The sequence below is a fragment of the Spea bombifrons genome, chromosome 5 (assembly GCF_027358695.1).
Source record: "Spea bombifrons isolate aSpeBom1 chromosome 5, aSpeBom1.2.pri, whole genome shotgun sequence".
NCBI classification, from domain to species: Eukaryota; Metazoa; Chordata; class Amphibia; order Anura; family Pelobatidae; genus Spea; species Spea bombifrons.
The window spans coordinates 79,606,571-79,678,659 of record NC_071091.1 but is presented as its reverse complement, the minus strand read 5'-3'; the positions used below and the strand labels follow the sequence as shown (position 1 = coordinate 79,678,659).

Sequence of the window (72,089 nt, the reverse complement as noted above, 5' to 3'; positions counted from 1 at the left end):
TCTGCCTCTTTAATTAAAGTTTATTTCTATGAGTTTGACCATTGGTTATAGGGAGGAACAGCATTGTTACCTGACAACAACGGTTTATACATGTCACCTTTCCAGAGTTTTAGTTTGGATGCTGTGCACTTTTTTGCCCTGTCTTTTGTATTCAGTGAATTGCTTAAATGAGCTTGCTAAATATTTAGCTTTCATCTTATTTGTTTTGATCGCCGTCCCCCAGCCCACTGTTGTCTGCAACAATTTTTTTGTTGAACAAACATGTAAATTCACACAAACTGACAGCCGTTGCTTTAGTTGTGAGTTTTATTTACGTTAAGGACGGGACAGACTCAACCAAGCAGGGTAATTAATCAGGAATAAAGCTGATTTTGATAAATGACACAGTGATATCATGTTTCATTTGAGGTTTCCCAGACATTTAAAGTATGCAAGTGTAAAAAAGTGATATATGAAATATTACACATAATATAACTTAAGTATGTATGTAGACGTATGTTTTTCCAATATGAATATGTCTATATGCACACATCACAGAGCATTAGGGGCTACACACAACATGTTTTCTGGCCCACTCTGGTTGCTCAGCATTGAAAGAATGTAAATAATAAAAACCGGCAAGAACTTTAATATACATTATATTTTTCATAAAGTAAATACAGTTTGATAGGACTAAAATTTGAAAGAATACTTAATAAAATATGTATGCATATTTTCATATGAAGGTAGGGGTTGTGTAGAAATGAATTATTTTATGATGAACACTATACATGACATAGATGTAGATGAATAGACAGTATGATGCTGTTGTGCATATGTGCTGCACAGATCATGTATATGGGTCAATGGGGCAGGTGGGCAGGTGGGGGCAATGCTTCATGCTCCTTCACAATGCAACTGACTGGAAATCCATGCTGGATTCATAATGAACCCCACAATATGTGCAAGAGTATAGGTCAGAGAGAGCTCCAGTTGTTTTAGGGTATTTCCTTTAACGGTTTGCCAAAAATGTTGTTGTTCCTAAGCCTTGTTGCCCAAGAGGACCGTGCTTTAAGATCCAACTTTAGTGGTCCTCAACTAAGTGCTCTGTCACAATAGATATTCTGCAGATTTATAAAGTGCTTATATGATCTCGTTTTTACGTACTGTGCTCTCACTAGTGTGTTAGTCTGCTTTCCAGGGGTATTTTTCCTGTGTGTGCTTCAGACACTGAATGAGGAAGGAAGTCTGGCTGGACATTTAATTGCTAATGGCAGGTTCACAGGAAGTGCCCCATTGAACACATATATTCCATGCTCTATTCACAACAAATGAGATCAGCTTTTTCTTGTGTTTGTGATGTCAACCATCCAGGAACAAGCATAACAAATGTATGCCATCATATTTCATAGATATGGAATAAAGTTGAATCAAAAACAGAATTTATGACTGATTACCAGAGACTTGCAAGATTAGCTAAGTATTTAACGTAATTGATATTCAGTACACTTTATTGATCCCATATTGCCGTATAATGGTGGGGTATACATATATCTCACAATAACTTACATGGGGCAGTTCTGATTTTGGGGTTCTGTTTCGCTGTCCGATGGTGTGGCAGGTCTCCATGCTGGTCTTCTTTGGCTCATGTACTATATGCCAGGAATTGATGTCCAGGAACACAGTACAATGAGTCCAAGAGACTTGGAGGGATCCATGGATCATGCTGTGTATGTAGAATGTGGGTGTGGGGTGTGGAGAGAGTATTCCTGCTGGGGGGGGCACTAATTGAGTGTGTATGTCTTCAGGGGGATTCACTAATAGGGAGGGGGCATTTTCATAACCTACAATGTTGGGAGATATGTATAGATAACAAAGTCCTACTGACAAACAGAGACATAAGACTTGATCAACTGGTATTTGAAGACATGAAGGGGTTAATTTATTGAAGGCTCCATCAATCCCCACCAGTACCCAGAATTAAAAGCCTGCGTACTTGACCTTTTTTTTTTTTTTTTTTTGGTGAGAGACGCTTTAGCAAGAAAAAGACTCCTTATCAGTTCTCAGTCAATACTTATTACTGGGCTTCTGGGTCAGAGTCGTACCCATCCCCACTCCCTGCCCAGGTCCTCAAAGAATGGGCCATAAATACTCTGTGCACTCTCTCTCTGTAACATTATGTGAAATGCTGCTTCCCCCTTTCTCACGGGCATCACCGCAGAGACTACTGTGATTGTACACAATAGGGTATGCATGCACTGGCATTTACTGTCAATACTTTAGCAGCAGGCATCATTGCCATCAGTCCAAGAAGGGTGAACCAAGTTGGCCTGCAATACTACAGTGTTAGCCAAAGTAAAGTCAGAGAAGTAGCTTCTTCCTCTCATATGTCTGCATATTCAATAATTTACTAGGTTACAAAGACTCCCGATAGCACAGTTTGAGCAGTCGGGAACGTTTTTAAACTATTATAAAGAGCTTACATAGTTAAGTCAGTGAACTTAGTAGAGTATTTAACTGCTGTGATCATGAGTGTAATCTTCATATCAGCTGGAAAGTGAATTCATTGCGTTGGCTTTGTCCAAAGTAATGTATAGGTTTTTACTTCAGACTTAAAATTATGCTGATTATTGTAAATCCTACATGTTCAGCGAACTCTTACCTTTCACATGTATCTGATATAAAAATTAGACTAAAGATTGTAAATTACAAGTGTGTGAAAAGTGGAAAAGCACTATTTCATTTGTGCTGTCAATACTATTTGCACTTGATGCATTTGCATGGAGTCCTCTCCCTTTGTATATTAACAGGTTTGTTGGGTTCATGGGATCAGTCGTTATACACTGTTGATTGTTACTCTGCAATTATTGTTTGGTGCAACTTAGTTCTGTCTGACCAATAAATAAATCATTGGGCCAAATGCAAATTATTTGGTTGGCTGCTGGAAAACAATTTTTATTTAGCACATACTGATCTCCCCAATCAGCCCATTGATAGCTACGGTACACTGGAGAGGCCAATCGCCCACCCGACCTGCAGTTCTAAGCCAAAATATGCCACTGCTTACATACCATGACTGTGTGTGGCTTTTATGCATTACCTAATGCGGTGTTTTCTCTCTCGCTATTTCTACCTATACTCTATTTCATACTCTATGCATATGGGCATCACTGCTGCAAAAGCAGCATCATGAAGGTAAAACTGATGTCAAAAATCAGACAAATCAATCAAAAATTACATTCAGGAAGAGCAGGTTGCAGATACAGAACACAGGGCTTTGATGAATTCTTGTTGGTAGTCGACCACAGGGGTGAATATGAACCTTACCAAAGCTCCCTGCTCCAGAAACATATAGATTTTAAAATAACCGTCCTTGTAAATGACAATTTAGTATTCAGTTATTTAGTGCGTTTCTATTAAATCTTCTCACATGTTTTTGTGGTTCAAAATAGAATAATGAAAAGCTGATATATCCCCAAAACATGTTGATCAAAACATCACATTGATTTAAAAAAAATATATGACACAATACATCTTTAGTTGGTGTTGTGGGTGTTCTGGATAGCTTAGAGGAAATATAATACCTGCTTCTAGTTAACTGGGTGGCCACACTTGAAGGGTGCGGTATTGTAACAGAGCATCAATGTGTGTCCAGCCCAGGTACTACTGTCAACTATAATGATTAAAAACCAAATGTGTTCCTTTGCTGGCTTAGACATGTACAAAGCTGGCTCTAGCACAAAACGCTGTGTCTGTGTACGTTAGTGGAGGAGTATTTGGTTGGGTCATTTTTGGCAGGCGCAGCACAGAAATTGACTTAAATTTATGACATTATTTGGTAGAAGAAGGAGCATATCCAATGTTATCTTATTTGCAGACATCTTGATGGATAGTTTTTTTTCTGGCTCCTAACTTATATCCATTGTTATTGTTACAGAATTTATATAGCCTTTGAGCTACAAACTTTCACCATAAATTTGTATGGTACTTGAAATAATGGGCTGACAAATTAACCCTTAGCATTCTTGCAAGCTTTGAGTGTAGGGATGGGATACAAATATCGGTGATTTAGATCACGCATTAATGTGATCCTTTATTTATTACCTTGTTCTAGTCATCTGAAATTGTAAAACCTTTTGTCTGCATTCCTGCATGCAAAATGGGAACAGCGGATCAAAAATAATTAAGACAAAAGAGATTAAATGTCCCTTTATTTAGTTGCAGATATTGGGGTATTTTGACGTGGTGGCAGGGTAAGCAATATATGGCCAAACAGTGTGAGGGAATTCCTCTATATTTATGCCTTTTTAAAATGGTATTCGCTAGATATGCGCTAAATTCTTGCGTACATATTGGCCATTATTATTTCAGCAGCCACCCAGGAATCTGAACGTGAATGCCGTTTATGCTCTTTAGGGGCTGCTCCCTTTTCAGTATGTTGTTTTGGGTGAGATAATGATATTCAACGGCAAAACAAATCCAACAGCTATTAAATGGCAATAATGGAAACCTGAGGGCTTGTTTTGTATGTCAAAATAGTTTTCAGTAGTTTGGCACTTTGTAAAATGTAATGCAATCAGGGCCGGCCCAAGACTTAATGCCGCCTAGGGCAATTGCCCCACTCGGCTCCATTGTAGGGCCAACCCTGAATGCAGTGAAGTAATACAACTGATCCATCAGAGGAAGCCGAGGGCGACAGTTGCCTCCAGGATTGCTCCAAATTAAAGACCTATTTTTTGTGTGTCTTGTACTTGCAGTTCCATGTATAGCCATTAAGTTGCCTATGGTAACAATGCTTTTAGGCAGCTTTGTCTCCCTAACTGGATCCATTATTATGCTCCTTTCTGTATATTCAATTTATTCTCCGCTTTGAAATGTGTTTTGGACAGTACAGTTTTTTTTTTATTATTGGGCCACTTGGGTGTATTCTAAATGGACTGACCCAGGTGAAGGCAAAAAAACCCTTTAACACATGTTTCTCAGAAGAGGAGGTCCTTCGTGATTTCCAAGGCAGTCCTATGTATCTTCCTTACTCTACAGTACTTGGATACAGAATTTGATCCCAGAAATGGCAGCTGCTCCCTTCTGTTCATATCACCCCCAACCGAAAGCTGCCTAGGGATGGAGTGGTGGAGGCATGACCAGTTATTAGTATAACATGTGGAGGGGTGCTATCAAATTATTTGAAGTCATCATTTAGAAGATCTACCGCTTTATTTAAAGTGTATTTCCATGAGTTTGACCACCATTATTCCCCCTTTGATGTGTGTATTTGTATAATTGCCTGTGCAACATCGAGAGCTGTCTTGGAATTGGAATGGAATTCTTACAGGATTCCCTAGATCGGCCCCCTCTTTCTTGCACCTTGTGCTACCCTTACTTCTTACATCATTACTCACACACCAAGTCATCTTTCTTTGTGTTCGTAATGTGTTTGTAATGTTACTCCTAGAGAGGTGTTGAAACTGGCTTAGGGTTAATTTTAGCAGGGTAACTATCAGTAACCTAAGTGTGAGATGTGTTTACAGAATGTGTCAAAACATTTTTGGAAAATGTGTCTAATGATGTGCGAATGCCCTTGGATAGCAATGAAAGTGTGGGAGACAAATGTGAAAACCTTGTCTTCACAACATAGTTATTGACAAAACCCGAAGCACCTTTGGTGCATGATATACAGTACATATGGTGTAGTCTCCACAAAAACCAATAGGATAAGATTTACCTTTAAAAACACATTTTTTTAAAAAAAATAGTTTTGCCCGTGTTTATTTAATCTGCTTCTTTTAAATATGTTTTAAACCATTTATGGAATGTTTTCTAAAGAACCGGATGATGAGTGCATCAGAATTCCTTCGCTACATTCCATGCAAAAGTGGAGAATCCAAACACACTGAAAAATAACAGATCTTTGGAAATTAAAACAATTTGAAAACTGTTACACACATAACTAAATAAAAAACGAGAGGTTAATTAACAAGTCTATCAAGATCTATGAGTGATCCATTATAATCTATGCTTTATAAATACAGTATATTTTGGTCATACTTCTCACTAAACCAAGAATAAACTCATCTTATCTTGAGAAAACACCAGTGAAATTACCTGTCTATCCTATACAGGGCTTATGTATTTTCTCAAAATAATTAATATATCTCGGCAAAAAGTCAGTATTTGCAAACACTTTGCTCGGTTGCAAAACCTCCTTCGGGTATCTCAGTGTCTGCAGAAGTAGTTCAGAAACCTTTAGTGTGGTTAAAACATGGGGAAAAGTTTTCTCTCATATCTAACAGTGACGTATCCCATGGACTAATGACCACCAATGTCCATCAAACGCTGCTTGAGGAAGATGGTATACACTCTCTCTCTCTCTCTTTCCCTCTCTCACGTTCTCCCTCTCTTTCTCTCGCTCTCTCTCTCTATCTTTAGAACTACATGGAACTTTCCTGTAGCCTAAAAGATTTAGGTTGTAACAAAAGTAAATAGTTAGCCAAAGGCATCTTGCGTAATATTTGTATCTAGTTATAACCAGGAGGAGATTTGCAGAGCTATGTGCTCAGAAGCAGGAAGTGCAGGGCCAGCCCCAGTAAGATTTTAAAATGGTGTGGGATGGACAGTGAGTGGGCAGGAACTTGCAAAGGTAGATTGCAGATATATAACCAGGAGCACTGGAAACAATGTCTCCAAAGACTCCAAGTGAAAAACAGTAAGTTCCCAGCTTCAGTTCAGTGCCTTTCCAAGAGCACATAAAAATAAGCAAGAAAAGATGTGCACTTAAAAGCCAATGACCCCTAAATACTGTACTTGAGGGCGCTTGCTGGATTCTTTCGCAGTGTGTGGCTGTGTGTCTCCAGCCAGTGGTCATGCAACAGGAGTGACAATAAGGGTATGTGAGAGATCCCACTGGGCACTGACCCCTTTTGGTTTTTGCCCAGTGTGATTGATGGCCAGTTCGGCCCAGAAAGTGTGAGCCAAATGGAGAAACAGAATAAAGTCATCCCAAATCTTGATGATCTAAGTCAGGTTTTGTGTGATATATAAATAATAATATGTAAATATAAATAAACATACACAAATAAATAATAAAAAAATATTCCAAGGGTTACATTTAATTCATTTGTGTTATAATCCAATAAATCATCAAAAACAAAAAAAGTATATATATATATATATATATATATATATATATATATACACACACACAAGGTGTATATACCTGTATGTTGTATATATACATATACCTTGTCAGTGTGCACCACACCATTAGAAAAAGTACATTCATACATTTTATATAAATAATATATATACAATCCATGCCAGAATAAAAGTAACCTGTGCTAGTAACATGTACTATTCATTTCTTATTTGCCGATACTAGCCAGACATCAGGACCGATGCCATATACATAACGTGTCTAAAGAAGTAAAGGCTCCAGTGCTAACGTAGCATCAGATATCAGCTTGGGAAACACAGAAGTCGTCAAAGGGCAGAGTTGTACGAAAGACAGAGCAAGAATATTTGATTATCACCTTGAAAATATTCAGTGGGTGTGCATGTTAGGAGAAGTGTTTTGGACTGCAACACAAGCATTAGTTGCCTGGTATCAGCACCTTGGCACCGACTGTTTGGCTTGGAAGTCTTCAGAGAGAAAGCTTCAAAGGGTCAAGCGCAGGTCACAGAACAGAATTATGGGGGCAGGGAAGAAGAATGAAATTGACTCATTTGTTTCTGTACACTGTAGGGAATGTCGGTGCGCCTCCATCCTCATGGAATGTCTGTATAAACAACATTACATTATACGACTTTCACTTTTCTTTCATGTATTCGTTTCCCACTCAAATGTATGTCTTCAATGAAAGAAAATTGCGTGTATGTATCACCCATGAAAATAATAACTACATAAAAATAATGACTCCAAGTGCTTCTCTGTTAAGATGTAGCAATATACGGGTTTTCACACAGACGCCCTCTTGAGTTAGAAGTATATGTGCTTGGAAGTTTGGGTGTTTTATTACAGTTTCCACCAAGGTTACCATTTATCTCTAACTACCTTCATAAAACCAGACCCCAAGACCTTAAGGAAGAAACAGTCCCAATATGTCATTATCTTGACTTTAAATGGGCCTGTTTACTAGGACGTTGAGTGTTCAGTCTTGTTTAGGTCTAATTCAGCTTCAGTCACAAGCCCTCACATACAAACACTGGCAAAACAACTTGGATTTACTAGCATACAAGCTGTTTGTGAAAGCAAACAAGTGTCTGCAATTATACATTTTGGGAGTTTCAGGACATCAGACTTAAATGACCAACCACCTTCCACTATATACATATATATATGAAAATTTAAATTAAAGAGATAAAATACAGTTTTTTAAAAATATCTTACAAAAGTGGGGGAATGATTGCCCCCTTTCCCCAACCTGAGTGTGGAGGAGTGGAGCTAACCCACTATCCATCCCCTCTACATTGCCTTATGGACTGGGGGTGAGGGTCATAGTTGTATTTGCTGGTTAATTCAATGTCAAATGACTGTATAGTTAGTTGCAAACACATACCAATATAATCTAAGACAGTAAGTGGTATGTATAAAAAGCGATTCAAAAAAAGAGTGATCTTGTAACTATAGCAACCCATGAAATGTTCCCGACGATCGGAGAATTCTATGGTAATTAAATATTTTTTTTAAATTTGCGATACTGTTATTTTTTACATATCACCACCATTGCAGTTTGAATTTTTAATACATTCATTGTAGAGCGGTTGGTACTTTCAATGAAATGTACTCATCGAAGATCATTCAATAGCATATCTCGGGAAAGAATGTACATTTTTAAAATAGATGTAAAAAGAGCAGTTTTATCCAATTGCTCAACAATCTTGTTTTAATTTTGCAATCATTTAGCCTGAAATAACGAATTATTTAGACATAAGATGATGTATATATAAAGCAGAGTTCTGTTGAATGAGTTGTAATGATGAAAGTATAATATTTCGGGAATTTCTGTTTAAACATGACCACATTTTGAACTCTGTCGTGTGAGTGTGTGTATTCATATAGTACTTAAAATGGAATCGCTCAATAACATTTCAGGCATTGCTGGGATGTGAACATTAGAAATGTAACTATGATTGAAATTCACCTACAGATGACTCTAAAGAGTAAAGACTATGGTATCCTCAATGAAATAAAAAAGACATAATTATAATAATCAATTCTGCAATCATTTTTTTTATGGGGGGGCAAGCAATCTTTGTAATGGTGGGGGGAAAGTAGAAATAACATCAGAATAGGAAATGCGTTGTTATGCTAATTCCACCTCCTTTTTGCCACATTCAGAAAAGGGCACTGGTGAGACATTTGCCTGATGTGCCCAATGGCCAGCCTGGGCATGTCCTGTTAGTAGACCTGACTGATAACTTTGAAAAAGTCGGGGGTTTGGTGGAACCCAGACAGGAAATGGGCACACTGACTCACTTGCCCAGGAATCTGCCCCGATTTCCATAGCCTCTGGGTGAAATCAGAGATTTCGCAGGTGTACATAGATCTAATGGAAGGGCAGGGATGTATCCCTATTTCAAAAAGTAACTCGATTGTGAACCAAGGAGGACACCTTTATTGAAGTTAGAAGTAGGGCTGGGGCAAGACCATTAAACTACCTTACATGTCCAACCACCCCACAATGTGTTAAATCAGAACACTGGAATATGATGTTTTATGGCGGTGCTGTGTTTTAATACATTATGAGGCAAAACCACAGACCTTGATTGATTTTACAGCTCCGTGAGTGGTAACAGTACCAGTGCCTACAAAACACCTGGGACCACTGCCTGCTAGAACTTTCAGAGACAGCACTTTAAGAATGGGACTGTCACACAACGGGATACCTGAATGGTGTGCTCACCGGGCGTGCTGAAATTCTGCACTGTGAATCGTTACACACAGATGATGCGGGGGATCATTGCGGAATCAGGAACCATTGCCCGTACCAGTACACAAATACTTGGCCTGAGTTGAATAGGGATGCATAAGGATCTTGAAAGTTTTATAGGCTTGTCAAAGTAATAACAAGCCACTTAGCAATGTGAGAATAGAGTCTGCAAGGAAAAGAAAAAAAAACATTGAAACTGTTACATTTTACAACTGGATGAGGTCCAAGACATATTTTCTCAGCAGAAATAACAATATTTGCCAGGGAAAGCTGCATCCCATTGAAAATTAAACATTTTACTCAAGGAGTTAATTAGCTAGAAGGGTAGACTTCCATCTTTTATGGCATGACAGATGTGTGAAACATGTATGTCACCCTTTGTTGGTCCCCTGTGATATCAATTCTCCAAAAACGAACGTGGATTCATAAATTTGCTTAAATTGTGTTCACTGTCTGTGCAAATCTTTGTTTGGAACTAAATGGAAAGCTTCGGGCAAGCCAAGGAGTTATAGGGAGCATCACAAAGCAAAGTATCTTTCTCTCTTCCATAGGGGTATCACAGGTGGCCCCTTATGTAAAACACCTTCTCTCTGAACAAAAAACCTCTTTTCGGTAGATGTAGCTCTATGTGCACCTGTTCCGGGTCATTTTTCTTTTTTTCCAGTCAGGGGGAGAGCTCCATGTATGCTGCACTGGGAAGGTTCCAGGTATGCATGTATGTACAACCATATATATTTGATACATTTACTAAAGGTAGTGGAGATTTTTAAGAAAATTATTTAGTTTTAGTTAACTATTTCTTTGGAAAACAATGGATTAACAATGGGTTAACCACTATATAATTTTATAGGTTCCACGATTTGCCTATCTATAAATTATTTATCTTATCTCGTAAATATATACCGGTATATCATAACATGTAAGCTGTTTCTAAGATTGTCTCCTAAATATAACTAAAGGAAAACTACAAAAATGGCCAGGCTTCCCATGGGGAAAATATGTATCCCAGTCCTACCGCTCAAAGGGTTAAAGGGTGGTATTTCAATAACAATGCTTAAAAAAAAAGCTTACAAAATGTTAAACATTGTGGAAATACAGTACAGTAGATACAGAAATCACCAATAGTCTAACATTCTCATATTCTTCAGTAAACCGTTATAGTGAAAATATTAATATTGATTTTGGAATGGTACATTTGGTTTGTTTTCTTTCTTGCCCTTGTTATACATTTCCCTGTAGCACACATATGAGTTCATTGTCTTTGATTTTCTATATCATATGTTAGAAGACCTGCCTTGGAAGGGTGTGCTTAACTACACTGTGACCCTGTCTCCCCGTACCTTTTCAAAATTGTTTAGAAAGGGCCCCCTCCGATCCAGGTCAAGAGCACTTTCTTAAGTATTTAGGACCAGTACGGGGAGACAAGAGGGTATCGGGGTCACATGACCCTGCAGTGAAACCCAGGCTGCCTGCACAGCATGTAAGCAGCCGGAGAGGAAACTGCATGAGCTGTGAGAGGTAAGCGGGGGCGGGAGGTAGGATCTATATATATGTGTATATATATATATATATAGATATAGATATATACGGATGTGTACTTGTGTGTGTGAGCAAGGAACTCTACTTGTGTGTATGTATTATATGTGTTTGTGAGTATGGGTGTGCACTTGTGTGAGCATGGTTATGTACTTGTGTGTGTGAGCATGGGTGTGTACTTGTGTGTGAGCATGGGTGTGTACTTGTGTGTGTGTGTGCACAGGGATGTGGGTGTGTGTGAGCATGCATGTGTAGGTGGGTTGAGATGGAGTGTGTGTTAGTGAGTATGGGTAAGTGTGTGTAATTTGTGTAAGTGTTAGAAGGGGGAACATCAAAGAAGGCACAGACAAGTTGTTTGGGGGCAATGATGGCTCAGACTAGCTGTTGAAGTTGGGGGGCTTGGGGGCATTTTTTTTGCAACCCATCATTGACCCATCATTTTACTTCTTAGCAAAATACTCTTCTTCAATAGATTTAGCAAATGTGTGCTATGAGTACTCTTAAAATGTCCAACATCCGGACCCCCAAGCACTTGTAAGGTGAAACTTGTCAGAAGCTTGTCTCGGCAAACTCAGGACTTTTGACAAACGTGGGTACATTTGTAAATCTCTGTAAAGTGTTAGTACTGTTGGATTTTTATATTAAATCCTATCCTATCCATCCATTGATTAATTAATTTACTGTGGGGGTCTGCATCAGAGCAGAAGCTGTGTTTGTGAGTAATTGTAGACTAATTATCATATTAGAACAGCTTTAAATTGACATGAACCCTGATTGGTGAAATATTCTTAGGCTTAGAGCTTTTCCTCTATATTTACGGCTTACTTCCTAATCTATCTTTGCTATCAGTCAAAATGTTTGTTAAGATAACCTCTCGTAGATAAGATAGTAGAGGTGATAAGACATGACATTGGGTTGTAGTTATCCTTACAGCGTGTACTTCCTATCTGTGCTCTGGCTGTGCATAGGAAAACCTCGCTTTGCACAGTAGGCTTTAATGATAAAAGGAGCAGTGATTTTTAGTGTATACAGAAACAAGGTACATTTCTAGAACTATTTTTAAATAATAATAATAATTTGATGGTGTAGAATTTGATGACAAGCGAACGTTGCAAATTTATTTCAGAAGATCATTTTTTTCAGTTATGCAATTCAAAACATACTTCAACACCAGACAAAATGTTCTCAAGCCTTGAGCTTTGCTTGGAACCTGAATATCTTCTGACTTGCCAAGACTCTGTCACTTGGGTTTTTATTTTAGAAATATGCCAAAATATTTAGTGTAATCCGTGGAATAGTATGGGAAATAGAGGACCCAGAAAAAAAGGGTTCTATTCAATAAGCCCAAAGTTAAAGTGAAATTATTCCTAACTGGGCCATGTACTATTTAGGCAGATATGGCACCTTTTCCAGATCCTACATTTTACACCTCTGTACACTAAATGAATGTATGCAACAATATTTACAGATTAAAATACGTAAATTATATATTAGAAACACATCGTATGTGCATACTATGAGAGCAGATATTTTGTCTTCCTGCCACAGATCTTAGCTTCCTTGTTGTTCATTGACAGTACACTCCACAAATATTGGCACTCTTGGTAAATACGAGCAAAGGAGGATGTGAAAATGTATCTTATTCATAAACCTTTGATGCTTTTTTTTTAAATACACAAAAATACTTTTCTCTCATGGGTATCAAACAATGGCAAACATTACACAGGTTTATAAAATAATGTTAAATATATGTGTGGCACAATTATTGGCACCCTTTTAGTCAATACTTTGTCCTACCTCCCTTTGCCAAGATAAGAGCTCCTCTCCTATAATGCCCGATGAGGTTGGAGAATACATGGCAAAGGATCTGAGACCATTCCTCCATGCAGAATCTCTCCAGATCCTTCAAATTGCATGCTGGTGGACTCCCTTCTTCAGTTAAACCCACAGGGTTTCTATGGGGTTCAAGTCAGTGGACTGGAATGGTTATGGTAGCACCTTGATTTTGTGGTCAGTAAATTATTTTTGTGTTGATTTTGATGTACGTTTTGATTGTCTGGCTGGAAGATCCAACCACAGCCTGTTTTAAGCTTTCTGGCCGAGGCAGTTAGATGTTTATTTAATATCTGTTGATATTTGATAGAGTCCATGATGCCATGTATTCTAACACAATGTCCAGGTCCTCTGGCAAAAAAGTATCCCTAAAACATTAAAGAGCCACCACCATATTGGCGGAGGGCAGTGTATATGGTGAGCTCCACAGCTTAACAAAATCTAACTTTGACTCACAGCTACAGTGTCTATTAAATAATAAACATTATTACTTAATTTAGTTTTGCATAGCATATTTACACAATGTGATAACTATTTTGGTAGTGGACACAAACTCCATAAACATCAATTGAATCATCTGTATTACAGACCTCAGAGGTCCCACACAGTCTTCTTTACTACACTCTGAAGGTTTTCTGATACATTTTAGATAACCTTGACACCCATGTCAAGAATTTATCAGTTCTCCCATGATTTATTGGGTAATGCTTTCATTTATGACAGCTAGACTGTGGGAGTAGTTTAATTAACCAATTCATACCCAAATTAATCTTCGGACGAACATATTTGAACACTGTATTTGATAAGAAAATTACAATTTTATTTACCTTAAGAGCATGGCCTGTCCCAGAATTTATTTTGTGATCACGTTTTTAGCTCTGGCTTTTTGCTTTAAGCATTGTCACTTTTAGGTGTGTAGAACACTGATAAATCCATACATAGTTAATATTGTGAGCTCTTAGAAAGGGGGTAGGAAGAAAATGCAAAGGGATTTGGGTCCCAATAGCTAGACCCCATTAGGGACATTTGCCCTTAATAAAACATCCCAGGGGCTGTCACCACTTTGGTCCTGTCTCCTTAGGAACAGCTCCAAGACCAGCCCTGTTTAAGACAATATGCCAAGATACAGAATTTAAAAATAGTCAAATGTGACAGAGAAAGTTGACAAGTCCGTTGTTAAGTGGTTATTTAAACTGGAAAGTATCTGGATGCCAACATGCTGTATACATTGAGTGTTAGAATGTGTGGCTGTAGGATGCGTCTTGAATGTGATCTTTGCTCAGTAAATACCACACACTCTGATGCCCAAGGCTTTTAAGTGGCTATAGACATGATTTAGTGAAGATGCAGGCTAATCTTCATCAGAGACAACCTCTTCTATTTTCCCTCTTTTGGCTTCATGCATGTCGCTGATCAAAGCAATGCAAGGAGAGTAAGAAGATCAGGATAGGAATGAATCAGTTGTGTAAAACATATCAGCAGACACTACAAACATCTCACTGTCTCTATCAGAGGGAATGTCTGCTTTAGCAGATAACACAAAACTCCTTTCAATAATAATAAGAAAAAAAACACCACTGACCCTGTGTCAAGGAGTTAAGTGCTGTTTGGAACAGACTACAACAGACATCCTTCTGAGGAGAGGATCATAACGTAATGATTGTTTAAGAGGCATTTGGAAGATTTATACAATGTCTAAGTTGCTTGGATAATTACTTGGAAATATAAAAAAACAGTTAGAAAAAGGAATGATCCTTTTACTCTCATAGGCTCATAGGTGGGTAGACTACTCTTTCCAAACATATTATTATTATTATTGTTATTATCATTTTGTGTCTATGCAGTATAAAATATGTTATATGAGAAACTCAAATCTATAGTGACTAATTGATACATAATGTGAAGAGGAACCTACCCAGATGCTTACATCACTCATTGTATTTATTAGCTGCAGCAGGTATTTTAGTAGTTTTGTGTATTAAAATGACAGTAATGTAAAAAAATTACATTATTATTCCTAATTTAAAATCTCCCCTGTCTGTGCACTACAAAATGTTTTTACTTTTTCATAACCTTTAGAGCAATTAAGTCCTTTCCTTTTTAAAGTATTGGCATATTAAATTTGGACTGTGTCCTAATGCCTTGGATGGGTCATGGCTGGGGTCAGTCCTGAATTTGGCTACTAAGGAGAGCATGGCAGCTTGTCCCTGATTCCTGTGAAATGGAGGCAAGTCCAGATTGAGAATGACAAGGCAGCCTTAACACTTCAAGGCCAGCGCAATGACAAATAACGTAAATGCAGCCGTTGGTCGAATACCGGTTGGATCAAAATTGTGGATGACAGGGTCCATTCCAGGTGAGCATCACATGTTATATGTGTTGTGTAGAAACCCAACACCAGCTGCACAGTGAATCAATGTGACTCTCCTTTCACAAAAAAAAAACAACACATTATATACAGACTGTATTAGCGAATTCACTGCTTTCTCGTCTTGTAGCTTTTCGGAAACATCCCAAGCCCCCTGCAAACCACTATCTGAAAGAAGAATAAAAAAGATATTTAACCACATTTCGTATTTATTATGCATGTTTACTATGTACCAAAGATGTATTTTGGGGACATTGTTTCTTTTTGGCCAAATGTTGCTTACTTTAAGAAAGTACATTCCTGTATCCTGATCCCCTCCCCTCTGGCCTCCTACAGCCATGTCCTTGCCCCTTTTTCTAACCTAAAAAATATCTTCTCTTATTCATCTCTCTGGTTCCCCTCTTGTAGCTTCCCTGAAACTTCCCAATCCATCTGCAGACCACCATTTGAAACCAAATGTATGTGATGTCTGGCTTGTTAGTGGGGATCAGATGTTTTTCCTACATGGCAGCAAGCTGGTCTCACAGTAGATCAGCTTGCATTATGTTGGCACTTTAAAAATAACCTCAGTCTGGGAGGATTAGAGTGAAGCTTGAGGAACCATGGGACAGGCAAAGGGGAGCAGTGGGCAGGAGAAGGACAGAGAGGTCAAAAGAGGAAATTTGTTCTCATGTGAATTCAAACTCTGAGCAGCAGGGCCGGCCCAAGACATAATGCCGCCTGGGGCGAAGTTTAAAATGCCGCCCCCCCTGCCCTCCCTATTATCTACCCTACCCCCCCTTTATACTTCACTTACATTTCAGCAGTCCCGCGCCGAGTCTCCCTGCTCTGCCACGGTGCGCGCTGCTTTACTGCTGAGCGCTGGAAATGACGTCAAGCCAGCACCGAGACCAAGCTAGAGGGCTCGCAGAGGAGAGAGAGGGGCGCCGGGTGGGTACTGACAACTTGGTAAGCAAAAACCACTCGGCGCCCCTCTCTCTCCTTGGCTTTAAAAAAAAAAAAAAGGCGCTTGGGGCGGCAGAGTGCCGCCTCTTCAAAAGTGCCGCCTGGGGCAATTGCCCCACTCTGCTCCATGTTAGTGCTGGCCCTGCTGAGCAGGACAGGAATTGGACATTATATTAACCCACGCTTCAGTGACAGAAAAGCGCTCCCATTGAAACCATGTGTAGTGTAATAAAAGAACATTATCGGTATCGGTATATGCCGGTATAGACCTTTCTCTATTATTATTAATAGTAGTCATTATACTTTGGTAAAATGTAAGGCTGTTATTATTCTAATTTCTGTGATTTGACAAATTTGTTAAAGGTGTTGTCAAATCTTATTTATAGGAAAACATGTGGCCTACCCTGCATGCCACAGGTCAAGAAAAACAGTTGTGTGCAAATAACAACCAACACATTACACCACTCTAGACACTAGAAAAGGGGACGAGGGACTTGAAAAACACAGAAAATCTTTTTGCATGAGAATAAGGCAGAAAAAAGAGTAAATAAAGCCACCAGTTAATTAGGAACTAAATCCTATCAAGACATAGATCCCAGTAACCCAAAATAAGTTCTATAGGTTTGTTACTAAGTATAGAATGATCTGTAGTTTTAACCTCTTCCTTGCCACTTAGGCAATTTGCATTGTCCTACCTACAGAAATCATACCACTCTTAGGGAAAATTATTAAATGTTAAGTTTTAATTCAATATTAACTATTTCCCATTACTAATCCCATCCTCTCCCCCAAAAAACCCACCACTCTTGGCCTAACAGCCAGCTATCACTCTCACTGTGCGATGGAAAGACATCACTTTCTGGCGCACAGGTCGCCGCCATGTAGCAGTCTTTAATTATCCTGAGGTCCCAGTGGCAGACACTGGAATTCTTTGTGGCGGACACAGGTGTCCATGTTCAGACACGTTGCCGACAAGTGCCCTAGAGGATAGGTAAAGAAACTGAAGCCAGCACATACACTGTATACAGTTGTGATCAAACCCTTGGAGAATTGGTAATATATGTACAATTATTAAAGAAAACATTAGCAAAACATATTTCTTTTATTTCTTATTGGATTCTGTAGGTTATAACAGAATGGCACAATCATAAAAAAAAATATGGTAACAAACAAAACAATGAAATGACCCCCATTCAAAAGTCTGCATACCCATAGTTCTTAATACTGTGTATTGCCCCCTTAAGCAACAATGACAGTGTGTAGTCTTTTCGGATAGTTGTCTATGAGGCCCCAAATTCTTCATGGCAAAATGCCTCCAGGTCATGCAAAGTCTTTGGTCGTCTTGCAGGAACCGCACGTTTGAGATCTCCCCAGAGTGGCTCGATGATATAAAGGTCAGGAGACTTTTTGTCAGCACAGTCACGCATATTAAAAATAAAGAACACATCGACTTCCCATGAGGCTCAGCCAGACATGCTACTTCCATGATGCTGGCTGAGCATCATGGGAAGTGCAGTTAACAGTAGATGTTAGCTGTGAATTACAAGTCCCATGATGCTCAGCCAGCCAGGTGTTCACATGACTAGGCATTGTGGGAGTTTAAATTCACAACTAACACCTGTCATAATATCTGCTGTTAACTACAGTTCACATGAGGCTCAGCCAGACATACTGCTTCCATGATGTTGGCTGAGCATCATGGTTAGTGCAGTCAACAGTAAAGCTGCAGATGCTAGCTGTGGATTACAATTTCTATGATTCTCAGCCAGCCAGGTGTCCACGATAATGCTGACTATTATTGGAAGAGTAGTCAACAACAGCAGAGATTTTTTTTTTATTTAAAAAAAGGCCCTTACACACTGCCTTTACACACACCTGCCCATAAACACACATATACACACACATATACATACACTGCCCTTACACACACATATACACATACACTGCCTTTATACACACCTGCTCATAAACACACACATACACTGTCCTTACACATGCCTCTCCATACACACTGCCTTTACAGAGGCGGTGAGGCGAGAGCCGTTCTCACCTCACCCTACCTCTGCAAAGCGGGACAGCGACCCAAAATCGTGACTGTCCCGCCCAAATCGTAAGCATAACACCTATCACTATATACTGAGGCAGACATTGATGGGGGTACAGCATAACACCCATCACTATATACTGAGAAAGACATTGACGGGTACAGCATTACACCTATCCCTATACATTGAGCCAGACATTGACAATAGTCCCTATAACCCCTATCACTATATACTAAGCCAAACATTGACGTGGTGTAGGCCTATCACTTCAGTGTCTTAGTGGCTTAGTAGGGATGCACCGAAATTTTAATTCTGGACCGAAACCGAAAATTCAGCATTTACTTGGCCGAAACCGAAACCGAAAATGACCCCCCCACCATAAAAAAAAATCTCACACTTTTATTTATAGTAAGTAACACACCAAAATTGGACAAAAAAAATTCAATAACATTATTATTGTATACCTGCAAATACCGGATTTGTATGTCTGATTCTATGCCTCCAGTGCTGAGTTCACATGTTAACAATAATAATAACAATATTAATATATATATATATATATATATATGATTGTTAACAGCAATCACACTCCTATCATGCCCATGCATACCCAGATTCCAGCATGTACTAGCTGACTTGGCATGATAGGAGTGTAATTGTTAACAGCACTCACACTCCCATCATGCCCAGGTTCTAGCATGTGCTGGTTTCCTGGGCATGATAGGAGTGTGATTGCTGTTAGCAATCAGATATATATATATATATATATATATATATTAATATTGTTATTATTATTGTTAACATGTGAACTCAGCACTGGAGGCATAGAATCAGACATACAAATCCGGTATTTGCAGGTATACAATAATAATGTATGGAAACATAGCATTGCAGGTATAGATCAACTGGAAATCACATAAAAATAAAAAAGGTATAGATAAAACCCCCTAAATTAAAGGCATAGATGATAGGTTGCACAACCCAAAGCCAGCCCTGGCATCCACACTGCCCACATAGAACCTGACCAGCACCCAAATTACACAAATAGGACTTACCATCTTTGCCATGCCACCCCCATCTTCCTGCTCATGCTGACGTCATATTCCGGGGCTCAGCATGACATGCCGGCACTCCAACGGAGTTTGTGGCTTCGTGAAGGAGACTGAGGGGCGCCGATCGGTTGATAGGCACCCCTCTCTCCTCCGCGTCAAGTGACGAGGCTGCCCAAGACCCAGGCTATCCGGGACATGTGGCCACCATATTGTCACCCCCGTGATGCGCGGAATCCGGGGTGGGGTGAAAAAAGTGCGGCCTATATTTGGGTGTGTTTTATCTTTTCATTGTAGATCATTTCACTGTGTTCACGAGTCCTTAAACATTACAATTAATTATTTCTCACCAAAATAAATGTAATTCAACTCTATTGGATTTCAAATATGACTGATTAAGAAATAGTTAAAGTACAAGAAAATACATCTTGATTTATTTAAAATGTGTTTTAGCATTATAGTTTTGACCCCCATTTACTGTATTTGGAAGCATGTAACCATAACTAACAAGGAAACTAACACAAATGGAATCTACACTCCCACTTAGAGGGATCCTGGCATTTGAGAAATCATCTTGTGGCCTGTCAGGTCCATGTGTAAGAAAAAAAATCATTAACTTCCCAGAGCAGTGTGTTCCTCTGAAATAGTGGAACCTTGGAAATCACATCATTTTAGAGGGGGGAGCCAAGTTCTTTGTGCTGCTTCTCGCAACTAGAGCCAATAATCTGTCATTCTTACATAAACAACTACCTTATCATATCACAAACATTTATTTAACCCTTTTCTCCCAGGCTTTTAAGAGTAGAGAGAAGGTGTCCGGTTGAGACAGTCAAGCTCCTAGACTGATTTAGAAGAAATGCCAAAAATCCTACACATTGCACTCCATCTGTCAAATGTCAAATTGCACTTCTCCATGGCTTGTGTGAAATACTGCAGCTTGGGCCACTACATCATTGAATTCTCTTAGCCTTAGTTTAACACCCACCTTCCTCCCTAGAGGCTTGTATTGTATGATGCTATCAAGAGTTGGAGCCAAGACTAATTAGTGGATGCAAAATGGTGCATTGTTGTTGTTCTTTTTTTTTTATTCTTTTTTTTTACAAAATACAGTGGGAAGAAAAGAGTTTATGTTTGACATGTCCTGAGATACTTGTGTGACTCCTACAATTTATAATTATACTATGAATATTTTTATTCTTTTCAGGGTCGTGCCTAGTTGTTTGGGTCATATCATGTCTACATAAATAAAATATTACTGAGCTGTCTGCATGCCTCAATTCAGCCCTTGCTCACTGGATGGGGTCATACATTTATTTAACTTTTCCTTTGAAAGTGGACATGCTGAACATGTTGAGTTATGATCAAATAAAGGTAGAAATAATATGGTTTTTTTTCCATTAGCATTGCTTATATGTGTGATTGATCTGGTTTCTACTTTCACTTGCAATTAAAAATAATTAAATAAGTTGGCAGTGTTCTTTGGAGTCCTTTTATTTCCAAACCCAGTAATGATAAGTCAAACATGTCCATCACTATAAAAATCCAACCCCACAGTAAAACAAAAGGTAAAAAGGAAAAAGAAAAGCCAGTTCATATGAACAGTTACATTCTTGTCTAAATGAGGATATATTCAAAACTGAAATTCACAATTCTACATTGTGACATTTCAGGTTTAATGGGCAATTTAATAGGTAGCATGTGGACATTTTACATAGTCCTCATTTAGCTATAGCTTTAATCCTTTAAGTGCTATAGTTTATAATCGAAAGAGGAAGCAGACTCATTGATGTAATACATTCCAGTCTGGCTCCCAGGGACCCAGTGCGTATGCACGTACAGAGGTACTATCAGTAGGATTTGAGGTCCCTTCCTCTAACCTTCAGTAACAAGTACAAGTACACACTAGCAAACACATTCATTCTAAAACACACACAACTGGAGCTTTCCCTTATTGCTGCTCACACATTGTACAAGCAGCCAAATGATTACAGTGAGGTTACTGCTCTCCTGCCTGCAAGTGTCTGAAGAAATGTTTGAAGAACCACCTAGGGGACAATTGTCCCTCACCCACCTTTGGTCAGGCCAGCCCCACAAATGTCCACATGAATCAAGGCTTGCACAAGCCTTGTCATAGATAATGGCTTCCTTGTATTTTCCTGTGTATGATCAAGACAAAAGTTGTGTTGAATAATAAAGCAATCAGGCTGTTACATTATTGTTACAAATTATTACATTGTGTCTGTGTACAAACGACCACTATCTGTTAATACACTTAATTGAAAAAAAAAAAGTTTTTCTTTAAGGGACAACACTTGGATTATGAATTATGAATTATGGATCTATTGGCTCTATTAAGAAATTTTTAGGTTTCAGTCACTGGGACAACCAACAGAAAATGATGTCATGCACTGGTTGCCATCCAATCTAAGCATCGCACATGCATACTTGCTGACAGTCCTGAACATCGGTAGGAGCCATAAATATGGTTGGTTGGGCTATCCCATGCATGTTTGCAACTATGTCTTATATCATTATTACATATACAAAGTGATAAAAGCAGAAGCAAACATCTGTGGCCAGTGCAAACTAACACTGGAGCCATAACTACATCATAACTACATCATATTTTCTCTGACAAGACATGGCTCCTGTTCATTGGCCTTATGTTGCTGCTGAGGCTTTTGTTCAAAGCTTGAAATCATATCTTTACAGGGTTGATTGGCGGCTTATCTTCGGGATATGTATGACGGTTATTAATTTTATACATTTCAAGTGTCTCTATTTTGGATGCAAATCCACCTGTCCATTTTTCCTCCCTCAATGTATTTTTTTATGAGCCAAGAATATTTGTTGTATAGCCCTGAAAGTCACAATAATGTTTACAGTGGGAAAAAGCTTTATAAATTGAACTGTGTTAATAAAACACAGTATTCTTCCATTAACCCCTTTACCAAGAAACATAAATAACTCCATAGGGTGCAATAAAATGTAGAAACCTGACCCCCCTATCGGCTATGTATCTAACGGTTCTAACCTTTCTCTGGACACACAAATCCTCTATTGAGTGTAAGCTTGCGTGCAGGACCATGTTGACCTAATGTATAGATTTGCTTTAGTCCGTCAGTTCTAGGGTTTGTCATACCCTGTGAATGTATGAACTGCACAAATTATATAAAAAAAAAAAGAAAAAAAGTTAATAATAATTTCATTTATAGAGAAATTCTCATAAAATGTCACCAATCAGTGTGCAGTTAACAATTGTATAATTTTCTTTTTACTGGCTACACCAAGGCACCCTCCTGTCTTTTGCCTGATCATGAACCACCTCTCCAGTAGATCTCTTAAAGGGGAAATCTCATGGAGAAAAACGTATTTCTCCTTGAGCATAAAATAGAGTGTCAGAGTGGATGGTTAAAACTGAGCTATTCTATTATTTACCACAAGACAGTATGATTACGAGCTAGGGTGCTTGTCTAGTAGCTTGAGCTAAGATAAGAGATGGACAATGTAAAATAACATGCAACTGATTATTATATCCTGTGAAAAATAAGTGTTTTTTTTTAAACAAACAAAAAAACAAAACAAAAACAGCACAAAAAAGCCCACCAAAAAATGTAATAATATTTTGCTTAGAAATGATTAGGTTATACTCGATTAAAATATACTAGACGTGTCAGCAAAGTAATCCATATTCCCAAACTGGGACTTTAAAGGCAAGGCTGTGCTAAGCTACCTTCTTCCATGAGAGGTGCTCTGATTAATAACTAGCTGTACTGACTATTTCCACAAAGTACTGAGGGACCAGAAGCAAAAGGAAAGTCAGGATGCAAAAGTTGAATTAGTCAGGCATTACACAAAAAGAGCTGAACAATAGACAGAAGTGGGAAAACTAGAAATCTCAAAACCAAAACCCTCATAGAGCTGGTTCCCCAAAGCTAGGGATGTTTAAGCACTCGCCATAATGACAGGCTGGCTTATGAAGCCCAATGATAACTTACAGCTGCATTTAATGTGGATTCCTATAGATGTTGCCCAGCTTTCATTGGAAAAGTACATAACTTAGGTCCTCGTATGATACAGAACTACTGAGCTAACACTCAGATCAGATGAAACACAGTCAGGGCTATGGCGATACATAACACATTTGTAAAGACAGACTAATGAGAATATATATAGGAGATGTTGCCACCTATGTACCTTTCTTTGCATTCTCAACTGCTTTCCATAATTAATTCACTAAGTGACCAATAATTTGACTGTGGCATACAATGAAAGCTGTAGTGCCAATTTATAAAGTCTCTAATATTCAAAGAATCAGTCGAAACGTCTCATTTATCTTAGACACGCTCGTGGCAGAGAATCCTAAAAACCTAAATATTGGTTGCATATAAGGAACAAATAAAGCTCATCTAATCTGCCCATTCCATAATAAACAATTTTCATTCTTCAGTTTGCTTTCTACTCGGATAGCAGTGAGTTTATCCTATAGATCCTTGTGTTTTATTGCTGAACTTTTACCAACAAAAGACTGATCAATACATGGCCAGATCATTTTTAAAATTATTTTTTGTTACCCTTAATAGAACAATTTGATCCTTTAATCAAAGGTATTGCATTAAATGTTACACTACTACCAAATCTTGGCAGAATCCAGATTTTTCCATGGAATGTTGACATACAGAATTATGTTGTTCACACATTCCTTTTTAAGGTGTAAGACTCTGAACCAAAGATGTATCAACTGACATGGCTGGAATTCAAGTTTCAATGTGTGGGTGTGCTCGAAGGTCTAAGAAGGGATTTTCTGTGTATATAACATCCTTGAAATCAATGGAAAATCATAATAGATCAATAATTTGTAGTTTTGCATGCTTGAGACTTTGTTCAATTCTCTGCCACTTTTGGTACAATTTATTCCTATTCCATTCTGCTGCAACTACACCCTACCACTGCCAGCTTCCATACTTTGGAATAAGTAAAGAGGGGGATTTTGAGCCCTAGATCCCCCAGTGTCCAAAGATGTATGTGTAGTATAATAGTCGCATTTAGATCTTGTGGAGTTTTTTCCACTTAAATATAGTCATAAATTTGTGGGATATCATCTTTAATGCATAAGTGTGCATTATGCGGGACTAAGAGGCTTTTATTTTGCAGCAGAAGCTTTTTAAAAATATGTTATTAACTGCAGAGTTCACCTAAAATCTCACATTTCAGTTAATACTTATAATGCCCATACTTGCATTCTATCACCAGTCTCTGAGAATGTAAATCAGTTTACGTCTTGTGTACATTTTACATTTAAAGCATATTTAATGTAGCTAATAAGACCTTCTCCACTGTATACAACTAACCAATAAGATGACGGAAGTACTTTTAAGTCAAGAGCCAAAGTTTGTAACAATTCTTTAAAGACCATGCAATAGTCTATAGTCTAGATCTGAAGTACTGAAAAACAAACACTTTCGCTTTCCCTGTTATTGGAAGCACTCCATTCATTGTGATACGACTTGAGAATGTTCAAGCCTACTTTAAACATTCTTTGTAGCTACACAAAAGTGACACAGAGTTCATGAGAGCACAGGGGAATATTGTGAGGTCTCTTTGGCTGAGAATCTTGACCCAGTATTGGTTTACTTCACAACACGTATTCACAAATGTTGACCCTGGAACTAACTTGTGGGATGAAAAGGTAAGTTCATTAATGTGGGCTGTTTGATTTTGATGTTCCATACGCACAAAAGTCTTCATGCTTAGACGTTCACATTGGTCTCTGGTTGGTTTGCAGGAAAGGACACATACATTCTCCTAATGTAATCTCTGCCAGCTTTTCCCTCTATGGAGATACATGGTCAACCAGGTATGACCCAGCTGCAAATCAGCCCCAGATAGATTTGATATGTATCTTTCTGTATCTGAAGTCCAAAGATGGACTTCTAGACACATCATGCCAAAGACTACATGTATATACAGTACTGTGCAATGGTTTTGGGAAGGTGTGAAACAATGCTGTAAAGTAAGAATGCTTTCAAAAATATACATATCATTCACTTATTTTTATCATTTAATAAAATGCATAGTTAGTGAACTGAAGAAAATTCCAAATCCAATATTTGGTGTGACTACCATTTGCCTTCAAAACAGCTCAGTTCTTCAAGGCACACTTGCACAAAGTCAGGAATTTTGTAGGCATACTAACAGGTGCTAATTACCATCAATTTAGTTTGTAGGTTGAAAAACAGAAACAGTTGTGTAGGAGGAATAAAACTGGATTAGGAATAGTCAAACTCACTAACAATATTAATGTCAAACGTCATACACCATGGGAAGACTGAGCACATCAACATGATATGAGATAGATATAGGGCTGTTTGGGACTGCATTTCTGCAAATGCAGTTTAGGTTTTGGTCACAACACTGGTGTCTTAAACGCTGACAAGTACAGGCAGATATTTATCCATCATGAAATGCCATCAAGGAGATATCTGATTGGCCCCAGATTTATTATGTAGCATTGCAACAACCCAAAACATACAGCCAAAGTCATTAAGGGTAAATAAGGAGTCCTGGAAGTGATAGTATAGCCCCACAGAGCCCTGATATCAACTTTATACTATTGACCTGGTTGGCTCTCAGACTTACACTCTACTTTCCCTGGCCTCATTTGTTTAGGTATAATTGGTATATGTGGTATTTAACATTCAAATAGACACAAAGTTGAAAGGAGAATTCATATGTTATTTTTGTTACATATATTCATATGTGCCAATCCATCAGAGGTCTGAACTGGCAAATAATGTACCAGAAAGGCTCCTCAGTCTCCCTAATCACTGGAAGATTCCTCTTCAACTGGGTAAGGCGGCTGCTTTAAATAATAGATAGATAGATGGCTACATCACATCACTTTCCCAGAGACAGAAAGGCCAGGTTTGTTCATCTTCATGATTCTGGGAACAAAAACACTTGCTTTCTTCTTATTACCAGTAAAAACAGTCTTTTCTTATGACTAAGCTATAATTTGTGTGTGGGTTTTCTTTAGTATGTACAGGAAATATAATTTTCTGCTGTTCCATGTTAAGTCTAGGGCTAGGCTTAATTCTGATGTAGGAAGGATGAATAACGCTACATACAACATAACTTTGGATAATTTGTAGGATACCTTATGCAGGGTATGAAAATAAAAAAACAGTTAGCAATGACACATTCATAAGCATGACAACTTCTTGCTGATATATATGTATAATTTGCTCCTAGTATATTAATCCAAAGTCATTTGGATTCTGTTTCAGTACTAGGGAGTTAGAATGCTGCGTAGAATAGTTTTATTGGAATAATGCCCCCGACTAGCTGTTTAAGGGCCTCTTCTCCATGTCTGTGTCTGGTTATATATATATGAAATCAGTAAGCAAAAAAGCCAAGTTTTTCCAAATGAGGTCTGTAAGGCATTGGAGACCCTACCATCTCAACACTCCAGTTCCCAACAACATGGTAGGGCTGGTCCTTATTCCAACAACAGTTTGATTTCCCTGTGTGGGTGTACTGTTCCGTTCTGGAGCACCTACCCTCTACTCGGTATGGTAGATGAGATATCATAGGAGCTGTACACAGTCTAGACACCTGATAATATGTGGCATTGTCTGGGTTCGACACTGAGCTAACTAACAGTGATGTTTATAGAGCAGTGGGACAGAGACTGGCTTCCAGCTTCCTTCCCTATTCCAGCCATGGAATTTTCCATTAACGAGAAGCTAAAATGTCTATTTTTTATTAACATACAGAAAATCCCCATTACACAGCGATCCGGGATATTAGTTTTTATTAACATACAGAAAAGCCCCATTACACAGTGATGCAGGATATTAGTTTTGTTAAAAAAATGAAAATTAAAGAAAAAATATTTTTGTAAAAAGATTCATCAAACAGACAAGTCAATACAATTTGTTTCAAATTTATTTTTGTCATCAATACTTAACATGAGCAACGAAGAGAATAATTCCAATGTACAATGGGTGGCACTTCTTAGTCCACATCTTAGTTTGATGTTTCTGAATGTCCGTTCACAGCCTGAATTTTTTTTTTGCTGTAGCTATGAGAACACGAATGATCTGAGTCCTGTGATCCTCTAGCTGATATTTAACTTAACAAAACATCACTACATTAAAGAGTCATTGAAAGAAACTACTAGATATGTTCTTGTCCCTGAAGAATTGTTGTTTTGCATGCATCTTTATTTTCATGACGTCCGTAGTATTTCTAGGATAAGAGCCAGATATAACAAAGTACGATGTCTCCAAAAAGCATTAAAGACTCAGAATACATTACATCATCTAAGAGTGGATCCTGTGAAATGTCCTTGTTCAATGCATGTTAGGTAATATGTGTACAGATTGAGTCAAACGGCATCATTAATAATAAAGAAAAAACATTGTTCCACATTGTTCAAAACAGCTAAAGATCAAAGCATGAATTCTTGAAAGAGATTATCTGTTTATGTATCATATACCATATCACGTTTGGTTCAAAAGTCACCAAAATCAGGATCTTTGTTAATATTATTATGTTGTCTTTTTTTTTTTTTTTTTTTGAATTCACAGAGCTCTTTGACATTTGTCAACATTGATGTGATGCGTCCTACTGCACTCATTCTTAGAGTTTTCAAACGATTTTGCCATTTGGGGCATTTAGGGGAAAGTTTTGAAAATTCTGGTATGAGTACCAGCCAGTGATTCAGGGGTATGGAATGATGATATGATCAGACATATTGACTTGCTTTAGGTTAAGTTTGTATAAAAGGAAGGAGAAGAGGGTTCACCATACCCTGTCCACCAAATGGCATCATAATTCTTGCTAGAAAGGCTACTGCAATTGGCATGCCCTGCTGTGCTTGACAATTTTCTAATTCCCCCATCTTGCTCTAAACTCCATACGGTAAATAATTACTGTGCAGGAGAAATATGACATATAACCAGGGATTGGTGGTAAATTCCAGGCCTGGGGCAAATAAAACTAAGTGGCCCAATAATAGAGCAGAGAACATGCTCTGTGTGCACAAACGTTCCTGTCCAAAACATTATAGAAACAATCAATAAATAGGAAGTAAATAAAAGGATGCAGTCATCAAGGATACACCACTTAAAGCCCTTCTTATTCTAGGCATTCTGGGAGCTACTCTTGAAACAATATTAAGTGCTCAGGTAGTAGTCTAAACTCTTAAAATCAGACCAGTCCAGGGGCAACTAACCCCTCCCTTACGATCCAGATCCTTATGATCCAGTTCTATTTTGCCCGTTAGCTCTGTAAGGAGCTGAATTCCTAAATATTGCTATAGTTCCTAAAATGTGGCAATTTTCTAATGCATGCGTTGAATAATTTCTTTCCCAAAACTGTTCTTTTCTTGTAAACAGAAGTGGTCTTACTAAGTTATGACTACCGACATAGAAGACCTTGTTTTCATTATGAGTTCTATTGAACATGCTACAAATTCACTATTGTTTTGCAATGTAATGATTTACTGATTTCCCCATATGTTACCTGTTACTGTGAACAACTTACTGGTTTAAATTCAAGTTAAATTATTCATATCATGTACCGTAAACAGAATTAATTAAATACAGCTGTGTCTAAAATGCAGTCCTGTTATGTTGGTTTCTGAGAAATTTAGAGAAATATAACTTTCCATAAATGAAAAGTGGGATGATAAATTAGTTTTGATGGAGTTGCAACAAGATTATTTTTAGGTGTAAGATTAAGGGGCTTGATTATTTTTACCAGAAGCTTAAACTGGGCTAATATGGTTAATATTTTTAATATGGTTAAAAAAACATATAATCTTTTGTCACTTGGGGTCTGCTACCACCCAACTATAAAACACACCAGGGTCATACCAATGTAAAAATCTTTAAGATTAATCTTACTTTGCGCTCATCTACTTTTAACGTTTATGTTTTTTGGTTCATTATTGTTTGTTTAACTATTTTAATTAGTGTTGAATTGTCCATCTTTCTTCTGGTTGTTTTATTTGTATTTGCTATAACAAGCAAGATAACAAAACAATTTCAAATGTCTTCACAATGTTTGATGGTAATTGAGTTGGTTCTGTCAATCACACATCCCTTTTAAAGCTTTTACTTAAAAAGAAGACATCAAATCTGTTGTGAAGACCCATCTGGACTTCTGAGGACTCAAAATGTTTCTTAAGGTCAAAAACGCAAACGTTCATTATCCCTTCTGTTCAAGTAGGAGACTTAATGGTATTTTTAGACCTCAGAGATGCTTAATATCATGTCACAATTGAACCACCATACTACCACTATCTCAGATTTACCATTGCCAATAAGCAATTCCAGTTTAGAAGCCTTGCCTGTTTAAGAAGGGATGAGGTGGCACAGGCAGGTTGTTTAGTTCGGGAAGAGGTGGTACAAGCAGGCTGTTTACGGGGGCAGAGGTGGCACAGGCTGGCTGTTAAGGGGCAGAGGTGGCTCAGGCAGGCTTAGTATATAGTGTTGGGGGTTATGCTGCACTACTGTCAATGTCTGGCTCAGTGTTTAGTGATGGGAGTTATGCTGTACCACCATGAATGTCTGATTTAGTATATAGTGATGGTAGTTGTGTTGTACCATATCTGTTCAGTAAATGTTATTTATTAAAACTTAACTATTTAAGTCAATAATTTATTTTCCAAGTTTTCCAGTTGACGCACAGTTTACAAGTTTGTGAAATAAATATTCTTGCCAACATTATTTTTTTTTTTGTGGGTGTACATTTTAAAGTGTTGGGGATGCCACATACAGGATCCACCCCGGGTGCCAAGGACTCTAGTTTATCAATTCATATAAATTACATTTGTAATTTATGACCAGCCATTTTAAAGCTAAGTCAGTGGCAAAAATAGCTAATGTTTTACATGTTTAAATTTGTATGAATAACAACACAGGATGCAAACTGAAGTGTGTTTGAGGCTGGGATTGTGACATTTCCTGTAACAGCCCTATCAAGAAAAGTCAAGGCTGGAGATTTAAGGATATGGAACTTTATTAGCAAGTTCTTGACCAGGAAACAACCTTTGTTCTTCTGCAGATTATGAAAAAAAAGCTTTATTAAAAATGTAACCACCAAAAACACTAGATTGCTGCACTGCAGCTCACACAATCATATGCGGCAGCAACAATTTCCAGAGGAATGCAAAAACCTCAGGTTCTGAAGATTGAGGTAGAAGTACAAAAACCTCAGGTTCTGAAGATTGAGGTAGAAGTACAAAAACCTCAGGTTCTGAAGATTGAGGTAGAAGTAATGTATTGAGGCCTATGCTGACTAGGCCTTGGCCTATGACATCAGGTCCAGGGGGTGACAGTCCACTCTCCGCAAAACCGTGGGCAGTGCGCCCTTCCTTGTTTGCCACTGCTAAATTGGCCAGTTACAAGGGAAGTGTCTGATTTCCTCAATCTACGCATTTCCACCATAGTGGCTATGCCGAGCCGGCACAACCTCCATATACTCCTTTACGTTATGGAGTGCCAGGATATGACGCTGTATCCGTGTGCCCCGCGGAGAGGAATGACGGCCATGGATGGGGCAGCTTGGGTAAATACGTCACTGCCCGCAAGGCCCACTTTTAGGAGAAGATCCCACCTAGTTCACCTAACAACATGAGATAAGTGATTACCTTCTGATAGACCTTGTCAGACACTGAAACTGCATTATGAATATTTGTTTGGTGCTGGACAAATGTGGAAGCCTATGCGTAAGCAGGCTTACGTGTACTAGCACTTCCATTATCTTCCATATTCTAACATAACTTCTTATTTTATCTGAAAGTTAGTTGTATGTTTTAATGAGATTCATCATTTATGATTAGTATTCTCTCAAAACATACCTTCGTGGGATATATCCATTCATTCACCCCTTGAATGTATATATATTGTATTAAGCACTGCGTAAATTGTTCGCGCTATATAAATAAAAGATAATAATAATTGTTATTTTCTCACAGGTAAGAGCATAGTATCAATCCTACGGGATATCATATAATACCTTGGCCCCAACATAGAGCAGCATGGCGGATAATCATATTGATAGAAGAAGTAATTCAACATGACACATGTTCCTAATCAATGTATGAGCTGAGCTCCCGAGCCTCTTGTAAATTCAAAGGCACCACAACTATAAACAAATAGAGGAAATTAAGCTGCTGAACAGATGCATAACTTTCAACAATCCTAAATATGTACAGAAAGTCACTACAACTAGATATGTCCTACCTGTCAGCTGTCCTGCCTGATGTTAATTCGGACTGCTGTCAGTGACAGTATGTAGGAGCTGTGCATGTAGAAAGAGTGTAACGGTGGGGTGTTCAATGGGACATCGGAGATACACTCATTGTTTATTATTGTGGTACAATGGAAACCTAACTTCCGACTAAATCCCTTTTACATTTTATGGAAAAAAAAATAAAACTAAATATTTCAAGTAGGAGGGATATATCCCAATGTATTTTGGATCAGATTTAAATTTAAAAACAGACTGATAATGTTAAATGTTATCCTTAAAGTAATAAAAAAGACCTTTGTCTTGGGATTTTCACATTTCAACCAGACGGAGAGCAGCAACATGATCGCATGATAGTAAACACATTCATTGGGTTTAGATCAAAGAATACAATGCTAAAGGTCCTTTAATATACCATATGACCAAAAGTATGTGTACACCTGACCTGACACCTAAATGAGTATATATATATATATATATATATATATATATATATAAATTATGACATTAGTGAGATTGGAACCAGGAAAATAAAGACTGGAGGAATGTGAACAGAAGCCTGAGAGGTACATTTAAAATCGCTCAATATAGTGAGCAGTATGCTGTTCATGAAAGAGTGAGTGTGATACATCTATCATGTAAATGTGCTTATTCCTGAGACAGACAATACTGAACTATATACTTTATTCCTTTTTTTTCTCCTTGTGGGGTTCTGATCCATTGTGAAGAAGAAATTTTCCTGCTTATATAAGAGATAAGTTTTGAGTGTCTATGTTTTATCTTACACAGAGTGATTGTACTGTTAGACATTATTTATTTTTAACATCTTCACTTTTCTATTTTGTATACTTTACCTATATGACATCCCATAATGCCCATAACCATGGGCATTAATATGGAGTTGCCCCCCCCATTGCAGCTATAACAGCCTCCACCCTTCTGAGGTTTCCAAAAGATTTTGGAGTGTTTCTCTGGTAATTTGTGGCCGTTTAGCTAAAAGAGCCATTTATGAGGCCAGGAAGACTTGGCTCACAATCAACGCTCCAATTCATCATTGGGATTAAGGTCAGGGCCAGTAGAGTTCCTCACCACCAAACTTGTTCAACTGTGCCTTTATGGACCTTGCTTAGTGCACAGGGGCACAGTCAGGCTGTAACAGGAAAGAACCTTCCCCCAAAATGGTGTCACAAAGTTGTGCCACAAAGATCTAGCAGAACTGACCCGTTCTACTGCCCATGTTTGTCTATGAAGATGGCTGCCTATGTCCTTGATTTTATACACCTGTCAGCAATGGATGTGGCTACAACACCTAAACTCAATCATTAGGAGTGGTGTACACATACTTTTGGTCATATAGTGTATTTTATTTTTTATTTTTGTAGCTTTGACTGAAACTAAACCTGAAAGACTTGCTCATCTTTAGTTATGAGATTTACAAAACAAAAGAAAAAAACATTGAAAGACAAACATATAATAAACAGTTTTAATTTTTTTAAAGCTCATTTATGGCAACTTTCCAAACAACATCCCATGAAAGAAAGAAAGAAACAAAAATAAAATAAAATTAGCAATGTGTCAGTCACACAACTGCTGTGCTTTATCTTAATAACTATGTACATATCACATAAAAATTATCAGATCTGTTATCGTTTCTCACATGTTGAATTTCAACAGCAACATAGGTAGTGGGGTTACTAGTCTCTTCTATAAAACCCAATAATAAAGACCATTTTCCTGAGAAGATTTGTTCTTGGAAAAAAAAATACAAATTGAAATCATGTTTGGGATGCCTGTCACAATTTGGATAATTCTTATGAAATATCAGCTTAACATTATTATTAAATTATTTAAAGTACCATTAAGTTAAAAAGAATACATTCGTTACAAAAAGTTGTTAAATCGTATGCAAATGATTTAACACTGATTGATGCAATGGAAATTGCACTTCTCTCTCTTTACAAAAATAATGTATAAATGGAAGAAAAAGAATAGTGTGCTACCCTGTATGTAGATTAAGACTGATAAAAACAGTCAAATTGTATAAAATCCCAAAAGCAACACAAACAAAAAACCTCCACCTAGGCGGTGGCTTTCATTTACTTAGAGACAAGGTGTTTGATACATATTCAAAACCCAAAGCAGAGACACAGAAATGTGCAGAGTGTACCACCTAAAGACTTCTGATTGTTACACCCACCGCTGGATGAACGGATTTGGAAACGTGGCTCTCCTGAAGCCGCTTAGTGATGAGGGTGACAGGCTGGACTTGGGGCAGTTGTCCCCTAGAGCTTGACTTATTGGATCATGATCAGCGTACTTTGCTTTCATTTCAAATTTTGAACTAAACGACAAAAGCTGTGTATGATCAAGAGAAAATCTAGAACCTGTTTTAATGTTGCTACATATTCTCCCCTGACGGGACATTGCAGAGCCAGGTGACAGCAAGTTAGTATGGATTTACATGATTCTGTCAGCAGCTGGTGAGTAGTAAATGGGTTTGTTTTCTTTGGTGTGTCCCGAATCACGGCCATAGGTTTAGTACTCATGAAAGTGCTGACCGGTGGCTAACGACTGGTGGCTGTGCTTAGGTGCAATGTCTACTAGGCATGCTTAAGCATGTACTGATGAGTGCAATTTGGGTATTGTCTGTCAAACAATGAACAGATATTAAATATAAAATCACTTGACCCTATAAAAAGTAATAAAACATTTTTTTGGTACAGCTAAAGTATATGCATTTGTCAGACAATTGTTGACTTACATCTTCTTCAGCCAACCATTTGCATTTTGCCTAAGATGAGACTGTGTGCCATGTCTAATAAGCTTGTTTAGACAGAGTGGACATAGGTAAGGGACATTGTCATCTGCTATGTTGAGGTGTCACAGAATGAAATCTGCCAGCCAGCCAGCCCCTGTTGATTTAAGATGTATATCTGCCCTATATCTGTGTCTTGATTAAAACATGTTGCCACAATATGCATTCACAACCCTTGAAACAGTTTGCTGATATTGCTCGAATATCCATTACAGCAGGTGATACTGTATTGATGTACATTATAATAGCAATCGAGTACTAAACTGCAAGCACACTACTTCCAACTAAAAAGCTCCAAATCAATGGATAGCCAAGTGAATTTGATCGCTTTTTTGGGGGGTAGGAGTGACTATAAACGGAGGACATGCAGTAAAATGTAATGGTGTAGGCAGTTGGGACAAAGAATTTGAATGGGACCTTTAAAAGAACAGAAATTGGGTTCAATGTCCTTCCAGGAAGCAGCATTTCTCAATGCATTCTGGAGTCGGAAGGCATAAGTTAAACAACAAAGTCATTTACTTCCAACCAAGCGAAGAAGTCCTTTAATTTATGTCTTCATGATGTCATTATGGAAGATTGCTATCTCTTGGTCTTATTCCTCTTGCATAGATAAAGAGCTTAATATTGTTATTCACAATACTCTTCTGAAATCAAGGCACTGAAATTTCAAAAAGTCCAGAAAATGTCCAGCAAGCATTTCTTTTGGAGAAGCAAAAGACAAACAAGGACGTGTGAGAATCAGAGAACTATGGCCTGGTGCCAGGGCCATTTCAATCTGAGGATTGTCAAGCCAATGCCAAAGCACACCAGGAATCTTGTCTAACAGAGGATGCAACATCAGAATTCGAGCTCAGGCTGACCGTCGAGAACATTCCTTCTTGACCTGTGTATTTTAGTGCATTGTTCTCTGGACTAGTGCTCCCACTTTGCTGAGAAGACATCAGCGATGAACCCACCTGGAAAAAAAAAAAAAGTTTTAATTATCACTGGAAGTCCATCTGCTATACTTTTCCATAGTAATTTTGCATTGCATTGTAAAGAAGTGCCTACATTCTGGTGTGCATAAAGTAACAACATTGCCATTACATTACCAAGCTGTATTTCTGAAGGTTAGGAAACAGGTCAAGGGAAAGAAAAACCATAAATAAGCAATTATTTTCAGCTCATGAAACAGGATCCATGTATGCTCTCACGTTACATTTGGTGGAATTTATAATATAAGATTAGAGATTATGATTAAAAAAATTCAAGGTCAACGTAATCTATTAATCCTACATTCTCTAATGTTCATTAAGAACTTTGTACTCCCTCTGATATACTTGTGCCCCTTTGGGCAATGAAGTGTTCCAGCGTTGAGATAATATAATAATGATTTATGGTGAGCCTGTGAAAATCAAAAAGTCGTTTCCGAATTGACCTGTGTCTACTGTTTTTATTTATATAGTGAAAATAAGTTTGCTTGTGTTTCTCAACAATATCCATTACGTTCTGAACAGACAACCAAGTTCAAACTCTATCAGAGATATGTTCTGTCTCCCAGAGGAATTTGCTCAGCCAGACAGCATGAGTATGGCAGCAGGAATTCAATGCAGTTGTACTTAACTTGTCAATGTAAATTATAGCACAAAGATTTGTAGGGAGGCTATAATAACTATGGAATTGCTTTAATGGGCCAATATTATAAAGTTCCACGAGTCTACTTAGCTGTCTTAGATTTGTAGCAATCATACCCCTCACCCTTTTTGATTCCTCGTCTTAAATACATAATAAATGTTAAATAAATTGAAAACATTATAAAAAAAGTCAGTCATTGTATCCATACCTGGAAACTCCATGGTTTGCCCAGGAGGCTCCAGGTTTTCCAGTTAGCTCAAGAGAAATACTCTATACTAGTAGCTGCACACTTTACCCTGTCCCATTATGCCCATTCCCTGCTGGTTCTCACCCTTCCACAGTTAATCCACCTTGCTCTCCTTACCCCATATCCCAATATAAACATTATAGGTAAAAAGAAATACACTATGCTTTAACTCTCGAGACATTGTTCACGTTAAAATAAGATTGCTTCATCATTTTTTTAACCTTATGCTTTTGATGATGTCACTCTCTGCCTACTCACCAATGAAGTGTGAGAACCAAACAATTAAATACAAAAGTTACATGGTGACTTCACAGAAATACGGAAATATGCTGGACAACATATAGAATATGCTGGCTCTCAACTGAGTATTTAAATACGTATGAAGTATTTAGGAGAAGAATTTTGGTACAAATGAAGAATGAAGTATGGGTGTGGAGATAAAATATTTGTGGTATGAAGATGAAAATGCTGACACTAGATTCTGTTGAATAGATTTACACCAGAATCTCACCGTGCTAGGAAATGTTTCGCAATAAATCCATTTATTGCCCTAAACACTGCATTCCTTCCAGCATTCTTTACGCATACAAGTGCCATCTGTAAGGTAGAATGCCATGACTTTCTACATGCACTCATCATACTTAAACTAACGGTGCCTGCAGTTCAAACTGGATTTGGGGATTCAATGCGAATTCTTGTTTTGTTCCAAAATTTTCACTCAAATAAAATAAATATAAAATAAGTATAATATCTGGTGACAGAGACATTTTTTCCCATATTCTAATAAATTACCAACAAATTTTGAGACAAATTAATTAGAAATACTTAAAGCTACTTATTAAATTAACTACTGCTACTGTTTCATTTAGTTAACAGTTTACCATTTTAAAAATATCAAAGCTTTACTTTGTTTTACATTTTTGGTTATCTTTTGAGAGTTGTTTTGTATAGGGTATAATCCCAAAATATGATTGATTTGCCAATATTCAGAACCTCTGGTTCATGAAGAAAACTTGAAGAAGCCACCACCCCATTCTGGGATTTATTATTAGCATTCCTCCACTTCTGCTGTTATCTTTCATCCATTTTAAATAAAGTTTCCAATTAAAATACCATTTTAGATATTTGTAAATTAAATTATATTGAATTTTATGGCTGTAAAGAAACAGATAGTAGAAACATTCTGCACGTCTCAGACCTACATCAAGTAAATTGTAAAAAATAATTTAAATAGGATGCTGTAGGGGTGGCAATACACCCTTCATGCCTACATTAAATTAGATGATCTATAAAATATTTGTTTTTTGTTTTTGATGTTAAAAAAAACTATGAAATAATGTACAGGGAAGTTACATAATGTCGAAGTTATGTTTGATTAGTTTGTTTTGACAAATTATTTGCTCCTTTAAACACTGTCAAGCCTTTAAATGTTTATTTTGATAACCTTTTTCTAGATAAGATATTGAGAAAGATCAAACTTTGGGAGTTATTTCTTGTGATACGTACCATAGAAGCCGTGCTTTGATTGTGATTTGGAGATCCGTTCTTTACACAGTCATCAGAGTTTGTGGACGACGTCGTAGAAGTTGGAGTCATGGGAACTTGGTGGTTGTTGGTACCTTCAAATAAAAATTACATGCATATTCATTTTCATTTGCCTGTGTGATTTTAGTTTAACAGATTAGTTCTAACATAACTATATTTGTAACCTTTTACCTATTGTGACCTGATTTATGATACATAAGCATGAATAAAACTGGCCTGTCAGTGATTCGGCTGTGTGAAGCCATTTAATCTTGCCCTGACACTAAGTTCATGTTATGAGGAAAAGGTTATAATAGCTCACAGGAAATCAATAGTGCAAAGGTAAATTGCTTCCCCTATCTTACATCTCTCCTGTGTGTGTATCTTATCGTTATATACAGTACATAATAAGAAATGTGAAAATTATATAACACAAGGCCAAGGGCTGATTAAAGTTTGAGTCTTTAGAGCAGGGAAAATTGGCAGATTAGGTGGGCCGAGCACAAGTTAGTGTTCCCTTTAGTGCCCTTTTTTATCTTCAGTGCTGGATTGCTTAACCCAGCGCAGAGCCGCAAACCAGGCAGAAGTAAATGGCTACACTCGGCCCTCCCTTTTAACCGGCCCATTGAGCACTGGCGCTACAGGTAGCCCTGTATAGGGCAATTTGCTGCCTGTTTTGCCAATTCAGCCTAAGCCAGATACACCATTGATTACATTTTTTAGTTAACTATTACATATTACACCCTTAGTTAACACATTTCCACCATATACTTGTTTATACATTGATGAAAAATCTAAACCAAATACAACTACCGCAACTAAATTCACGTCTTGCCCTATATTTTTCCTAATATAGAAACACACAGAAAAAGATTTTATGATGATACGGTTTTGTTGCTTCATTGTTTTTAATACAATTATCCCTCTGTTTTCTGTGATTTTGCAGTAAAAATGCAGGGAACGTTTATTGTTTGCCCAAGTAGGAGGTTGCAACTTACTTCCTGTGTTGTGTCTGCATTGTTTAACCCCTTAATGACAAAGCCCGTACATGTACGGGCTCAAAATGCATTGTTTTCAATGGGTCTAGGAACCGCCCTTCTAGTACCCCATTAAGATTTAAAACACATAAAACAGCGTTGTATCAGTTATAGATGTAATCATTCGGATTAGAGATAATCTGGAACATGAAAGGTCCAACTGTTGCACCCTACCAATTATAAATTTACATTTTCAAACTCTGTGTGCAAAATATTTATTGGAAAACTGCATCATTCAATGATTAAATGATATGTCATGATGTGCCTAAAAAGTTAAGGTGACACGTTATCAAGCATTCGACATACCATTACTAGAAGATGACTTGGATTTGTTAAGGTTCTTTGGCTTTCTCTTTCTTGTCTGAATGCCTTCCTTCTTCATAGCCAGTGGCCGAGGGACCTGTAAGAAAATTTATATAACTTTTAAATGTTATATTAATCAATTATTTAATGCAGGAATCGTAATAGCATTATATTGCTATTATGTCATTTATAATCATTTTTTTTTTTACATTTAGATGATTAGTTAGATTAGATTGTATGAGATATAATCTTGGCAACGCTGTATTGCAGTATCTCCTTACGTGGGCTAATATATTTAACAAGATGGAAAATATCTTTAACAAATATCCAGTTTATTTTACTGAATTGAATATATGTGATGTTCTAATTTACTGATGTGTTTTTTAAATACTCTACAGACACAAAGCCATAAATGATCTCTTTCTTTAGAAGAGGATGTTGATGTTGCCCATGTGGGATCAGTAAAAGGAGCAATGTAATACAAACTAAACAATACGTTAAGGAAGCACCTTTTCTGCACCACTAAATTACTACTACACAGCGACTAAAAGGCGAAACATTACAATTGGGTCCACCTTATCATATTTAATGCTCCCATTTTATTTGCGATTCATCATACGTTTATTAGTAAGTTTAAACCTTGCTGTCAATGAGAAATAACATAAGAACGTTAGCAAAAAAACATGGTGGGCAACAGAAACTCAACGGTTTGCCAGAAAGCTTTTTTTTTACCAGAGTGAATTTGGCCTCATTTTGCTAGTAAACCACTTTCGTTTAATTTAAAATGCTAGTAATCTGAACCGAAGTCCTTTATTTTCTATTATTTCAACTGGAAATTATTATTCTTCTAAAAAAAAGCTTGGTTCTGCAGTAATAGTTAATGCATAGTTGAGACAAATGGCATGTGCAGTCTGGGACTGACTCGGTGCTCTACTTAGTTTGCATTTTACCTGAATACCACTATTTAGCTTGTCTCTCTGGCATATCAAAGCTGGAATGCCTGTTTGAATACAGGTAATATTTCAAACAATCTTTCCTGAGAAGGATTTTTTTTACGATGGCTGGTACAGAATCTTTTGGTTGCCACTCTTAGTAAGTCAGTCCCACATCATTTTTGTGATGGCTTTTAATAGGTTAATATTTGAAAAGCCTCTGGATCAGTTCGTTTAGGTTGGTGATGGCAGGAAAGATGATACATACCCCATGCAGTTTCATGTACAGTCCACAGGCATTGCACACTGGTTCTCCTTCTGTGTTTCTGCGCCATAGTGTAGTTGTTGTGGTGTGACAATTAGCGCAGGCCAATCCGATCCTTCGTGAAGACGGCTGAACGAAGAAATGATTGGTGAATTAGTTAATGTGAATTACTTTTCTTTTATTGTGTACATTATGTTACAACAATTTATGTGTAGGCACTAAAATCCCAACCATCATTCTTGGCCAAAAATGCATTTTACATTTATTCAAGTGGCAGGGAGACAGGAGACAAAGGGTTAATAAAGCATGTCCCTTAAGTTCCACATTACTGTTAGTTACCATTGTTGGTGGACATAATAACACAATAATCAGTGCCTGCATTGATGATATGCTGGGGCGTAACATAGGTCACAGCAGCCCCATGGCATAGGCTTGAGCTTTAGGCACCCTTCCATATATTTGTTACACAAGTGCACCATTTGGAGCTTTTTAAAATTAATAGTATGACATATTTTATACGCTTTACTAAAATGACATTAAATAAGTGATTCTTATAGTGCATTGGATACCACTGTTTGGTATCCAGTTAATATTAGACATTTTACCTTTACAAAACCCTGTCTTGCAGCACCCAATAATAAATGACATATGGGCAATGCATGTTTATTTCTTAATCTGTACTCAAACTAGATGTTAACTTTTGGCACCAATGTCCATGTTACAAATAAGCCCTTTATGACTATGTATCCAGAAGGGTTTGCAGCCAAGGTGCAGCAGCCTCCTATCAAAAAGGACCATATAATAAACTAAACAGAGATTTATGAGCGTGTGTGCTATTCATGATAAGAGACAGAACTCCAATAATATAATTAATGTGAGCCAACTGTAAAAATAAGGACGAAAGCAAGCACTTTACCCTATGCTACAAAGATCCTGACATACGTCTAGATGCAGATCTTTAGTTTACGTTTTAGCAGTGTTGTGTTCTATTGTGAAATCATTTTAATGGGGCAGTACCATATAAATACATAGTGGCCATCAAATAAAGAAGCAATATGGAGCCTTAAAGATAAATTTATGAACAGGTAAGCACAAGTGGTGGTGAGCTATGTGTTCTCCTATGTATTCCACCTTGGTAGACTCTTATTAGCATTTATTGACTGATATAGCACCATGATATCCAACAGCCCTGTACAAAAGGATAAGACCAAGACAATCATCAGTGGTGCCCTGTCCATATTCTTGGGTGCCACTGTTAGCATGCCACCCTTTCCAAGTTATTATTATTATTATTATCTTTTATATATATAGCGCCGACAGTTTACGCAGCACTTAATACAATACATAAATTCAAGGAATATGACAAGACAAGAATTGACAGACTAAGACAAACCGATACATTAGGCGGAGAGAGCCCGGCTCGCAAGCTTACAATCTTGAAGTTCACACTGACTTGAGGTTGAATACAGCTACCAATTAGTATCTATGATGTACTTTAAAACTAAATTGAACAGAATTAACTATTTATACTAAAGGCTGAGGGAGTTTCTTTTAAATATGAAATCTTTATATACAACCTAATTATACAGCACCATAAAATAATAATAATAATAATAATACAGATAACTTGGAGTTATAGGTGTTATAAATTGGAGTTATAAGTGAAGAGATTTCAGACTAGTACATTTTATTTTATCCTAAGATGGTCATTGTCAGACTCTAACACACAAATGATCCTCTTTTGGGTAATTTGTCTCACTCAAGACTTATAGACCCCATGGTGCTTTATTTCTAATAGAAATTAATTCCCAAAAGTCTGGAAAGAGTGAGCTACCTGACATAAATATAAATCAAATATATCATTTGCTGTGCTGGAAAAAGACACTATTGATAATATGTACTATATACAAATATAGTTATTAAGTATAAATACATAAGATCAGGACATAAAAAACTAAATAGCTATATAAAAAAAGTATACTGAGTATTACGTTTATGTTCTGTAAATTAAATGTATATTACCATATTTTAAAACTATTCTAAAATAAAAAAATATTTATTTTTAAAAATTTTGATCATTCTCAAAGAGCACTTTGGCTGCAACATCCCACATTTGAAGCAATATATATATATATATATATATATATATTTATTTATTTATTTATTTATTTATTTATTTATTTATGTTAGTGTCTTAATGGTTTTGTATTTAATAAACCAATTCCAGCTAGTGTGATACATAGATCATGATACATGTTATCTGATCCAAACTAACATAGATTTGGTTAGAGTATTTTATTGCTCTATTAACCAGCTAAAAGAAGCATTGTAAAGTTTTTTATTCATTGTAATATACCTCACAATAGAATGGTTCTCAATCATATCATTAAAGTTACTTTAGTTAATTTAAAAACGAGATGCATAAAAAAAGTATAACCAGAGACAGCAATGTGTAACAGGTACAAACAAAGAAGAGTAAAATGACCCATATTCACAGGTGACCCATATTAACAGGTGTGACACACCATACCTATACAAAACTCTATGGAAAACTAAAAAAACACTGCCATATAAATATATCTATGCATATATTAAAAATATATATTAACAGGAGGGGTATGTAAAACAAAATTGGAAGGTTTTTAAAACATTCTTATCATCATAGCAACTACAGTTATGTTTCTGCTGAGTGGACCACCTTTAGAATGTAGCGTCTAGATCACATACTTACCAATAAATGAAAATACAAAATAATTTACTATTATAAGTAGTAGATGGTGACTGCTAGGAGTGTAGATTGAGTGCAGTTATTATGCCAGTTAGGAACTGTGGGTTTCAGTATGTGGCAGTCCAGCAGTATTATAGATTAATACTATGGGTTATAGGCTTTGGTAAACATTTGAGTAACAGTGCATAGATGTGCAATGCTGTGTACACAAGTTGATATTGATGTTAAAGGGTGTATGTGTGCATGTGAGAAGCATGTGGTGCCTGGCACAGAACAGCTAAGCAAACATGTGATGTGGGGTGTGCCATGTTAGTAGAGACCCCCACCCTCTGGCTTACTTACCACTCTTTTCTGTGGCTTGATAAGTGGTCGACTCAGCCCATTCATCTTGCTGTACAGGCCACATGCATTGCACAGATAGTGACCGGTGCCATCTCTTCTCCACAGAGGAGTCTGCACAGACCCACAATTCACACACTCTCTGCTCTCTGGCAGCTCATCCAGCACATCTGGTGAGAGAGATGGAGACCATTAGACTCAGACATATCCCCACCCTAATCTTACAACCTAAGACTAGTGCTAATGCAAGCATGAAGGTACATAACCACATCAAACTAGAAGGAGAGATTGTACAGGTCCTCAGGGCAATCTTCTTCAAAAAAATAAAATAAAATACATGTGACTATTACAAGATAACCACTTAAAATATCTATTCTAGAGCTGACATTATGCGTTTGTTATGTAGAAAATATTATTATTTTAAACACACAACAAATACGAATCCTGAAAATTTCAGGCAGAGGCTCTCCTGTGATATTAAACACATGATTTGATATATTGATGTTACTGGATATAATCGGGTCAGAATAGCCTAACCTGGGTATATTGTGTATGACAATTGTATACATAATTAATGACATCATTGTTAATTTAAATGGTCTTCGGGACCTGAGCTAAATAAGATAATATACAATCTAAATTTTCATTTGCAAAATGCAGTCTGTTCAATATAACCAACAACAATGTTTATGTCATTTCTTCCACCTTTTAGGTACCCACATTAAGTATTCAATAAAAAAAAAACAGTCAAAAATATGTTTAAAATCTTTTTAATTATAGTTCCGTGTTTCTCAGTAATATTCCGAAATGATTACTAATATCCCGATTGTTAGATATACACAAGGGAAAATCTATATTCACTATCCCATCATATTAATTTTATATTCCGAAATGATTACTATTACCACGATTTTTCGATTCACTATCCCTTAATTTTCACCACATCTCTCGGATAAAGGATTAAACTATATTATAGATACATTATTATAATTTTTAATAAAATAAAAGAGTATTAATGTAAAAAGAATAAATGCGGACATCTCAAATTGAGAGAAAACCATATCATATATATATATATATATATATATATAATTTATTTATTGAATATATATATACTGAATTGTATTGGACAAAAGTTCGGGATATTTTGGTTGCCTATAAAATGATCACAAACGGAACTTTAATTTAACCACAGCTATAAATTCGTAAAATTCTACAATGCTGTTACTATTAGATTTACAAGCTGTACAAAAAATGTTAAAAGGTTTCTTAAAAGGTGTTTATAAGGAATATATATATATATATATATATATATATATATTATATATGTTTACGTTTTTCCTTTGCCTTTAAAATCATGGTTTTTTTTACATTTTTGTTACCTTTTAAAATTAAATGTTACTATTTGTAGAAGCTGAAAAGATAGAAAAACGCTATTAAAAACTGAACCATATCACCAAATATTTGTTATATTCGTTACGTTTTCATTAAATGTATTGCACAGAATCTTTTTTTTCATTTTGCTAAATGTGTATTTTATTCCCTACAAAAATGCAAAACTAGTTTTAAAAAGAACATAATGTTACTGTTCAGGCTCTGTACCTGGTAACATTTTCCATACTTTTTTTTTTCTAGTGCTTTTGTAATCCATAAAGTCCCTGACACTTCAAGGACACTGAGTTAAACAGTCATCAGTCAGGCTCTATATGAGTCTCTATTTTATTGCACAATTTAGTGTAATGACTAATGGGTATAAATAAGAACTCTAAACTTTAAAAGCTCTGCAGATTTACAAGAAGATGACCTTTCATGTCATAAAATGAAAAGAAAGAATAGTCGCAGCTCTCACAAACATTAACCAAATAAAATGTGGAATAGGCATTATTCACAAAATTCTATCAGTATTATGTGGATATCTGGGTGAAGAGAAATGTCTTTTTAGTTATTACCCATATGCATGAACTGAGAATACCATCATTTTATAATTGCTTTTCCCAGTGTAAATTGTGAATATACACTTAATTTATAATGCTAATATTAACAGGAGACATAAAGAGTGCAATTAGAGACCTTTTGTAATACCCAATGTTTTGTATATTTAATTTCTCTTACAAGTTCTCAATAAGTATTTTTTTATTGTTACATCAGTCTGGTACTCTCTATACAAATGCACAAACAGTGTTTTTCTATTAAAACTGTTTTTAATTTTTAATTTTTTTTTTATATTTGTCAAATGGTGGAATGGGTGAGTGGAAACAGCAACCATCCTACGAAATCCCCCTCTATCCCCCGCGTTTATGTGTCTTCAGCCATCTGCATCTAGATCTGGGGCATTAGTGGGTAGACAGCAGGGGGCGCTCTGTCTCTCTGTAGGTCACCTGCAGCTATTTTTTTTTCTAAATCACTTTGGATTCTGTCTAAAATAACTTGTCACCCTTGAAAGCTGAGCCAAATAATATTCTTGAGACTCTTTGCACCCTATGTGTATAAATGATACTTCATATCGCAGCGGCCGGTTTATACAATAGCTTCTCGTTACTTAATCACTGGGGAAAAATGGTTTTGACTTCGTAGAACAAACAAGATTAGCTCCTGATAAGAGGTTTATGTTATCTGCTCATTTACTGACACAGGTATAGCCTTAAATGAAGGGGTTACTTGGGTGATTAATATGACTTGAAGTCTTACAGGAGAAAACGTTTCCGGAGATAAATCCCCCCCGTAATTGAATAGAAAATCGCCTACAGATTGAACAAAACCAGTGATACATTATATTTCGGTTAAATAATCTGGATATATATTTTATTATCTTTTCTACTATTACAATCTAATTGAGATTTGCTGTTCAATTACAAGAAGAAAGAAAGAAAGAAAGAAAGAAAGAAAGAAAGAAAGAAAGAAAGAAAGAAAGAAAGAAAGAAAGAAAGAAAGAAAGAAAGAAAGAAAGATAGAAAGAAAGAAAGAAAGGAAGGAAGAAAGAAAGAAAGAAAGAAAGAAAGAAAGAAAGAAAGAAAGAAAGAAAGAAAGAAAGAAAAGAAGAAAGAAAGAAAGAAAATACACTTGATTTCAGTAAATTAATCTTGGTCTTAATATCTGTTTCGTTTGTTTCCTATTGTAATCCATAAGAAAGAAAGAAAACATACATTATCTACCTTGTACCCTGTCTAGATTTTCCCTTTTTTTAGATTAAAAAATAGCCCCAAATTAACCCCAATGAAGTAAATCCGGTATGAATACGAAGTAATACGGGTAATATGTATAGATATGTATAGATTTGGGCACTTTAGGTACATTAACCTTGTTAAAACAAGTGCAATATTTTATGTTTTTATGTTATTATATCACAGCAGAAAGTTGTGGATTAAATATAGTTCTGTGAGACTGTACGATGTCCTGGAAATAAATAAGAGGAGAAGCTGTAGATTGTGGGGTTGCAAAATGGGTTTAAGTGCTTATGCAGGTGTATGTGTCCAGTGTCTCTGATATACAACCCGCTTATATGAAACTAGGACAGGCTGCCACCAAATGTAATAAATGGGTAGATCATTGCTACATTTCACATTCATGCCCAATATAATACCCAGGGGCACCGAGAAGGCATTCCATTATACTAAAACCTGGTATTCCAATGTTCATTCGCTAAATATATTTGTTGCTACATAATATTTGGGGGGGGGGCAAGGCGTCCATAGTTAATAACCCTTGTAATATATATTATTATAGTATTGTTCAGTATCACTGGGATATTCATCTGTAATTTAAAACGTAACAGAAAACCACACAGTGGAAAACAAATCGCATTAAAACTGGAAGCACAAACTGGCTTGAATGTCTGTCTACATTAAGTGGCTTGTAATATGATCACGATTTCCTTATCAGACACGTGTGATATGTAGTAAGATAAACAGATATATAGACCCAAAAGATAAATAAGATTTGGCCCCAGTATAAAAGACCCAAAACCCTCTCCCTACCCTTGGTACATAGGTTAAAAAAGATCCATAGAGTAAAAGAGAAAATGTTTAATATACTCTTATTTCATTGAAATTAATTATATTATCACAGGTTTGTATGTTTCGCTAATTTATGTGAAACACTAAATTACATTCAATTTCTCTGAATGAACCATTACCGTTTATTTTAATACATGCTTATTCTAGTTTGTAACTATGTATCTGAAATATGTGCAGCTACGGGTATTTCAATTTAAAATGTACCTGAAAATATGAGTGTCAGTTAATGTATGCATGTTGTAAAGGTTAGCTAAATATATTATATTTTCACACACTCTAATTACTTACAATTATTTTGTATTATTCTGATCGTTACATTTTATATGTGTCCTTTTAGAACCGGAGTCATCTGATTAACTAAATTTCTAGGACCTAGGTGGAAACATGAAACATATTTTCTCCTGCTAAAACACTTTATGAGTAATAAAATACAAAAACCCCCTGTATACAATTCCCCATACTTCCCCAGATTGCGTAAATCTTGTAGTACCCCTCTCAGGGTACACGTTATTACACCAAGTGCTCTTCAGGTATAGAATATAAAGCAACACAGGACAAGAGTCTTCTACTGAAATAGTCTACTACCCCTTGCCCAAACCTAAGCCCAAACCTAAGCCCAGTCTGGTGTCGTTCTTACCTCCAGAAGCACCTCTCATTTGCATGGGCGATGGTCTGCCTTGGAGACTGTGGAGCATGGAGTTGTCAAAGTGCCCCGTGGGCCACGCAGAAGTCAGCGGTGGGGTCATGTAAGATGCGTAAGGACTGGGGTAGGATCCATTTAGGGACCTGGCCAAGGGAGTATACTGGTCTCTGCCATTCACATTGATGCCGTTACTGTATCCACCATCCCTATTGGCTCCATTTGCCATAGGTGGACTTGGAGAATAATGGTACCTGCTAGAAGCATGAGGACTTCCACTGTTATAAGAAGAGTTCTCAGATGTGGGTTGAGACCAAACCGAGTGGTTGTTTACAGGGTGGGTAGCCTGAGAAGCCCCTGTGCCCTGCAGGTAGGAGATGCTTGTGAGCATGGAGCCAACTCTAGTCGTGGGTACATATACCGGAGAGCTGGCAGCGGAGTGCATAAAGCTGCCTGGAGACCCATCATATCCAACTGGCCCTTGGGCTGCAGTGATAGTCAGTGTTTGATACATATCCCCTGAAGGCTCTGGTAAAGCTCCAAAGCGTGAGTCTCTATTGGGTAAAATGAGTTTGTTGATGTGATCTAAATCCCTAAAGAGTATGAGATCTTCCGGGCTTGGCAGGGTAGAGAGATGAGAAAAGCCAAAGTGGTGGTAGGAGTTTGGGGACCTACCCTCTGGCACAGGGTGGGTCCTCTCTGTATCGAGTTGCTGTGTCTTGGGGCAGCTCGGATCTCCTTGGGAACAGGAAGAGGGGGATGAGGAAGAACTGTCAGTCCCTTTGATTTTGGAAGGGAAGAAGGAGCTTCCTGGATTCAGCCTCTTGACATCAGGCCAGGGGTCCTCATGGAGGTCCATCCAGGTCGGGAGCTGAACAGAAATGGGAGCTGGGAGCTGCACAGGAATGGGTGCTGCTATGAGTACAGGGAGCCGTGAACCCTTTATGAAACCATCCATGTAAAACAAGCGAGGAAAAAAATGACAAGAAAGAAAAGACAATGTTAGATACAATGCAAGAACAATAAACAATGAAAGTCATCTAATTAGATCCATATACACAATGAGGGTGCCTTCAATCAAACTTGCTGTCTAGAGAAGGAGATCAATCAATAAGATGTCATAGCAGATACCATTAACAGCTTCACCTGATAATACTTTCCTCCTGTGTCTGAACAGAACACAATAACATATAATTATATCAGCCATTAGACTAGCCATCTACACACCGCCAAGTCCATCGTGAAATCCCACCAGACTTTTCTCAGTTCCAAAACCCTAAGAGCAATATCTGACTCTCCCTGAGCCGGTCATATGGGAGGGAGAGACGGGAGAAGCCAAGGTACCTCCACCGGGAACTCTGTGCCAGTCTGCACCATTTACCGTTTAGAGCCTCCCAAGGTTTACATTCGGTTACATGTCTGAAGCATGAAACACACCTTCACAAATGGCAGCCTTCCACTATCAACACGATCACTGTCAGAACACAAGCAAACGCCTGCTGCACGTAGTAACCCCACTCAACGAGAAGATCCAGGTCTGTGGCACGAAGGGTGCCGGGCAGGGTAGTCTTTTGGTGTCGTGTTGAAAAGTCACAGCCAAGTTGGAGGGTAAAAGTATGAAAGACACGACTTGCTTGATTTTTACTGTAGCTACAAAGCCGTCTGGTAGCGAAGAGGTTATTTGAAGCACTTTGCTATTAAGACATCTCTATATTGCCCAAGATCACAACCAAATCAAATGTAAATAGATCCGCTTCTGTAGATCCCCCTAAGAACAATTTCTCCAATTACCAAGATCTGATGAAACCATTAAAGAATGCAGGCTTTAGGAGTAACACTGATCTGTTGTTGAAAGTAAGAGAGATTGAAAAAAAGGGTGCAAACCTATTGCCGTGCAGTGCCCATGGGTCGTAACGTAGTCCAGAGATCCGGAGAGCCGGGCACTCAGTGGGATTCGGTGGCTTCGGTGGTGAGGGCTTACAGAGCTGTTTGGAGCAGAAAGAGTGGAGGAGGCGCCTCTTACAGCTCTGCCCGAGCACTGCAGCAAGTCCTGATTGGATTCATGCAGTCCTGAATAAACACGTCTCTCCACGGGGGTGCCAGTCCTAGCACTCTACACGGGAACACACAAGCAAAACACTCTGCTACGGCCAGAGACAGGCTGACTGATGCACTCTCTGCAGGGAGGCAAACCCACAAATGGGTGTGTGTATATATCCAGCAAGGGGCTACAAAAACAGACACCTCCTTTCACACTCATTAACCCCCTCCCTGCCTCTACCTCTCAGGCACTCCAAGGTGTGTGTGTATATATATATATATATATATATATATATATATATATACAATTTGCCCTGAATGAATGTGAATACTTAGTGCACGGGAGTCTACATTATCCCACAGATCCATATTATTTGGCGCATTTGATTTTCGAGGACCTTTTATTTAGTATAAAGCCTCTTTTGCACGTGGTTCTGGTTGGATGCAGAGAAAGGTGAAGTGTATGTTATATACTGGATCCATATAAGTATAGCCCTTGAGGTTACCTGGCTGGTTGGCAGGCTCCTCTTTTGTGACTGTGTTCAGGTAAGTCACAGGCAGGTCACAATGCCAATCTTCTAGATCCCTGCCACAAGCTGTGTCTCTTTCTGTCCTTATCTCTCTCTGGTTATCTCAGATGTGAACATACTGATATGGTACTTACCAGGAAAGTGACTGAGAATAAAATAACCCTGTCCCCAGGCTGAGGTTATCAGTAGGAGATCTGTCACCACTGGCTTGTACAGAAATAGGACCTGGAGCATATACCTGTGTCTTGTACTCCAAATTCAAGAGTGGCCCCTGCCCACAGCCCCTGAGAACATCTTCACTCCTTTCACTAATTTGCTTATAGGTAAAGGTGAGTGCCAAGGGATCTGATTTACATGCAAGGGCTAAAATGCACAGCTCGTCAACGAAATGCACAGATCATTCCCTTATTCACAAAATCTTGGATTTTATATTGAGACTGTACACTTTTACACAGTATAGTATTACAATCAGAATATACACTGCAAAAAAACACAATTTTATTTGTATAATTCTGACAACCCTAGGATCAATTTTAATATTTATTAAATATTATACTGTTTCATTATTTATATAAATATATTTATTTACGAATTCTGGAAACAACGAGGGTTAAATATGTAACTGAATTGTTATGTCAATGTTCCACAATATTTAATTAATATCATTATTTTATTCTAATATTTAGGGTAAAATCACAATCAGATATTTATGTATTTTTTTCATGAAATACGAAATGCAATCTTAGTATTTTATGTTAAGGAGGACGTATTGTTTATTAAATCCATCTGCATGACGTTATGAAAATATATATATATTTTATATTTGCAAGCGATTTTCACCAGGAAGTTACGTGAAAAGCGAAATATGATGTCTAATTGAATCAACTAAATAATGGTTAATGTGACAGAAGGTTTTAGACACGATAAATTAATTAAATACTTTTTCAGATTAGAATTGATGGGGAGGTGTTTGTTGTAATGTGTTTGATCCTATTGTAATATAGTCAGTCACTGTCTTTTTTAGTAGGATTCCGTTCTTATGAGAGTTTATGCAAAACTGTTATTTCTGGGACATTTCTTGGACCTTTCTGTTTGGCTTGTCTGATTTATAATATATATATATATCATAAGTTACCCAATTATATATATTTTTTCATATATATATATATATATATATATATATGTATATGTTACTTAATTATATATACAAATGTACATGTATATATTTATTATTTTATTTATTATTATGCAAAACTTTTATTGATGTGACATTTCTTTGATCCTGCTGTCTATGATTTATAATATATATATGTATGTTATAAGTTACTAACTTTTATAATGATAATTATATATTATATATATTTGTGTTGTTTGATATTTTAGAGCTAAAGAGTAATGTGCTCAGACAAATCAGTCTGTTAAAACAATTGTTTGAATTGATTGATTCTTTTGCGAAAAGATGAGATATTAAAGGTACTTAACGATTTTGTAGACAATCCGTTTACAATGTCCAAATTAGAACCTACATTGTCTAAACAAAATGAATTAATCCGGCCAGAGAATTCTAACCTGCTGAACACGGATTTACAATTTACATAGATAAAAGGTGGGGGTAATGTTATTCCTCCCCTTCCCTGGGTTTTTGATGTATTAGTAAATGAGACAACAATGGTTAACATAGTTTATTTAATTTCATAACCCAAGCAGACGCTTTAAGGGGGCGGCCGATAAATATCTGATTTATAGCTCTGTGTATTCGTTAGGGAAGTCATGGGCAAGACAGAAAGCGGATCATTTTTTAATGAAGATTAATTAACCATTTCGATGAAGGCACGGTTTCAATTTCAGTTGGTGCAGGATCGTCTGTTGGCCTTTTCCTAACAGAGAAAAGATTAAAGTAGGGCTACATTAAAACCATCGCATTAATCCTACATCGAAACTACAAAAGCATCGAAAAAGAAAAATAATTTCAAATTGGCCTACCCTGCACGATTTTTCTACAATACAGAGAAATGTATATCATTTTTAAATCAGTTTCTTTGTTGTCAGTTATCAGTTATATATGCCCACATAAAAAAACTACAAAATATTTGTATAAATGATGTAGGATGCATAGTTATATTTATATAGAAAAAGAGACACAGAGAGGGTATATATATATATATATATATATATATATATATATATATATATATATATATATATATATATATATATATATTTCAATCATTCATATAGCACAATAACACTCCACACTTATTTATTCCTAGGCAAAAACGTATCGTTTAATTTAACTCTTTACAATCGATTATCTGTATGTATGTATATATATAAAGCACACTTGATATTTATGTCGATATATATATATATATATATATTTATATATATATATCGACATAAATATCAAGTGTGCTTTTATTAAAAGGGAAAGTGAAAATCCGCCATATGGGTCAGTGTTCCTGTCTTTCCCTGCCACCCATGCGGTATAGGTGCAATACTGATGATCCATGGGTTGGGGTAAATAATGAAGCCAGTATGTGCAGTGTTGCAGATTCTTAGTCTAAGTGCCTGCTCTACTGATAAAGGCTTCTGGCATGGAGATACAGACCTGGACACACTGATCTGACTTGGAGGTGACCTGACTTTTATCTCCAGACACCCATTTTTAGCCACTACTGATTAGCTGTCTGTTTACCTAATTATCATACTACAGAAAAAAAAAGAGACAAATGTCATCTTACAGCTTTCTTTTCTTCCATACCAAAGGAGATTTGAATTAATAATGCACCTTTAGCAAAGACAGTGACCAGTGGAGCCCAGCTGGAGCTATCACTAATTAAATTGTCGCATTGTCGCTTCTGCCTTTGGTGTAGTTTACCTGAGTGTAGAAACTATCACATTATCTCCAATCAAAGAGTCAAGAGAATGGGGATTTTGTGTTTTTAGCACTTCTGCCTGGTCAACAAGTCTATATACTAATTCATTATATGCATCCAGGGCAAGAAAATATTTTGCAATGAAGAAATGTAAAGAAATCACTGCTCCATAGGTAACTATCACAATTTTCACTGCTATTTGTTTCTCATTACAGGAACAATTTCCTATAAATTGTAGAGAGGAGGATCTGTTAACAGCTAACAGTTTGTTTTCTTGTCTTTTCAACCAGTGCTTGCCAATGTTAGGGTTACTTTGTAACTCAGATATGGATATTTTCCATTTTATTCTTCATTAATTGCAACGTTTTGGCTAAAATAAAAAAAAAATAAAAAAAGCTGAAGCTTGTATTTGAATACTGTCTAAACTCCTATATAATAGTGTTTAATTGTCAGCCAGTCCATTTAGATATTTAAAATTAATTTCCAGAGAAGAAATATTACCTAAAAATTAAAGGTGTTTGATTTTTTTTGATATCTATTAATTAGTTATATAATAATAATAATAATAACAAGATAAAAATAATAGTAGCAATAGCAGTTGTAGTAGTAATAGTAGAAGTAATATTTGTAATTAGATTTAATATTTTGCAAAAATAGATATCCCTTCCTGTAAAGCATTTACATTGGAAATTACACACGTTGTGCTTTGGAAATAGAGAAACAAACACGAATAAAAGAAATCATTGTCAGTGCTATATTCCTGGTAGTTATTATTTAATTTATTGCATACCTGTGGGAATTTTATTTTTTATATAGGGAATAAAAAACTTTGTAACAGCTGTGGGTTAACTGAAACTGCAAGAAAATACAGACAGACAGACATGGTTATAATAGACAATAGGTGTGTAAGACACAAATATGAAAAGTCTGGTAGGGTAGGGGGCTCCATGGCAGTGTTTTGAAGGATAGGTTTATGTCTTATGAGGATTACAGTAAGAAAGGTCACCCTGCTAGCTATCTGTAGGACAGGGGGTGCAAGACATTCTTTTCCATGATGTGTTTATGTAACTTAATGTGCTTTATACTCTGCTGCCAGGCTGATAAGAGCACTGGCTCCACAATAAGTCTACCCCTCCCATTGAAGTTCATTCAGAATCACACATGTTATATACAGTAGGTCACATATAGGAATATCAATCAGTGGAATCTCTGGCTTCTGCTTGTATCTAGATCCTAATGATCCCTTTGAAAATTCCAATAATTCTGCATTTCTATTAAATACACACAGATCACACGTCTTTGCATTTATAGATATTTTCCAAACTGCTTTCAGTATCCAGACAATTTTCCAACAGATTTTGCAGATTTTTTAAGGTAGTAAATATGTTTTTTGGTTGTTGATGCCTTCGGTCAAATAGCAATGCTCTACAAATGAAATGTCTTTAGCTGAAATAAAGAACAGAGAGTAGAAATTGGTAAACAAATATCTCATGCATATATATATATATATATATATAATTTACTCTGACATACAGAAAACACCATCTTTACCTATGCAAGACAATATCAATACAACAAAAAATAACTGCTGGAGAACAATATATGAAATAATTGTTGCGGATGGCTTGAGTGCCCTGAAGTTTAAAGCGATCCAGTACCTTTGATTTCCCAGTTTCCAGCAGACTGGTAAATCATTTCTCAGATATTGACAGACTGGGTGAACTCATTTGTACAAACAGTATCATTAGCTTTCCAGATAATGTTCCCGAATTAACCACCCCATGTAAAAAATGTCAGAATGCTTTAAAAGTGCAACATTTGTAATATTTATTTTCTATTAAAAACAGAATTTAATTATAAATACAATGATGCACGTTTTACAATGTATAATGCACAGCTGTAATTGTATTTCTTTATGTATGAAGTGCCATTGCTAAAGGCTACTTAATAATATTATTAATTTCATTAAAACGGTTGTTTTAGAAGGATTAGAAGGGTCCCTATGTCATCTTAAATGGGGGGCCTTTGACATTTTAACAACTATAGAAGCCCTTTAAGCTACTTTTTAAATACTACATATATCAGGATTTTTTCTTACAGTTTTTGTCTGGATAGTTGGAAAACAGTAATAACATTTCTTCTGCGATAATATTATAATAATATTATCACTATTGATATTGTTGTAACTATTCCAAATAACAGTTTAAATGGAGTAGAATAATTGAACATGTGAAAACATTGTAAGCCTATTTTTACTGCGTAAAGTGTCAAATATTGTTTTTCAGCAATTCTTTGAAATGCCTAATCCGAAGTTTAAATACCTTATTATATATTGTATTCTCGTTATATTTAAGTTAAAAAAAAACAACTGAAATTCTGCCTCCTGTTTTTTTTAATCATATGTTATATTAACACTTTAATGTTAGCCTTAACGAATGTAAAAATACCATGGTAAAAGTTATATGGAAAAAAAAGCCAAAAAAATGACGTTTTTTTTTGTTCTAGAAAATACAATATAATAATATAATTGTTAACAAATCGAAATAGCTAGAGAAAAATTAGGTTACATACAATCCTAGAATCCACACAATATTGTGCTAGCTGCTTCCCGACTTCCTGAGTTCAAAGCGTGAGTCTGGGGGAATAACATTATTAACACTTTCCTGTATTTTATTTAATGTAAAGCTTGCTTTTTCTGGCTGTTTTGGGCTTCTGTTTTTCTATACTTGCTCTGTTCTTAGTACAAAGATAACTATTTCTGATCTTGGTACATAGGTGCACAATTACTGTCCACTTTGTTTATTATTGCTTTTAAATGAATATTAAAACGTTGAATAATTTAGCAGGTATTAAATAAAAAGGTATTCGATTATTACACAAGCATCTTAAAATAGTATGTAGACTGCTTGATATATTTTATTTTAACAAACAATACATATTGAATAATTTTTAATAGTCTAATAGAGCACTTTTTCTAAAGTTTTTGGAACAATATACCTCAAGGCCAATAATGGACATCAAATCTACCTTTTTATAATAAGTAATATCAAGAATACACATATGATTATAAATTGCTTTATTTAAAAATATGGCATATTTATGCATATGCCAGGTAAAATGTAATTATATATATATATATATATATATATATATATATATATACATATACATATACATATACATATATATATATACATACATATATATGATGCAATGCACTTCACCCTGTGCGGCTATGGTATTTTTTTTACTTAGGGGAACAATGCACAAGAATGAGTTAATTCTAACAATAAAGAGTTTCTGATTTTGTTATCCAGAATTTATACTTTAGCATACAAATACAGACAGTGACATTTTTACAATGCAGTGTAATATTTAGACTTGTGACATTAAAATGATCACTTTAGATTCATTAAAAACAACAATGATGATAAATATTTAACCAGCAAAACATCATGTGTACATCATGTAGTGTAAATGTTTGTGGCCAGCCCACATGTCAAAAACAACAAGTTTGAGATAAAGAAGTGTTTTTACTAAGATTTGGAGAATTGCCTTCTTTTTATACTGATAAATGCTGTCCCTCGAATTCCATAGGCGTTTCTTTCATTCTAACACTTTTAATTCCTTAATGACACCATTGTCCCAGCTCCTAATCACCCACCAACATCATCATCAGCAGGTAGGCAGCACAATTACTCTGGGTAATGACCATTCAGTGCCATTGGCTGTAATGTGTATTGAGTTCTATGGCAATCAATGGATTCAAGTTCATATGTAAAGATTTATTTTATAGTTTTCCCTTTTGTATTATGTGTTTTAGTGTGGAAGAAAATTATCCTGAAACTAGAGTAGTAGATGTAATAACACTAAAGTTATTTCAGATAAAAAAAAATCTACTGGGAAAAACCAGTCTGACTGTGCTGGCAATAAATGAGGTCACTGATGGAAAAAAAGAAAGAAGCCTGCCCCTTTTATCCAGGACTCTGAGGTCACTGCATTTTCACTAGTCAGAACTGCTAATTACTCACGCAACTTGTGTCACATGATACATGTACTCATGAAGCTTTCTATACAAGCACCAAGGATAATTATTATTTTTATATAGAAAGCCATCATACACCGCAACTTTATAGTCGGTAAACATGACATAATATGACGCATATCACATGGTAGTTTACATGTTAGGAGGGCGCTGCTCAAATGAGCACACAATCTACAACATGGCAACTCAAATCACAGCCATTAGGGAGGGGAGGGGGCAATATGTATATAAAAAATAAAACTTTATATATATATTATATATATATATATATATATATATATATAGTTTTGAGGTTGCTTGTTTGAGCAGGCCTGTCTCACCTGTGGTTTCTGTAAATGAAACTGTTATGTTATATGCTAAATGTTATGTCCTGTCTACCGATTGTACAGCGCTATGGAATTTGATGGAGCTATGTAAAACAATAAATAATGATAATAGTAATAATAAATGAGGTTGCTCCTTTCTGCCTATTCATCAGTCTGATATTGCACATGGTATATGCACTGGAAATCACTCTGTCATTCTCTAACTGTTGATGAAGTTCATCAATCACTTGTTTTTCGAAGCTGAACTTCTGCTTACTGAACACATCTTTAATGGTGATCTGTCTCTTTTCCCAAATCTTACATTTTAATACATTAAATAGTATAATGTACAATCACCTCATGTTGTGTATGGATTAACAGAATATATGTATATTAGGTAGTAGCCATCTTTAAAGTTCCGTTCAACTTGGCCAAAACATAAAATGCACTCTCAAGTATGCTCAGCAAATAACCCTTAAAGATCAGTCATTTTATTTTTTCCTACAAATGTTTGATCACATAAAAACAGCACAAACACTTTTAAGGAGCATTTACAGATTATATGGCAACATCCTATCAGTAACTGTTACAACAGATTACTGGCAAACAAAATGAATAAAGCCAAATTTGACATGATTAAATAGTGCTAGGACTACTTGCTGCATTTAGTTAAAAAAAAAGTGTCATATTCAACGTAGTACATGAAGTAGTGCCTTACACGTCCGTTCACAGGAATGGGACGATTATTCCTCCCCAATATATCTGTTTAAATTTAAATAATATCGGGAATCAATACATATTATTGAAAAGAGGGCTATATATATATATATATATATATATATATATGCTACAGTGTACAAATAAAGGCACAAGTATTCATCAAACAAAATTACTTTATAGATTACATCTCAAGGGAATAGTGAATACTTGTGTTTCCCATGTCACCACCTTTCTGGTGAGCTACATGACATCCTTGTAATGCACACTCTCCTATCTGGAAGTGTCACATGGCTATTTACTAGACTGATGTCTGGGGTGTGTCAGACCACCCCAACCGGCCTTGTCCATATCATCAGAGAGACACAGGGGTCAGGATTATTGCTAACTATTCAGTACAGACAAGTCCATCTTCCATAATCCCTTTAGACATGTGTCACAGACATCATGATAACAGCTCATGTAATATAAGTGTCTATCTTGTTTACCCTTTTTACACCATCGTCAATATACAGAATGCGCATTCAGCGCAAAGATCTTCTACTTTACCCTTTGGGATTAAATGCAAGTAGAGGAGACAAGGGGATTTTGTTAACGGTTACGTTGCATGTTATAACTTTGGCCGGTGGGGTGCAGGAAAATATTTGCAAATAAATTAAAACCCCAATATTATTTTATAGATTCATCATCTTGAAAATTGTGTTCCATGAAATGAAAAGTAATCATCCAACCCTTTGTACATCAGCCTTCTAAAAATACTTCCTAATTTTTAGAATACAAATCAGCCCATGATGACCAAAATTCAGTAGCCAAACATACATTTTATGTCAATAATCAATGGGTTATGTTTCCCCTTCAAAGGTGGTTTGTCTTCTGCTTTTGAGGACAGGATTTGGACAGCATTGTTCTTGATGTGGTGAAGTTGAGCACATTCTTTGTTCCAAGATAGGTATTGTACACAATCTAGTAAAATGAAAAAAAAAAGATAATAATTGTTTATTATTTAAAATAATAAAAGTAAGAAATTTTATCCTACAAGCCTGGTATACCTCTGCATAGTGTAATATATTTCTAAATTTGTTTGTTTAATCTTGAGTAAACCACAATTTGGTGGCTATGTTATTCATATGCCATATTTAAAGGCAATAAACAAAAATACAGATTATGTGGACAACACCAGAGCATGGTCTTAATCTGGTAATTAAATATATTAGTATTAAAATTGGACACCAAGAAATCTAGAATTAATTTTCTTTAAAAAGTATTAATGGATAACTTCAAGGGATTCCTAATGTGCATTTCCATTTAATATAAATACATATTGTTTGGAATTACATCTATGGCAAACCCATTTGAAACAAAAAAACATACAATATAATTACTAATTAGCAATATATCTTTGACGTGTGCTTATTTTATATAGCTATATATGATGAGGTTTATATTTATAATGCACATGTAAATTATTTACTTGTTCATAAATTTACAAGAAGACACAAGTGAAGTGCGGTGCAAAGCAAGTAAACTCTGAATTAACTTTATCCCATAAGGTGACATCATATCTTCAGCAGGCAGCTCTTAATACAACTAACTCGTTGTTATGAATGGTATTATTTCTGGCTCCTCTGAAACCAGTAGAGTTTACTTTCTACAGTAAGCTAAGAGCTTTACAAGCAGACCAACAATGCAGGTACTGTTACAGGGTTCTAACAGCACCTATTAAAATAAACGATTTATTTTCAAAATATTGATAAAATGACATACACTTTTAAAGTGTTTGTGTTATAAATGTAATGAACTTGTGTTAAATGTTTTGCATGAATGAACATCCTTTTTAGTTTGTAAGTTTAAGTAATACAGGTAAAGTTGAATTACAAGCAATATGTTTTAAGAACATTTAAAATTACAATGTACCAGTTAACTACTAGGGCAGATGCTGAAATTCTGCTTGCTCTTTATCATTGCTATTTGATTCCTTTTTAAGTTCCAAAAGCACAATAAATACTATAAACTTGTATGTCTAGATCAGTCAATCTTGGATTTTTTATTATTTTTTATGTGGCTACCAGTTTATCCACATCCATGGTATGGTGTCCATCAATACCACCACAGGGGTTTTATGGTGCCTTTTCCATACATATACACACACCCATACACATAAATACATATATATATATATATATATATATATATACACACACACTGACTCCTACAGTCACATGTACATGCATATATGCAAACATTATTCCATGCACTTGTAGACCCAATGACCTTTGGCCTATCTGTCCTTAGTTTGGGGTCTAGCATCACGTCAGGCTGCATTGATCACCGTTTACTCAGTGGGGGGGTTGGAGAGGTCAAAGATCTTCTTTGTAAATGTCCCTTTTTGTACTACAGAGGTCCATACCTAGCCGGCACAGGCTAAGTAGTACTCTTCCCTCACATGTCCTTCAGGAGTGGAGTGATGGGACATCATGTCTGGGTGCCCAGAAGAGAGGACGTGTGGTTTGAAATACAAATGGGGGTGGCGCCTGGGGGAGATGCCCTGGACCATGCAACCTAAATAAATGCACCACTGCTATCGTCTCAATGGAGAATTGCTGTGATCCAGGCATGTATTTGTGCTGGCATCTCACTTGGTCTGTGCAGCACTTGTTTTTCATTCCAGGTCCTATTTACGGCCTGTATTAGAGAAGGGGAGAAAAATAATAATGTGATGGGAGTTACATATGTGATGGGGGTCTCCATTTGCTGTTTAGCATTGCATCCAGGCCTTTCCCTTATGCTCTCTTCGATAGTAACCAGCTCATCGTGCTTGGGAGCCGCTTAGCTTCCTTATCGGTGAACCATCTTTTTTTTCTTTTTTGAAGCCCCCCCGAGGTCAGTGACTTTGCTGTGAAGAAGAAGTAAAAAAGTGCCAAGTGCCAAAGTGCTGTAAGGCAACAGTGGACACAAGTTCCCCTTCTTCATTTTCTTCAGGGGTTGCACTCCTGATGTATATGGGACCCCTTCCTCCCCCCCCCGGCCGTAAGTTCTGCAGGAGGACTGGATCTTTTTGGTCCCTTCCCGCAAGGGTTGGAATCACTGAAATACTCGTTTGGAGGAGGGGGAACGCTCAGAAGAGCTACCTAACACCCCTCCTCACCAGAAAAAACGGGCCTTTTCCTATTGGTGAACCATCAATGCACATAATTGTTTATGATTCATCCTTTCTCACGTTCTGCTATGAGGCCCCACCACAGGATGTCCGAAGAAGGCCTACTGTTTACATATAGGAGACATTTACTTTGATAGCAAAATAATATCAAAGATAAACATATTAAAAATAAACATATGCACGGTGATCATTAATGTGCATATATTAGATAAGTCCTCTAAGAATTTTTCATCAGGGCACCAAGAAAAGTCCAGATATATGCAGAAAACATCGGTTGTTCCTGCTATAAATGAAACATTAGCCTATGCAGTGCAGATCATACATGTGCTTAGGGATAGGTGATCACTAAAGGATGTTCTACAGCCCCCGTGGAGCTTTTACCCACCCCAGGGCAACACGGACAGGTATTTAGGCACTGTGAAGAGCAAACGTGCATTTCATGCTATATTACAAAACAAGGGATTAGGGATCAGCTATTACTTTTTCTAGATATTCTTAAAAAATGGAGAGCACCATGTCAGTCGACAACCACGCATGATAAAACAGTATGGGGAAAAATGAACGAAAAGGTTATTTCTCTTTTTCTCCATTGGATTTTCCCATTAACAGTTAAGTTCTCTTACGCACTATGATATCAAAGTCTGCCACCCCCATCACATATTCTACTGGCCAAGAAGATTTTATTACATATTCTAAAATATGTTGCAATAAAATGTAAAACAATTTATTATTGTGTGACCTTGATCACGCAGTTGGATTGATGTATCCTAATATTTGCATAGTACTCGCTAACTACTAGACAATGTTCCCCTGTTTGTTTTGACTATACCAGCAGATGACTAAACTCCCAGGCTTTTGGAATAAGTGCTAATTTGTAAACAGGGGGTACTGTGATGCAGTGGATGTGACTACAGAGGTATTTTTATGAGCTCAGAAGTCTAGAATCACCTGCAATATTTTTAGGTTATTCCCTGACGCTCCAAAGGTCACTGTTATAATGTTTCTAATTATCCTATTTAACATTTAGCATCAATATCAGTTTCAGATTTTTATTAAAAACGCAACCTACTGAATATTATTTTATGTTAAAAACAAAGATGACGGAACAAGCAAAGGTGTGGTGGGCTCTGCTACGATAAAAAATGCAAAGGTCCTAGCCTTGCAAAAAAGTACAATGCAATATTTTGGGTGAATTGTTGCAATTTTAATTATACTTTTGGGAATTGTTGTTTAAAATTATTTCCGAATAAGCTTAAACACAATTTAAATGCTTCCAGTAAGAGACACACAATATAATGTGGGAGGGAGTCATGGTATATAAATAAGATGTCCTTTCCATACGTGCTAGTGGTTATTTGTCTCTGTTTCTTAATCGGGGGATTCTGCATGGTGACTGTCTATAAAGTACCCATCTTGTGCTACAAACATCCCATAATGCTATAAAAGTTTGTTGAATTAAAATTGTATTTGCCGTGTCTAGATAAATAAGAAGCAAGTGGTATTGGATTTCCATGGTGTTCTGTAAGCCTGGATGTGCTATATCTATATCAATAAATACATATGTTTATATGTTGGCGTAAAGAGAGGATATGTGTTGTGTTTTGGCAAGAATATAGAATAAGTCTCAAGTAGGCTGCACCATCAATCCATACACCTCTTAAATGCACCTGTTAACGTGTTTACTTGATATTGTAGCAGCACTAAAATGACGAGACTTCACTATTAAGCAGTTTTGTAAGAAAAGAGGTTGTAGGGGTCCATTTAACCCACATAAGTATTATGTAATTGCACACAAAGGAGCAGAGGAAGAGAGACGAACCTAAATCTCTCCGATAGACAACAGGAAGATCTGTTCAGAAGTGCTACAGAAGGCCCCAAAATACTTAAACCTTATGGTAACCAACTTGCACACACAGCAAAACCTTATCCAGAGATAATCTTTGGACTACGCAATTTAAGCATCAGAGTTAACATTTGTTTAAATCTCATGACTGACAGAGACGAGTAGATTTGTCGCATTCAGTAATGGCCAGCATGGAACAGCATGTTCTACTCTTCTTCTTCTTTTAAACAAGCCTTTGCTGGACCTGAGTGTACGGGGAAGGGGAATAAAGGGGGGAAAGAACACATGATAAGTTTCGATACAGCTTGGGTTTGGCACATCTTACTTTCTACACCGTATTAACAATGTATGAGCAACTGGCCTCAGAGTCACTCAATGGGGAGGCATAAGACATGATTCTTCACACTGCACTCTGTGTTGCTTATTAATTACAAATGCAAATCTACTAAGGCAACCACACTGCCTTTATATATTTGGGCTTGAGTTTTACTACCACCTGGTGAGAGGTTAGTTTTTGTATATAAAAGTGTCCAAGTTTTCCACCATTTTCTATGATTAGGCTAGGCCATGGTAACCAGTGGAAAAATCCGTCAGGTTTCGCAGTCACACATTCTTGCCAACTTGCTAATTTTGTTGTCCAATTACACACTGGTACAAAGCATAAATAAGGGCTTTTGCCCCATTTTAAATGACTTCAATAGCATCACTCTTTAATGAAGAACCAACCCCAGCACACTTCTGCTGGAGGAAGACAGGCATTTGGCCCTGTATAATACACTGGCAAGAAAAAGTAAGTGAAACATTTGGAATTACCTTGCATTAATTACTCATAAATGTGATCTGCTCTACATCTAAGTCTCTAAGTATAGAGAAACACAATGTGCTTAAGCTAGTAACACACAAACAATGATAATTTTGAATGTGTTTATAGAACACACAGTTCTGGTGGCAAAAGTAAATGAACCATTGGATTTAATAACTAGTCAAACCTTATTTGGCAGCAAAAACCTCCAAGAAGCGCTTCTGGTAGCTGCGGATTTGAACTGCAAAGGTTTAGGAGGAATTTTCCGCCATTATTCCTTTAAAAACTGTTTCAGCTTCTTTTTTTAGGATTTCTGGTGTGAACGGCTCTCTTAAGGTCACTCCACAGCATGTCTAATGGGTTAAGGTCTGGGCTCTGACTGGATCACTCCAAAAGGCAGATTTTCTTTTTTTAGAAAAGTAGATTTACTTTGATGTTTAGGCTCATTGTCCTGCTGCATTACACAGCCTCTACTGAGCTTCAGGTGGTGGACAGCCACCCTGACATTATTCTGTATGATACATCGGTAAACTATGAAATTCATTGTCCCCTTGATGAAAGCAAGCTGTACAGTCCCTGAGATAGCAAAGCAGCCCTAAATCTTGATGCTCCCTCCACCATATTTCACCGTTGGGATGATGTTTTCATGTGGGTATGTGGTGCCATTTTTATGCAATATGTAGTGCTGCGTGTTCTTCCCTAACAATTCAACCTTAGTTTCATCAGTCCACAAAACATTTTCCCAGTAGCATTGTGGAGTGCCAATGTGCCCTTTGGCAAATATTAGTTGAACAGCAATGTCAAATCGGATCACATCAGCTTCCTGTATTGGACTGGAGTTCTTTTTTCACTTCATTGAGCATTCTGCGTTGTGCCCTTAGAGTCATCTTGGCTGGGCACTCACTTCTAAAGAGAGTAATCACAGTACCAAAGGATCTCCTTTTATAAACAATTTGTCTAACTGTGGACTGATAAATATGTAAACTCTTTGAGATTACTTTGTAACCCTTTCCAGCTGTATGCAAATCAACAATTTTGGATTTAGATCTTCTGAGATTTTTTTTGAGGCATGATTCATATCAGAAGAAGCTTCTTGAGCATAGCAAACTCAAAATATGTGAGTGTTGTTTTTTTATGTCAAAATAAGTTAAAAAACGCACCTTCAATTCTGGTTTGATTAGATCCATGCTAACTACTGACTCCAATTAGCTTTTGTTGAAGTGATTAGCCTAGGGGTTCACATACTTTCACCAACCCACACTGTGAATGTCTGAAGAATCTATTTAATATGTACAAGAAAAATAAAAAATGTGTGTGTTATTTGATAAAACAGACTGTGTTTGTCCATTAATGTAACTTGTATGTTTACTTACCATATTTGCTCAATTATAAGACTTCTAATTGGGGTCGTCTTCTTATCAGACCTCAAATAGAGGTCTGATTATGAGACTAAGATCCAGATCCCCCGCACCGCTGCAGGGGACCTGGATCCCCCCCATTTAACACCCCCACACACACTTACCGGTGCTTCCTGCTGTGTTGCCGGGGCAGCGGGTTGACGTCTACGCGATCCGCGTAGACAACGTCCGCTGCAGCCGGAAGGAGGTGTGGCTAGCAGCGGGGGTTGTCTGCGTCCGTCGTGCATACCTTCCCCGACTGTCAGAGATCAGAGTTCCCCCGCACCGGTGCCGGGGAAGGTATGCGCGACGGACGCAGACAAACCCCCGCTGCCAACTCCATCTCCTTCCGGCTGCAGCGGAAGGAGACGTCAACCCGCTGCCCCGGCAATACAGCAGGAAATTGGAAGCACCGGTAAGTGTGTGTGTGTGTGTGTGTTAAATGGGGGCATAGGGCATTTCTGGAATGCCTTATACCCCTATATGCTACTCTGGCACTTAGGGGGTTAAAAGGCATATTATGGGGCAGAGTGGCATATAGGGAGGTATAAGGCATTTCAGGAGGCAGAGTGGCGTTAAGGGGGCATTTAATAGAGCACTCTGCCTCCTGAAATGCCTTATACCTCCCTATATGCCACTCTGCCCCATAATATGCATTTTAACCCCCTAAATGCCAAAATGGGATATAGGGGTATAAGGCATTTCTGGAGGCAGAGTGGCACATAGGGGGTCAAAAGGCATACCATGGGGCACAGTGGCATATAGAGGGTTAAAAGGCATATCATGGGCCACAGTGCCATATTGGTGTGGCAAGCCTGGGGGCAGATGTGCGTAACTGGGGGACAGGTTGGAAAATACAAGGAAATAAAAACAAAAAAATATTTTTCTCAATCATAGCTTTTATTAAAAAAAATAGTTTACATGAATTAACATTTACTGGTAAAACTTTTTTCCTTTAGGGTCGTCTTATATTCAGGCTTTTTCTTTTTTTCCTAAGTTAATATTCAGATTTTGGGGGGTCGTCTTATAATCAGGGTGGTCTTACAATCGAGCAAATACGGTACCTTTTCTTGCCCCTGTACATTAAAGATTTCTTCAATGTCTCCTCATCCACTAAATTATGCATGATGCAGGGCCAGCTCAGCCCTTCTTGTTGGAGAAACTTGACTCTTCATAATGAAAAGTGAGGTGAGAGTGAAAGGTATAAAACTCATACAAACTCTCTCTTCAACAAATAACTCCCAGACTTACAAAAAAAAATAGCTCAAGGTAATTTTTAAAATTTACTAATTGAGGAATTTAATAATATATATTATACAAGATATACAAAACTGTAAATAAATGAGGATACATAACAAAGGAAATTTACAACAAATTGTATAAAAAGTGCATACATAGTAAATACTAAGTTAGTAATTGGTTAGATAAGATGTCTGCAGAAGCACAAAATGCTAATTGAATTTGTTATGTAGAATAGGCGTTTATAGAAAAAGTTGATAGATTATATCAGTCAAAGGGAAACAAAAACACTACATACAAAGCAGACTATTTTAAACAATCAAGACATCTGACAGATAGGAGAGCACCAAATTAAAATATTAGATAAGAAGACTCTCAAAAAGATGGAGGGGATTTTTTCCTATTTCAATGTAAATTACACATCCTTGAAGAAGGAGAGACAGTATGGAGACTGTGCTAGATAATGTAATTGGGTCGGTTACAAAGAGAGATCTCCTCAACCATGGTAGGATGCTGCCCTAGAGTACACCAGTAAGACAAGCCCTACATTACGAAATACCATCTTTACATGAAAATACACATCACTTATAAACTAATGTCTACGATCCCGTCCTTACTAAACTTACTGAAAATCTTATATTTTTTAAAAGACAGTTTTGTTTAATATATTTTTGAGCCCTACTCCCCACCCAAAAAGACCATCTGGTGATTATCTGCCATACTATAGGTCTTTAGGAAGAGAATCGCTACTTAACATTTCCTTTGGGTATACCCTTGGAAAATTAAAGTGCCCATGTGAGTGGAATACCCATTTATATATATTAACATTTTGAATGGGCTGTACCAGTAAGTACTGGGACTTGCACAGATATGCAAAATAATGCACAAATAATAATAATCAGTGGTAGTACTAAATACAGTTAATTGTAATACTACTTACCGCCTTACCTACTGCTAACTCTACTATATCTGGTGATAACAATAATTACTAGCTACATACTCACTGTACCACTGGGCCAAGCGTACTGTGAAACGACAGAGACTTTTTTAGCTAATGAAGGATTTTTTTGTACTGTGTATATGTTTGGTTGGACTTGTTAAATCTTGTTAAACAGGAAACAGGTTTTCAGGCAAAGTTCATACTCCAGCCTTATACATTCTTACAAGATGCACAATTGGCACAGACTTACAGGAAGCATTTAATTAGATACGGAAGGCACTAGCCTCCACGACCTTGTTACATTTCGTCTGAAGACAAAGAATTTTTTTACATGTCACAGTACTGATTTATTCATTTTTTTTAGGGGAAAGTTGGGACACCAGAAGGTATAGAGTAGTACTGTCTGTCTGAAGAGGGAGTGGGAGGCTTACAGTATGAGTTAGGAGAGTTGTAAGATCATATATGCCCGAACAGTGGAGCAGAATACATCTGACATATTTATGAGTCATGTATGGGTTGTCTGCACTGATAAGGGATACTTATTAAAAGAAAGAAAGGCACCTTTTTGTGTATATAAAAGATGTAGAATAAATAGTCTAAAAACGACAGGGTCAGCAAAGTGTAATACTGCTTTTCAATAAATTATGACAAGATTATTACCTTAATGTGATTGTTATCAATGTCATAAAAAAAATCACAGAGCACAGCCACATTGAAAAAGTCACATGCCTTATTCTTAACCATTTAATTGCAAGAAGGATGGATGCTATGTGGTGGTGGTCTGTGTGTGTGTGGGGGGGGGTGATGTCTGAGCCTCTGGGGCAGCCTTTGACCTTCAGGTTGCAGGGAAGGCTGTACACTCTGTCTCACCCCTTCCATTTGTGGCCAACCATACCAATAACATAGATAGCCCCAAGCACCAGTCTCCCCCTGCCCCTTCACAACTACTATAATTAGCAGGAGGGGCAGCTTTGCAAGGTCCACCAGACCACCAAGCAAAGAGAGCAGAGCAACTGGAACTCCTGGAACTCAGGGTATATTTTAACACACAAGCTAAAATACAATATCAAAATAATTACTTATTTCACACAGTAGCACTATAACCGCGTATCATTTTTACCAAATATTATTTGTTTTACCATAATTAATTTCTAGCAAATCAATAATAACAGTAACTTGTTTTCAGGATCTCTTTAAAGAGTGTGGGTGGTCCATTCTTATTTCAGGACTCTGGCAAATGAAAGATCCACCTGGGCTCATGAGAAGAGAAACAGGAAATCTCAATGGTGGAGTTATATGAGGACTGGCGCTCAAACATTCTGTGTCATATAATGAAAAGGAAGAAACTGTTTCCTACCCCCACTTGGGATTTAGGCTTGGAAAAGTGTTCTACAATTAAACTTTAAGGCAATTTTTATTTCACCTTGCAGTGTTATATTTGCTTGTATGTTTTGTGTTCTTGATTAAAGTTCTAGTCTACAATATCTCTATTGCTTTAGTTTGTACGGCATTCTGTTTTTTTATCCAAGTAACACATTTTTTTTTACTGTGCAAAGGTGATGTTCTGTATATTTTTCAACCAAAAGCAGCTGATCTATAGATCGTAATAATAAAAATTGTAATTGTATTGATAATTATTGTTCATTAATAATATTTAAGAACACATTACAATTTTATTGAGTTCACACTTTAGTTTTGATATTAACGAGGAAAATTGGATGCATACTTTGACTGAACCTTAAAATATTTGAAATACCATGGGCTGTTTTCTTTCAGATTACATTCTTCATTTTCAGGTAGGAAAGTACCTGGGATTGTGAAGAATACGAGGCCTAGGTTTTACTACAAACATTCTGAGTTAGGCCTCCAAGCAGGATTTCACCAAATACTCCAGACCTGAAGGAGGAATTGGTGAGCATAGCATGGGTGAGGTGTTTAGACTGAGCGTATTCATTAGCAGGTTTAGTGCAAGTGAGTTTGAAATTTCTATGCGTTATGAAGGGCAAACCAAAGTGAACTTCCCCCGCATTAAGAGCTGAGATGGACTTCCATATTATTCATTATTAAGTCGAGGAAGAATGTTATTTAATTATGTATTAAGCAGCCAAATGTTCTATTCCTATATTTATATAACTAATTTATGTAAATCGGCATTCGATACCATCATATAAACTATGGTCCTTATGGAACAGTATTGACCGCCGTAAAACTTCCAGCAGCTTGTTCATGAACACACTTGTTTCTGCTGGGTCCCCTTGTAGAAGACAGTTGAGATCACAGTGAAAATGGCAGATGATATAACATAACAGAGGCTCTGTCTCCTGGCGTCTCCAATGATGGTGAAGCGGGAGAGAGATAAGTGTTACAATACATGAGGAAAAATTCCAAAGCTTCAAAAACAAAGGTTGCCAGCCCAGCATTCTGTTAACTGGAAATTTGTGGCATACAGAGAAAAAGTAGAGAGAAAAACTATTTCATATTAAAAAACCCACAAAACTTTACACACATGTTTTTTTTCCTCACACATGTTTTATTCATATTAAATCATGGGATATATATCTATATATCCTTTAAAAACAATATATAATTTATGGGAAAATTGCAGTTGGAGTGTCTGTGTGTTTGGTCATACGGGGTGAAAACATGGATTTATTTATCTGAACTTCAGCGGAAAAATAGCATTTAAAGTTTGCCAACTCATTCTCAGGAGAATAGCAAAAATGATACATTTTGTTCAGACTTTCTGATCGCATACTAATAAGTCTAGCCATTAACCGGAAGCAAAATTCTAAATATTTGAGAAATCCTTGATATTTTTTTACAAATAGTAGCGATCCACTGAATAGTTTACAATTCTTTGAAGTGAAAATTTCAGAGAATCAGACTTAGAACACAAACATTCCACTCCTCTTAATGCAAACATGAATGTAACTCTTTGGAGCTGGAGGTGCCTCAAAGACTTGGCGAACAGACCTCCTCTGTAACACAGGACTTTATCAAATACTAAACTCTGAAGGGCTCCATCGGAACCAGTGATGGCACCCATAAACCATTTTGTGTTTCAGGGCATTATTGCACAGTGAAAAAGCACTGCACACTATTTTACTCCCTTGATACTCAAAGGGTGAAAGATACCTGCGTCCAAACAACAGTGCGTTGCCAAGAATGAACCACAAGATCTTAAAACCATGGAAATTTTAAGGTAACTGCAATGTCTATATTTGCATCTTGTACCTTTAAAAATCTATTGTTTAAATACTGTTGATCATTGTGTGCGCCCTGCTGAGTAATTCAGTTACCACATTGTAAACATTTCTAGCCAGGTAAAATTATTTGTGCTTCACAAAGCTGGAATGTGGCCTGATACAGAAAAAAATGACAAAGGACCTCACACTGTAATCTCACAACATGGCAAATGAAAATGGAAGGCTACACAAACATTCCGGCAGGGGTGAACAGTGCGCTCCGGGGTGAAGGACAATGAGACCTAGTATCCATAAGAGATTACAAAGCAGCTTTACCTACAGGAACTTACTAGGGTTTCAGCTGCTACACGTCAACCACCATCATGTTCAATCGTGAAACTAGACTACAACAGTCCACATCACAACATTATTATTCTTTTTTTAATATTTTCTAATGTCTCTATTTCCCAGTGACCAAAAACAGAAAACAAATGCAAACAACAGACCAAAAGACTAAGAGTTTGGCTGACCAGATGCTGTTAACACCTCAAAAAATATAGCGGTTCAGAGTGTAGTTTTAAGAAAAGTGAACATATGAAATGTCAGCTAATAGT

At 36.8% G+C, this 72,089-nt stretch overlaps 1 protein-coding gene across 1 annotated transcript; it reads right to left on the bottom strand.

Moving 5' to 3' along the window:
* Positions 1–35,284: 35,284 nt before the first annotated feature.
* Positions 35,285–50,371, bottom strand: GATA6 (GATA binding protein 6). The gene is made up of 7 exons (XM_053467174.1): positions 50,284–50,371; positions 48,397–49,339; positions 43,750–43,916; positions 40,683–40,808; positions 39,486–39,579; positions 38,125–38,237; positions 35,285–35,713 (listed from the first exon to the last, which is right to left on the bottom strand). The coding sequence occupies exons 2-7, from the start codon at positions 49,256–49,258 to the stop codon at positions 35,543–35,545; spliced, it is 1,533 nt and encodes a 510-aa protein (XP_053323149.1). The 5' UTR covers positions 49,259–49,339; positions 50,284–50,371; the 3' UTR covers positions 35,285–35,542.
* Positions 50,372–72,089: the final 21,718 nt, after the last annotated feature.

Coding starts and splice junctions, on each gene's coding strand:
- GATA6 (XM_053467174.1), bottom strand. CDS start 49,258: ATGGACCTCCATGAGGACCCCTGGCCTGATGTCAAGAGGCTGAATCCA. Junction 43,917..48,396: donor AATGAGAGGTGCTTCTGGAG/GTAAGAACGACA, acceptor CTCTCTCACCAG/ATGTGCTGGATGAGCTGCCA. Junction 39,580..40,682: donor TGTACATGAAACTGCATGGG/GTATGTATCATC, acceptor ATTTTCTTACAG/GTCCCTCGGCCACTGGCTAT.